The 58,766-nt window shown below is 41.1% G+C and overlaps 1 protein-coding gene across 2 annotated transcripts; it reads left to right on the forward strand.

Moving 5' to 3' along the window:
* Window positions 1–799: 799 nt before the first annotated feature.
* ASB5 (ankyrin repeat and SOCS box containing 5) lies at window positions 800–52,427 on the forward strand. Of its 2 annotated transcripts, none has more exons than XM_004312492.4 (7): window positions 800–1,213; window positions 42,931–43,010; window positions 45,655–45,762; window positions 46,693–46,843; window positions 47,012–47,146; window positions 49,139–49,330; window positions 50,344–52,427. In XM_004312492.4, exons 1-7 carry the CDS (start codon window positions 865–867, stop codon window positions 50,469–50,471), a joined length of 1,143 nt encoding a protein of 380 aa, XP_004312540.2. In that variant the 5' UTR covers window positions 800–864; the 3' UTR covers window positions 50,472–52,427. The 2 variants fall into 2 exon arrangements, with proteins under 2 accessions (XP_004312540.2, XP_073654826.1); XM_073798725.1 differs by lacking the exon at window positions 800–1,213 and adding an exon at window positions 38,010–38,085.
* Window positions 52,428–58,766: the final 6,339 nt, after the last annotated feature.

The raw sequence follows: 58,766 nt of genomic DNA on the forward strand, positions 1-58,766 counted from the left end.
CTTACTCGATTTCTCTTCTAAACAGATAGCTTGCCTAAGGATGCCCTTATAAACAGTTGCACCTCATTTCTAAACTACATCAGATCGGGTTTAACAAAGATTATGGGGCTAAAAAATATATTGTTTTGCTTGGTTTGGGAGAGTCAAGATGAAATACTTACATTTACTTGAAATTCTCTGGATATTATATGTCCTCCAGGAAGCCTTTCTGGACTCTTCGCTACCAGGATTAGGCCCTTCCTCTTTGTGCTACCCTGTCCTCACTTGTATTTATTTTATGGTTGTTTCCTCCTCTAGACTCTGAGATCCTTGTGGCAGGGATTGGTCTGCCAGCATCCAGCAAAATACCTGACATATAGCAGGTGCTTAAAAAAGTGTTCAGTGGATGAATAAACACTCTAAGGTTATGAGCCTGTGACTTTCCAGTCTATCCACTTACACATTTTATTTTTCCTGACAACGGTGGAAGCCGCAATTTGGCGAATTTGATGAGTGATCATTAAACCATCAAGTCTTGGACTATTTGGTAATTTAGCTCATGGCCTACAAATACTACCATTTTCAAGGTTTGAATTGATGGGCGTAATTTTTCCTTGATATTATGAAGAGCACTTACATTAACACCAGGAACCCCTTTTACGCAAAGCCTTCAGAGTGCCGCTGACACTGACCCCCCCCCCCCCCCCGCAAAGGGAAACAACAATCTGTATATAAATTTCAGTACCTGATTCTGAATTTCAGGGCAGGGGGGCGGGATGTCATTTTGTAGCCAGCACGGAAAGTCAGGAGTGTCGGGAAGCGGCACGTGTTGCCATTGCCCCCGCGGAAGAGTGTCAGACCAATAGCCGTGTGCGAAGCACTTTTATGGACGGTATAAATATTTTGAGCTGGAGGCATCGTTACCAGCTGCTATTTTCCTTCCTCAGGACCAGCTGTCCAGGAGCATCCCGGACCGGAGCCAGGCACATTCGGGACTTGGATCTGACCAAGGGCGGCAGCAGCCGGGCTGGTGCAGCGATGTCGGTGGTCGAAGAAAGCCGGCCCTTTGCTCAGCAGCTCTCTAACGTCTACTTCACCATCCTCTCGCTGTTCTGTTTCAAGCTCTTTGTGAAAATCAGCCTCGCCATCCTCAGTCACTTCTACATAGTGAAAGGCAACCGCAAGGAGGCGGCCCGGATAGCGGCTGAATTTTACGGAGTAACCCAAGGACAAGGTATGTGCACGGCCTGCGCTCGTGTTTCGTGTTGACTTTATCTTGCACGCACAGTCCAAGCAAACATCCCATGTTTCCCTTAGGGACTGCTTCAGAGCGAATATTCTGCCAACTTCTCATTGCGGGAAATATTTAACTCCCTTCATGGCCTCATAAAAAAGAAAATTACTTTTTCTGGGTTAATGAAATCAAGGCATCATTGCAGAAGAGCCTCACGGAAGCATAGTTTTAAATATATATCAATATTTTCCTATTCATAAATATTTCCTAACTTTTAACATTTCATGGGCCAAGCCATGCATTCACAGGCTTCAGTTACTGATTGCACTTCAACTGGCCTTTAATATACCTGAGATTTTATAATTTTTTAAATCAAGTCTTTAGTTATATGGAAAAATAATTGTTATAAGAGAAGATTTGAAGGTTTTATTGGTTTCTCACAATTTTTATTTGACCAAGGTTAACCGCTTCATTATAAAGTAAAGCACAATGTGGTGAATGTTAAGATTTATGGCATATGTTTTCCTGATGGAATTGTTGTTGCCTTTGCTCAATTTGTAAAAAATTGATTATATGAGGGTAGGAACATGAATTAACAAATGTTAACATGTAGGCGACCAAGTACATCCATCATGCTTCCTACAAGAAATTAAAGTGTGAGACTAAATGAGAAATGATCATTTTGACCCTCAACCTGAAAGGCTGCAAAACCACTTCCATTCTATTGCACTGATATTCTGTATAATAAAAGCAATTCTTAGGATGGGCTTCAAGTTGACATTTTAATTTCTTAGAGCCTTTTGGTTAATTTCTGGTTTGAAAATCATCAGGCAAGCATGCACATTTTACAGCCCTACCTACCTCTAAAGTAACTTTAATTTTCAGAATCAAAATACACTATCACATAATTAGAGAGTGTAATTTATTTTTTTAAAAAAAAAGAACGCTTAGAGTAGAAAGCTTGCCTTCTTAAAATCTGTTTTTCTACATTTTTCAATGTGTGGAATAACTTATTTTAAAATCTAGGCGACTCTGTAGATACATGGAAAGTTGAATAAAGGTAGAAAATCTTTTTTGGTGTATGAGATAGATAAGGAGAGTACATTTTTCCTGAGGAAGATTTTGTTCTTATGCAAAGTGAGGAACTTAATCTAAATGCCAGGATGAAACTCTCACAAGGAAGATGGAATCTAGAGAAATAGACAATATTTAATCCTTCACCCACCAGCTCTGCTTCAGACCAGGTATAACTATTTAAATGTGGCATACACCATGTTGGGAAATGGAATATTTTGTTGTTTAAAAACCAGCAAACATAGGAGACTAGATTTTAAAACAAAATCCATATTTTAATTTTTTAAACCCGTATTTTTAGATATAAGACTAAATAGGCTATGTGATCATAAGGTGAGAAAGTTTACTGTCACGGGCAGCCCATAGCTCATTACCTTATACTCAAATCTCGTCTACATATTGTGAGAATTGCCGTGCGTAAAAACTGAAGTATTGGCTAAAAATCCACCATTTTTGGTGGATTGAGAAGGGTTTTAGAGGAAGCTTTGGAGTCTCCTTTTGTACTTATTTACCAATATAAAGAAATACTTGTCCCCTCTTTAGCCTGATCTCAGTGTGCTCATGCTGGGAGGTCATGGGAATATGTGAAATGGCTTCCATGTTCCCGCCTACTTTTATGAGTCTGTGTTAAGATATATTAGAGCTCTAGGATTATATCCCAAAAAGGAGAGAAAGAAATCCACACTCACTAATAGAAAATACTTTTCCTGGGAATAAAAATGGGGAACATAGAGTTTTCAAATGTTTGTTTTCTGTTATTTTTAATTTTGTATCTGTTTAACAAAATTCTCCCTCCCTATAGCTTGCATTAGTCTATATACTAAACAATACAATATATTATTATAATTTTTATTCAGTGTAAGCATAGTTCGTCTCCAATTTTATTTTAATATTAGGAGGACAGTCAGGAACCTTACAAGCTCTTTCTTGGTCTACCTCTAAGAATTAATTCTTCCTTGCCTAGGAAATTATTACTGTCTCTATTTTAACATAGCTTTTTCTTTTATTTACTACTACTAAACTTATTTTTATTTTGTTTATGTTTTTATGATTTATCAGGCTTAATCATCTTTGTTTAATCTAGCAATTTCCTCCTTCCTAGCAGAGATTATCACCTTCATTCCATTCTGAATTAGGTTTCTCATTCCTGCTTTCAAGAATTATCACCTTCATTCCATTCTGAATTAGGTTTCTCATTCCTACTTTCAAGACTTAGCCAGATCATTCCACAACATTTCTGATGTGGAGCTGCCAAAATCCATGAAATAGGAGATGATGTGTGTATTTTCACGTCTTTCATAATCATGGAAGACCCTGTTGACAACTTTCTGGATGTCCTCCCCATGAGCTGTAGTGCTTTGGTATGAAATAAAAGGAACTCTGTCTTCCCAGATACGGTTGCAAATCAGCTCATTGTATTAGACAAATATGGAATGAGCTTTCTTAATGCACTTTCCAATCAGGCTTGAGACCAAGGTATGATTACACAACAAGAATACTGAAAAGCAACATGGTAACTAAAATCGCTTAAGACTGTTCCCTTCTTGATCCCTTTGCTATGCCTATAAACCTTAGAAATCTGCCTTTTCATCCCTTTATTAACTCTGCCATCGTACTGAAGGGGCTCGATAGGATTTTCTGTGTATCTGTCTCCCTGTATGGTTCTTGCTGTTAAGTGTGCTGGTGATAGTGTCCACATAGCAGAGGTCTAGTCTGTGTTCAAAGCTAACACTTGACTTTGAGACTGAGTGAGACTAACGAGTGGAACGATGTCTCTAGCTGTAACATCAGACAGTACGGAGAGCAGGGGAAGACGCAGGGGAGAACACTGATCTTCTGATATCGCTCCAAGGGCTTGGAAGAAGCCATGTGCCACTAGTGACCCACGGACACTTGGAGAGAGAGCTCCCCTCCTCTGCTAAGGGTCGTGCCTTTCAAGCTCTATCTTAGGCTCTGAGGAGAGTTCAGTAGTTTTACCTACATGTGGACAAGGTCAGTTCTAAGCGCCTGTTTACTGAGCACCCCTGGTATGGAGGCATTGAAGAAACAGGATATAAAAAAGGGAAAATGTATTGTTCCCAACTGTAAGTAGGTTATTCTAGTTGAGGAGATGGTATATCTACATATAATACTTACTTTCCAGATACACTAAATACCAAATGAGCCTAAAGACCGGAAAGGTCAGTTTCCGATTTGGACCTTCAGAGACATTTTTATGGAGGAGAAAGATCTTGAGTTGACCCCAGGAACCCAGGAACGAGCAGAGGCAGGAGTTGGAGTGCACCTAGGATATTAAGAGACAGTAGATTTGACTGGAGTCGAAGTTTCATGCAGGAGAAAAATGGTAATAAATTGGGCACAGATATGAAAGAATTTGAACATCAGGCCAAGCAATTCAAACTCAACTTCGAAGGCAGTAGGAGTCACTGAGAGTGTTTGGTATGAGTGAAGGTAGGAAAATGGGAAGAGACACGTACAAAACGCTAATTTAAGCTTGATTTATATAGTAGTGATCTTTGGAGTTGGGCAGTGGGACAGGTTTGAAGTAGGTAGACCAGTTAGGCCCGTGCCCCTCATAAAGAGATGAGGACCTAGACTTGTTTGGTGGTGGTGGTGGTGTGGATAGAAAAGAAAGGATGACAACAAAAAATAAATAAAAAGGAGAAAAGGAAAAAGAATGAATCTGATGATACCTTAAATAGCATTGGCAGAGAGAGTAAATGTTACCTTAGGGTCTCCCAGAATTAGTTATAACAAAGGAAAAGCCTGTCATCCAGAAAGATGAATTACCCACCCAGGCGAGCCTGCAGTTCCCAGCCTCTGCCACCCCAGAGAGCTGGGTCTTCAGCGGCTTGGTGAGTCTGGTGGGTCACCTGTCTCTAGTGTGAAATGTCAGTGTGAATCAAGAAGTCATAGAACTAGAATCTGAATTCCAGCCTTGCCCTTGATTTATTTACTGTTTATTCCCTTTGTTCCACCTTTTTATCACCAAGCGACATTCTGGTTATGACTTGGCTCTCCATCCGTGTCTGTCCACAGAGAGGGAATGTGCTGGCTTTTGCCCCTGGAGTGTTTCAGTCCATCTGACATTTATGGTTCTCGCTGTAAATTACTATGTTTGCATCTTGACATCACTCTTTAGTGCTCTGTGCTCTTTGAGTTGTAAGTCCACCTCTGAGATGTGATTTTGCTCCAGCTTTGCTGACAGATCAGGTTTCCAAGCCTGCAAGGCCATGGGCCAAATGTTAGAGGGTGGAAAATTCATCGAGGTAAGGTCTCTGTGAGGCTGCTTGAGAAACAATCTAGGGACACCCAACCTCTTTGGGTTGCTCCTTTCAGAGTTGAGGCTTTATATAGACTACAGAATGTATGTAGAATCATCTGGTAGAATATTTGTGCTTGTGATTTCATAAATTTGATTTCAGGGTTGCCATTAAGCATGCTTTGTTTGTTTTTTGGTGAGTCTGTTGTTGACACTTGGAAATAGGATATGGGGTAAACGTGCACCACTAGTCAAACGGCAAAAGGACTTGTCATTCCAGAGAATAGTGTAACCTGGGTAGGAAAAGCAGCTAGAATTTTGTATGATGTAATATTCTTTCTCCATCGGTAAAGTCCATCCCAGGTTTAAAAACAGCTTTAAGAATTTAACTTTACAGCAGACGCCAGCAAGTGCAGCAGTCATATCCATTATACCTGTGCCCAAGGAACAACTTGTTTCATATGATTTTTCGTGCTACCATGTTGGTTGTCTATGAGGTTAGTTATGTTGGGAACATTTCTCAGAATCTCAGCAATGACACACTTCAAGCCAACCTGTAGAATGACTTCTTTCATGCTGTTCATCGTATAAAGGTGTAAAAATACCTTGAAGATGTGAGAGTTTGGGGACACATTTTCTATACTTAGGTGGGAAAACACCACCTGAGAATAACTGGAATCAATGGAACTGCTCTTCTATCACAACAGACACGACATTATAATCAAAAGTGCTACCAAAAAACATTTTAAGAGACTTTAATTCTGCCCATGTTCTGCTATTTTTTGGAAATGCCAGAGCACTTTTTCTGGAAGGAACCATTATAATACTGTGAATTAGAACAGGAATCTGGGAACAAACTTTCCAAGTTTACAAAAGACTTTGTCATAGTTTAATGTATTAATATTGTTCCTCTTCCTGTATATTTGGAGAAATGCATGGAGTTTTGGAATTAAAGAACTCGGCATAGCTCATGATAGCTTAGGAGGGATGAGTTTTCCTAGGGCTATTCTTCCCATACCTTTTACTTGTGTGTCTTCTATGTCAAAGGCCTGTGCTAGGCATGAAGGATAAAATATACAAACAAACCACAGTCCCTCTCCTAAAGATGTGTATAGTGTAGTGGGAGAGACAGAGAGAGAAAATCAAGTAATTTAAAGCATGGTGAGTGCTATTATACAAAGTGGAAGAGGTGCTCGGGGAGCACGGAAGAGCAAGTATGCGGATAAGAAGAGCTCTGCCTGGGGTTCACCAGTTAAATAAAAGCTGTGCTAAGCCCATGCATATTCTCTCCACAATCGTGCATGTGTCCTTATTCATAATGCTTGAAAGCTCCCCTGTTCCCCATTGTTACTCTCTGTTCTTTCCATCGCTCAATCTACTATTATTATTATTTCTAAGAATTTGTTTTTTTAGGAAAGAGCAAGTGTGCTCATTGCTTATCCACTAAGCCTTTTGAAGAATGACAAGTATTCTGGGGAACAATTTCAAAATGAAGTTTATATATAGGTGACATTGTGATAGTCAACTCTTAAATTTTTATATAATGAGGACAGTTAAAGGATGAAAACTAAGTCTCTGCTTTCCAATCTGCTATCTTTTTCAGAAGGTGGTAAATTATTAAAATAAGCTGCTTTTCTTATTAATTGACATAACTGATACAATTTTGAATTTAATTCAGTTCAATAAATACTTGGATACCTACTCTGTTCCTGGCACAATATTATGTGCTACATGTACGTGGACGGATACGTATATGTGTATATATGTGGGTGTACATGCAAATAGTTACCATATATAGTGTATGAGTTGCTTTTTGAGTAACAGGAGACTTGGGTCAGCGGAGCCAAACCTTGCACATATAAAACAAGCAAACAGCAAGCAAGTAGAAATTCATGAGGTGCTAAATTGAACACAGTGAAGTTCTGCAATGAATGTTCTCTAAGAAAGTCCGTTGGAAGTATCAGGCCCTTCCTGAGAGAAGGTGCAGCTCAAGGTGAAACTTCAAAGGCAGAACATATCTGGTTATGTACAAGTGTGGATGGAACCAAGCTGACTCTAAAGAAAAAGAGAACTTTTAGTTGTGGAACTGAACAAGCGTGGCTCATGGGGGCAAATGTTAAAGGATAAATGTTAGGTGAGGAGACAGAGACAGATGGTTGGTGCCAAAGTGAAAAATAAATACACATGTTCTCAAATCACACATCCAAAGTAAAGGGTTCTATTAAGAGTTTTCTAATGGCTTTACTGGATTCAGCCTACAAGAAAGAGTCACTAGGTAATGATGAAAATCAGTGCCACCATGAGTATTTTACAAAATCCTGTGTGTAATGAGTCAACATGTCATTACATGTGTTCCGTGAACTACATCTCAGAGAAGGTCGAATACCTCCTGGGCGCTGAGTCAGCTGTGCACATCCTCAGGGTGGCTCCATGGCAGCTCCTTGGATTCTGGCTTCAGTCTCAGCACATTAAGCTCATTTTCTAACCTGGGGAAGAGAGAGGAAAGTTTATCCCCAGTAACACATGGACCATGTCAATGAAAGCAGGGGGGTTATTTGGAACGCCTCTTCCTCCAAAATCACCCTCCAATAGATTTTTTTTAAAAAAGAAAGTGTTTGGTTACAGGCTATGTAGAACTTTTGGCATTTCTTCTTTACCAGCTGCATAAAGAACAAATCATTCATTCTCTCCAGCCCTCTCACAGCAACGCTACAAAGCAGACCACTGGCTTTTGAGACTGGAAGTGCCCCAAGAACATCAGCTCAGGGAAGGAGAGGCTTACAGAGTCTCATAAATTGTTAAATTGTTAGCTCTTCCAGGTGGCCTGTAATTAAGCCAGTCCATTCTGTGAAATTTAGGTTGAAGAGGACATATATTAGAAGGGTCTCTTCTCTCAATCCTGTAATTCTTCATTGGCTACTGTGGGATGAGATTTTAAAAATCTGTCCCCTAAGTAGATTTAGGAGTTTTCTAGAAGAGCCTCAGGGACTGAGAGACTAGGGCGGTGCCTGGGGACAAGTTCCCATGGGCCCCCTTTCCCTTCCTGAACAGAACAACTCTACTTCCGTGAATCTTCGGACGTTGGACTTCAAGAGACATTTTTCCTTAAAGAAAAGAAGAAGATAATGTTTAAAACTAAACTGTCCCAGTTTATTTAAAATATTATGTGAGTTACATGCATCTTTACAGACCCTAACCACCCTGTAAAATGAGTCATAACTGAATATCCGTTCCACATTCTTTCCTAGGGATTAGAACAACAGCAAACATTTGGGGCCCGTCAGGAATGGACATAACTATGTCAGATGGCACAAAGGCAAACTTCTCTCCATGCGAGCAGCTAAAATTTCCATGTCACCATTACTTACTGAGCAAAATAGAAGCATTCAGAAATACATAAACTCTTTCCAGAAGGCTCATGGTCTTAAACTATGGGCAGAGTACAAACAAACTGAAATTCAATATGGAAATGCCATTGATGTTCTTAAATAGAAACACCAGGTCATCTCCGTCCTCAAGTGTGCAGCTTGATTTAAATGAAAACTGACAATGATGCAATTAAAGTTAAGGCCTGTGCGTTGAAACTCTGCTCCTCGAACGTTCCTCGTTAGTTGATCGAGGCAGGTCGTCTGCTGCCAAAGTGCTAAAGGATGCCGTTCTTCCTCTAAAGAGTTCTCAACACACTGTGATAGCAGTTAAGTAACGAGCATGTAAGTCCTGATGACGCTGTGAGTGAATTCCTCAGGAACAACCCCACACATCTTTGATTAACCGCTGGAAGATTGATGAGCCACTTCTGTTTTCCAAACTCGACCTCCTTCACTAGAGAAATGATGATTCCCCGCATCCATCAAGAGAAAGCAGTAATTTATAGAACGAAATGATGTCCCGAAGGAATTTCTGAATTTCAGAAAGCTTGGTGTCTTATTTCCCTCGTGAGCCGTGATCCAGGATGGGGAATTAGGACAAAGAAAAGAGCCAGTTCCTTTAGAGTGCAAATACATAAAATCACAGATCTGTTGAGTCTGGGAAGGGAGTGAATGCTTCTTCATAGTGACTCTCCAAGAACTAAAAGAAAAGGAGCTAAAGGAAAATTCGAGCATTTATCTCTGTGTCTTTTCCCTGTAGTTATGATGAAACTGCTCATCCAGTAAAATCTAGTAGGGGAGTGAAGTTTTAGGGCTACTTACCATTTTTCAAAGAAATCAACAAAATGAGACTGGTTGGCGTTGGAGAGACTATCTCCTGTATAGTGAATATTAAGTCCTAAAACGATGCTTGCGTATCTAATTGGTGTGACATTCCAGGAATGTGAAAGAAAGGGAAATCTGTTTAAGTAAGCTCAAATTTAGGGTCCATTGGAAGTAACGAACATATTTTTTAAATGATTTTTGTTTATGAAAGTTAATTAGATTCAATGATTGAGATTTTTGTAATCATCTGAAGTTTAATTTTTAAAAGCACACACATGAGCAAAAACCTGATTCTATAGCATTATAATGAATACTTTGATTATTTTAAAAAAAATAAGATTTTCAAAAGACAAAGTATTTAACTAGAAGGAGAAAAAAAGTTTGTAATTATCTAAAGCTCATGAGGCAAACTTGATTCCTGCCAAAAACTTGGACATTGAATTGTAACAGGACTACAGGGGGAAACTGCTGTTATTCTAGAGAAGGAAATTATAATTGACTAAGCGAAAAGTCAATTGGTCCTTGAAATAACTGAAATGGCAAATAGGAAAAACAATGCCTTGAATATTGAAGAAACTCAGCAAATATTTGTGGAATGAATAAAAGACCCCTGCGTAAATCACACTGCTGGTAACATAGCGATTTAGTCACATATAAATTTTTCTATCATGGCACTTTCGAGATGTGTGGTCTTAGGAAAGTTGTTTAAAGTCTAGCCTCAGTTTCTTCATCACTAAAATGGACATAATGATATTTATTTCAGAGGGTTACCGTAAATTTTATACGGGATATAGTGTATTACCTAAACCACATGCCACAGTGTCTGGCCCCATGAATGTTAATTCTTTATATTGTACTTTAAAAAATTTTAAAAAACAGTACAAAAGTTCCCACAATTTAGTAACACAGAGAAGCATCAATAAGAAAAGATGGTGGAATTATCATGTTATATCTGCTAAACAGTCGCCATAAGCAGGTAATCACACTAGGACAAGTAAGTGTTCTGTCCCAGCGTCATGCTGGCTCTTCAGGTATATGATTTCAGAACTTACGTGGTTGGTTTTATTTAAATGTCAATTTAAGAGTAACAAGCCGGAGCCCAGTGAAAGTTTAAGTTAAGTTGTCAACTGTTTCCAGTTAGTAACGAAAAGCATAGAATTTCAAGCCAAATCCAACCGGCTCCTGAGATTTTTCTCTCAGCCACGTGGCTCTCCCACCGCTGGTCTTTCACATGGTGTGAACAGCGGCCTTGACAAAAGCAAGCCTCAGGCTCCCCAGGTCTCTGTGCCGTCCACGGGATTTGTCTGCTGGCCCCTTCCAAACAGAATTTTAACTATTTAATATGCAAAATTTCCCCTAAATACAAGCAAAAAATGAGAAGTTGGTTCTGTGTCTTGAAGACTCAAGATATTCTTGTGATTCAGACATTTTTCTCTGACAGGCTTCACAAAAAAGAAGATTTTCTGAGCCATCACCTGGGATCGGAGCAAAGGGAGATAGCAGGCTTGGTTAGGATGCCGAGGACCTGGAGGGGATGCTACGTGGGTGGGCCAGTTCACAGCACGGGGTTTGTTTTGTTTTGTTTTGTTTTGTTTTTTGCGGTTCGCGGGCCTCTCACTGCTGTGACCTCTCCCGCTCCAGAGCACAGGCTCCGGACACGCAGGCTCAGCGGCCATGGCTCACGGGCGCAGCCGCTCCGCTGCATGTGGGATCCTCCCGGACCGGGGCACGAACCCGTGTCCCCTACATCGGCAGGCGGACTCTCAACCACTGCGCCACCAGGGAAGCCCCAGCACGGGGTTTTAAATGACTTGCACACATTTTTTCTACCATCATATTACTCTGTCTAAGAAACTCCTCTTGCCAGAAATTCTTTGGACAGAAATGTTTTCCTGGGCAAACTGGTCAGGTACCTGGTTATGAGTAGACTGTAGAAAGCCTGGGCTTTTCTGGAAGGGCTTTATGATGAGTGTGTCACGGCGTGTGACAGTGACATGGAACAGCACACTTCCAGCTGCTCTGTTACCGTGGCCACCAGAGAAAGGGCTGAAGCTTCTTAACCTCCAACATCTCAAAGCCCGGGATGTTAACTTCCTCCGCCAAACTGTCCTCCTCACCCTTTTATTTTTTTCTTTAATCCCTGGCAGCTTTTTGGAAAGGGAAGACAAAAACCAGTACTGACAGCACTAACAGTGAAGAGCTGAGCCAGCCTGTTCAGGGATTTGGCTTTTTTCCTTTATTTTCTCTGTTTTTTTTCTGCCAGCTGGTCTCTCCAGGAAGCAAGCAAAACATAGTTTTTCACTGGACATACCTTACAAAAAAGTGTTTTTTTTTTTCTTATGAAGAAAGAGGGAAAAAACCCTTTTTCTTAAAAAAAAAAAAAAAAGCGGACTATATCTGGGAAGAGGATGCAGAATTATATCATAGAATCATTGAATAACCTCAAAGTCTATCAGTATTTTAAATTATCTGGGAACCTAGGCACAGGTTTGCAAAATAGCCCTCCAAGAACTTTTAAGGAACCCTTGCTTCTTTATTGGGCCACGGCAAGGATTATCTGAAGCTGACTAAGCCTCTACTAAGAGAATAGTAAATCACAAATAGTGATCGTGTCTTCTTTCTTCAGCAAGAGACCATTAAGCTGTACATAGTACCACGGGGGAACAGGAATATTAAGGCTGTTCGTTGGCAGGTCTCGGGCTAGCGTCCCTCCTGCAGCGTCCATGACCAAGCTCAAGCGCAAGTCAGAAACCAGCTTTACTACTGAAAGCTTGGCAGGAACATGGTGATGGACAAGGAACTTGCTCAGATCAGAATGTCTTACGGTGACTTCACAAACCGGAAAGTAGCATTTCTGAGATCACAGCAGTAAGTGACGATTCCCCCAGATTTTCGGAAGGTAGCCCAGACTAGCGTAGTCTTCGGTAGACTCTTAAGGAATAATGCTGCAGATAGAATACTGGCCATTCGTTTTATGAGGTGATAGAAATCCAGCTCCGTGTTGTAATATCAGAAATTGAAATATTCTGTAAGATATGCTATCTTTCAAAATAGCCAAATCTTAGGAGCTTTTAAAGCTATGTTTACAACTTGCTAAAACACCAATCAAATGTATATACACCAGAATACGTGCACAGTTTTGCTTCATACATTGTGTATAAAGCAGCTTTTGGTAAATTACTGAATTTTTATATGATCATGTAAACTTGTTACTTAAAGGAGTTCCTTTGGAAATAATCAATTCATTTTGTAAATATACATTTTTATGTACTACATTTTCTTAAATTGAGGTACATCTGTGTTGCTTCTCTAGTAAATATTCTGTGGTTAATAATGGTAGAAGGAGGAGAAAATGAGAAACGGAAAAAAGTAAACATCCTCTTTACCATAAAGTGAACCCTTAGTTTCTCAAATTCTCGGCAATTGAACTTAATAGGGGGTGGTCAGCAAGTGTCTTTCTATTTCTAGCTTTGACTCGACCTACCCCACACTTTCTAGTGATGATGTCATATTTTTATTGTAATCCACGAAGTCTTTCCACATACACGATCCCTTTTCATCTTATCACTGACCTCTACAAACTACTAGATGGTATTATGCTTCTCTTACAGAGATGGTAACAGAGGCTTAAATACATAGACTTGCTCAAGGTTATTGATCAAGTTAGAGGAAAGTGAGTCATGAGCCCTGGTCTTCTGACGTTGCCTCTGACATCGCCCATCTTGACCATTTGCAGCATTTTGTTTGTTTCATTTATACTATGAAACAAGCAGTGTTCTTTTTCCAGAGCTATCTCTGTGGCGGGTTGCAGTCTTTGTAATAATCCTTCCTAGACCCAGAATTACTTAATACTTTCTGTGCTGTTTTTTCCCCATCTGTGTGGTATCCCAAACAGATTCAACATTGACTGTCCCACCAAGTCAGCTCATCACCAGCTTGTGTGTCTCGTGAAGACAGAGGTTCCTTTCACTCTCAGAGGTTGGAAAGATGCCTAGCACATGGCGGGTCCTAAGTAAATATCCAAGGAAGGAAGGGAGAAGGGAAGAAGGGGAAAAGGAAGGGAGAGGGTGAGGGGATTCAAATTTAAAAATACGGATCTTACTACCACTTACCCCGGGGCATTGCCAATTCTAACCTTGCCTCGGCCAGCGGTGTGGCCCCTCTACATGCTGAATAAATGTTAACGGAGGGACTCTCAGAGTTAATTCTCAAAGAACAAATGAAGACCGAAAGTCAGTACTGCCCAGAAATTAAATCTATCACGAATGCCCCCACTCCTTCTTCCTAATCAGACCTACTGTCCCTTTTCTCTGATTCCTTTCAACTTTATGCCTTGGCATTAGCCCTCCTCCCCAAATAAAACAGACCCTCCATGTACATGTTTTAACAGGAATAGTTAATGGCTGTGAATATCTTCAAACATCTTCTTCATTTCATATCAACTCAAAGATCTCTTGCCTTGTGGTGAGGAAAGCTAGTTGTTTACCTTTTGATTTCTCATTTTAAGTGAGTGCATTTTTATTATTAATATTTTAAACTCTCTGAGCCAAACTTCAACTATTATGAAACGTTTTCTCTCTGTTCATTTAAAATTGAATGCTCAACATGGTACTTCAGAGTGTGTATCGTGAACTGAAAACACACCAGACACCAGATATCAGAACTATAACTGACAGGGGATCGCTCTTTTTCTGTCTCTACAGCAAACCAGGAAATTGTCAAGTCTTAGAAGGTGTTACAGAAGGGGTTTGGCTGATGTAACACTTGTTCTCAATACCTGCTGAGAACAATTCCTCTGGACTTCAGTTCTTCATCCTTTAAGCCACTCTGTATGTTACTCCTGGACCCCAGATTCTTTCTTTCTTTATTTGGCTGCACCGGGTCTTAGTTGTGGCATGCGGGTTCTTAGTTGCGGCATGCGAGCTCTTAGTTGCGGCATGCGAGCTCTTAGTTGCAGCATGCGGGATCTAGTTCCCTGACCAGGGATCCAACCCAGGCCCCCTGCATTGGGAGCGCGGGGTCTTAACCACTGGACCACCAGGGAAGTCCCTGGACCCCAAATTCTTTAGTACCTGTTTAAGTTAGCAGAGTGGTAGGAATAATAAAAATAAGTAAAATTTTAAAAAATCTTACTTTTGCCTATACACACAACTGGCTCCTCATACACGGGCAGCTAGAGGATTGCAGTAGGAGGAATGGTCTGTTTCAGTGTCAGGAGCTCTCTTCTCTGGGGTTAAGGTAACAACAGAGCCGTAGCCCCCCAGCGTGGGGTGGGCCTCCTATTGGGACGTAGTTGGGTGAGGACAGACTGCCCGCAGGACACTGGGCTGCTCTGCCTGAGTGTATGGGACATCGCCTTGCCAGGCAAATTTGGGGCTGAGGCCAGTACCCCTGGGACTCTTGACTTCCTATGCTCTCTGCTCTAAGACCTACTTCTGCAAGCATGTTCACATGTCAGAAACACACATCAGTGTGCCCCCTCTTCACTTTTCATGACAAATGTCAAGATAAAACAAACTAGCTGCTGCCAGCGCCTAAACCTACCCTGAGCATGTGGTTAGTGGTGATAAAACTATTTGTGGCTAGAACTGCGGGGAGGAGATGCATTACGTGTAAACTGTTCGGCCATTAAGCCCTTGTCCGTGGCGCATATCAGATTTTCCTCCCCGCAGCTGTCGTCCTCTGACTGGAGAAGACGGGTTGCTAGTTTCATTCCTTGTATGGGTTTGTGGCCTTTTTAAAACTTCACGCTGGCATTTGGGAGAGCTAGAACAGTGTGATAACAAAGTGTGTAAAGAGAAGGAAAGGACAAGAAAAGTGTCATTTATGAGAAGAGTAAACACTACCCCAGTTCTTGGTTACTGCTCCAGGGGCTGTTCTAAACGTGTACAATTATAACCTCATTTAATCCTGACGAAAGTCTGATGACGTAGGTGCCATCGGTTATTAGGTCTGTTTTCGCCTCCCTTATTTTATGTTCACTGGTTTCGATATGTCTGCCTGTGGTTAAGGAGCAAATGTCACGCGTTGGAAAAGCACATGCAGGAAGCAGACAGTCTCCGTTCCAGTCTTGCTTTGCTGGTAGCGCTCTGGGTTGCTCTGAGGACACCCCTACACTCTCTCAACTTCAGTTTTTTTGTGTCTTCAACTTCAGCTTCTCTATCTGCAAAATGGAGGAGTTGGGCAAGATCGGTGGGTTTGGGACCTTTTATTTTTAAGCCATTGACTGTGTGTGTGTGTGTGTGTGTGTGTGTGTGTGTGCGCGCGCGTGCGCGTGTGTGTGTGTGTCTGAATCTGGAAGCTCAAATTGTAAAGCTGCTGGAGTGGAAGCTGCATCGTTGGAAGAGAGAACCCGTGTTTTACAGATGCACTCAAGGTAGCTCTGCTGAACTCATAGGGCTTTTTGAAGCCATCCGTAAATCACAGAAGTTGATGGTATCTGAAGTCCACTCTTTGCTCTGAAACACATAGCGTTTCTTTCACGTTACGTTAACTACTGGTGAATCCTTTTTGTACCAGAGAAGCTTTTAACACTCAGAACCCAAGCTACTCGTTGTGAATTTATCACCCCCGTGACGTCACCTGCCTTAATCCAGAGCACGTAGAATGTTCTCACCTGAGCTGCTCAGAACAACTGTCGTGAGTCACCGAATACGTGTAACTGCAGTGATTTGCGAACAGTCCCTGCACTCTTGCAGACGAGTTTTCGCGTTTTTACTCTGAGGATCACCCAGGGTCATTTGACGCATGCTGTTGGCAGTTTTGCCCTCGAGCCACGCTTGGGCACTGTTCCATCCTCCCCACTGTGCACACTTTCGGTGCTAAGAGGCAGTCCCTGGGTCATCTTGGGTGCTCTGTGTGTCCCGTGGAGGTGAACAGTAACCCCTCTGCACATCTGGGAGAAGGTCTGAAGTCTCTCACTGCCCTCAGTCGTAGAGCAGGTGTTCGGCAGATTTAGGCTGTCAGGGTGAGCAGGGAGGCCCCAAGAGTAAAGGACATCAGGGTAAGAAGAGCCAAGTGCTTCCTTATCTCTTACTGGGGTGTTATGTTTTCTGCTAACCTCATCCTCTATTTTAAAATCTTTTTGGCTGCCCTCTCTTTATTAATTCGCATCTTCTTAATCAAAAAATAAACTACATCAGGAAAAAAAATGAACAGAACTCATTTATAGAATTTAATAAAAGACTGTAAAGCAGAAATCTGTTTAACCACGACCCAAGTCAAGAAGTGGAGCATGGAGTCTTTGTAAACCTTTATAACCACAGGTAAACCTTTATAACCACAGGTAAACCTTTATAACCACAACACCCTCCCTGTCCCCAAAGAGAGGGCAACTAACTTTTATTGTAATCATTTTCTGGCCTTTCTTTCTGGTTTTCACTCCTCTGAATACATCCCAAATTGATAAGGTTTCATTTGGTCTGTTTTTGTTTTTTTAATATTTATTTATTTAATATTTATTTTTGTCTGCGTTGGGTCTTCGTTTCTGCGCGCGGGCTTTCTCTAGTTGCGGCGAGCGGGGGCCACTCTTCATCGCGGTGCACGGGCCTCTCACTGTCGCGGCCAGTCTTGTTGCGGAGCACAAGCTCCAGACGCACAGGCTCAGTAGTTGTGGCTCACGGGCCTAGTTGCTCCGCGGCATGTGGGATCTTCCCAGACCAGGGCTCGAACCCGTGTCCCCTGCATTGGCAGGCAGATTCTCAACCACTGCGCCACCAGGGAAGCCCCTGGTCTGTTTTTAAATTTTATATGCGTTGAGTCATCCACTAAACACTCTCTCATGACTTGCTTTTTTTCACTAACTGATATGATAGGAAGATTGATCTATGCATATATGAAGTTCACTCATGTTCAATGCTATAAATTCCATTCCCAAGTTAGAGTAATTACAAATGATATTGCTCTAAACGTCCAGTACAAATAAGTTGGTATAGCTCTAGGACTGGAATTGCCAGGTCAAACAGCATGAATATCTTTTGTTTTTTTACCTAGTGTTACACTGTTTTCCAACAGGGTTGTATCTATAGTGAAACCAGCAGCATATAAGAATTTGTGGTGCTTCCCATTGTTGCTAATATTTGGTATTGCCAATAGTCTTAATTTTTGCCGATCTAGCGAGCATGTAGGGATATCTTGTGGTTTAATTTTCATTTCTCTAATAATGCCATTTTCATGTTTATTAGCCATCTGTACTTCTCTTTTGTCATGTGCCTGCCAAATATTTTGCCATCTGTTCAACTGCATCATCTGCTCCTTTTTTGTGGGTTTTTAGGAGTTATTTTTATATTCTAACAATTAGATAGAAAATGAAAAAAACACTTGAAGGAGCTCCTTATAAATATCCTTTGTGGCTTGTCTTTTCGCTTTTTATGGTTTTTCTTTTGGTGAACCGAAGTTCTTAATTTAAAAATAGTCAAATTTATAAATCTTTTCCATTTTGGTTCATATTTTGTGTGTAATTTATTTGTTACAACCCTGCTGTATTTCAAGATAACGGAAGTATTTTCCTGAATTCTCTTCTTAAAGCTTTCCTTTCCAGTTCTCCACTTGGAATTGAGTTTTGGAACGGTATGATGTACAGTTGCTGCAGACCCACTCTGAATAAGCGTAGGGCCTATCATGGGCTTTCTAACTGGTTACGTTTCCCCAGGCCTAAACCACATTATATTGGTTTCTACAGCTTTACACTACGTCTTGATACCTGGTAGAGCTATATCTATTTTAGAAGCAACTTCTGTGATTCCCAGAACACTTGTTGAGTTTATTGTTGGAATTCATTTAACCTGTCAGTCATTGATTTGAGAGAGGATTCACATCTTGGCAACACTTGACCTTCCAATGAATAAACATGATATGTTTTCCCATTTATATACATTTTCTTTAATGTCTCTCAGTATTGTTTTATTATTATCCCCTGAGAAGGTCTCACATATTTTTTGTTTAATTTATTCCTGGGTACTGAATTGTTTTATGCTACTACTATAAATAGTATCTTGTTAGTTTTTTTCATCTTCCACCTATACGTTGTGGGTTAATTTGTACAATTAATACAAATGAATTGTATTTACAATTAATTTTTGTATATTAATTTTATACCCAGAAACTTTGTTAAACTCTCTTATTAATTCTAATAGAAATCTGTAGGTTCTGTGGGGTGTTTTCAGTAGAAAATCATAATATTTGTGAATAATGCCAGGTTTCTTTCTTTCTAATTGCCATGCTACCATTTTTTAATTTCTTCTTCTTCCTTCAGTCTATGGATTAAAACCTTCAGCACAAAAATTAATTGACTATGATTCTGTTCTAGGTCCCCTTAAAGCTTGAGTCTGAATAAAATTTAAGGCACAGATATGGTAAAAAATAAATACAATATATAACTTTCAGAGAAGAGCAGGAAACAGAATTATAAAATTAATCAAATCAAAAGAACTAAAGAAGGAGAACAAAGCTACAGAAAAGGTGGAGAAAATACAAACTAATATAGGAAAAATAAATCTAAATATATTAGTAATTTAAATAAGTATAAATTGAGTTCTCTAAAGATAATTTTCAGATTGACTTTTTTGAATGGCCCTTCTAAAACATAAGGATTCAGAAAAGTTGAAAATAAAAGGATCATGAGAGATGTGCCTCAGGAAATAAAAGTGTTGTCACTATATTAATGTGAGATAAGTAAGATTTTTAGGCAAAAAAAAAAAAATTACTGGATGCCACCATATAATGATAACAGGTTGAATCTACTAAGAAGCTGTAACAAGTCTGTGTATTCACCCAGTAAAATGGCTTCAAAATAGAAAATTGAAATACTGGCATAACTACAAGGAGAAAGAGAAAAATATATATATATATATATATTTTTTTTTTTTTTTTGCAGTACGTGGGCCCCTCACTGTTGTTGGCCTCTCCCGTTGCGGAGCACAGGCTCCGGACGCGCAGGCTCAGCGGCCATGGCTCACGGGCCCAGCCGCTCCGCGGCATGTGGAATCTTCCCGGACCGGGGCACGAACCCGTGTCCCCTGCATCGGCAGGCGGACTCTCAACCACTGCGCCACCAGGGAAGCCCAGAGAAAACATTTTAATAGAATTATCTTAGTAATTGATAGATTATGGAGACAAACACTGCTCACTATATAAACATATAGAAGAAATTTAAGAGGTAGCTCTTATTGGTAAATGGAACTCTAAATTCACATTCTTTTCATGTAGCTTTTGAACATTTACGAAAATTGAGCGTACACAGGGCCATAAAGCATGTCTTAAGAAATTTCAGATGTCTGGTATTATACAGACCAGAGGTTGGCAAAGTTTTTCTGCAGAGGATCAGAGAGTAGATATTTTCGTTTCTGTGTGCCATGTAGTCTCAGTTCTGCAGTTATAGTCTCAAAGCAAACATAGATGATGTACAACAGAATGGGTTTTGCTCTGTTCCGATAACAGTTTATTTACCAAAACAGATGGTAGGCCAGATGTGGCCCAGGAGCCATAGTCTGCTGACCTCTGATGTAGAACACATCCATTCCTCTCAGTTAAATTAATGTAGAAATCATTCACAAAATGCAATGAGAAAAAATCTCTTTATGTTTGGAAACTGAGAAAATATCTTTAAGTAACTCATAGGTCAAGCAATCAAAATTATGAAAAGAGCAAAATCAACTTCCACAGACTGAAGGAAGAAAATAATAAAGCTGCAAGTAGAAATTAATAAAGTAACTTTTTATCAACAAATTATAAACAAGCTAAAAGATAACCTGTTGAAAAACTAGTAATTAGTATACCTCTGTCAGAACAGAGCTACAAATAAACAACAGATGGAGTCAAAGAGAACATAATAGCAGACGTTGCTGAAATTTTTATAAGTGGTTGTTATATAACAACTTAATGCCAATAATTTTGACTATTTGGATGAAATAGACAATTTCCTAAAACATATAACTTATCAAAGCTGAGTTTTTTAAGAAAGAAAGAACCTAAGTAGTCTGAAAATCACTAATATAATCATTAGTTTTTAAACTTCCTCCGAAAAATCTCCAAGAGTAGGTGATTTTACCAGTGGCTTCTACCAAGCACCATAGGCAGAAATATTTCTAATAGGTGAACTATGACAGTAGAGAAAACAAGAGACTAGCCTCTCTCATGTCACGGAGTCAGTGCCCTGTTACCTGTGGCGTCTTTGTACGGTGTCACCTTAGTTATCCTGAACTGCTTCCCAGAATCCCCTCTCCTCTGTTGTTCTGGGTTGGGAGCAACCAGAAGAAAAATATGTACAGAGTGAAGAGCCACCATCTTTACGCTCTGAAGTCTGCTGTGGACACGGCCCCACGGCTGCTGGCACAGGCCACTGCTCATCCAGCAACATCCAGACCCACGGCTGGTTCAGCTCCCCCCCGACTGCCTCTCAAGTGGTGAAGGGTACCGGCTTCTCCTCGGGTCACCTGCATCTTGGAAGTTGGAGGTGATGAGAGACAAACACCATCCAGGTTTCCTTCTGGGTTCCAGTACATCCTTGCTCTCCCCTACTTCACATTCAGCTCTCACTGCAGACCTGCAGCCAGACAGTCTACAGTAAAGTCAAGCCCAACATACATGCGAAGACAACAGCCTTGCAGAGACTTCTTAACCCGCAACTGTGGAAGGGCCCACTGGTGTAAGAATTCCCTCGTTCTAAATATTACATTCAGAGGGATCGAAATTTAACTGATACATTACCAGAACTTGAGAAGGTCAGTATACGGAGAATCAAAGGCTAATCTCACTCAGGAGTGTAGCTGCAAAAATCTTAAGTGAAATATCAGCAAACCAAAACTAGCGTGAGAAATCATCTTTCTAAGAAATCTCTTATGGTAAGGTTTCCTGTTTTAAGTAACATCCTGGCCCGTAAATTGAGCAGAAAGATAACATCCTATTAGGAGATACAACCTTGCTTTTGCAGAAGCACACAATCAAAGCTGCTAAAGTTACCTTGGGACTACTTTGAAGCAGATCCCAAACATATCACTTGATCAATAAAGAGAAAATGGGTTGAACGATAGCCAGAATGAATGTAAGCAGAACAGGGAATGACTATTACAGTACGTAACGTACAGTAGCTCAGGCTAGGCCTTTAACTACAGGGTGGCAGTGTTGGAAATGAACGTATATGGACATAACTAAGGGAATTTTTGTGGGGGGATTGGCGTGATGAACTAACAGGTTGGTTTATGCACAGCTTCACATCAACATCTGGGGTAGAAGCCCTGGGGTAATGTTTAATGTTATTAAAAAGTTATTAAGTTATTAAAAGTTATTAAGGCACTTCCGGTGTAGGACGTCATGGCGCATTATTGCACATTTAAGAACTGCCATCGGTTCTTTGTCTGTTCAGGAAAAAACTTAGGTAAAATCCCACTTGATGTGAATTCAGTTCAACTCGGCAAACCTGGGGACTGTCCAGATCATCTTGGCTTCATCACCACTGGCAAAACCTTCCGGAACCAAGGGGCTGTTGATAAGGATATTTGAGAGACTGCCGTCTTCCAGAATATTATTACCTCAAAACATGTGGCTTCTTCCTCTTTTAAAAAATTTCCTCATTTCTAATATTTTTAGTGTTTCCTAAATTTTTGACTTTTACATGAAAATGGCTGGTCTGTTATATATCAATGAGCGTTTCTTTCTTTGCAACCAGTAGACTCACCTGTGACATAGGATGGATGTATTTTTGAGCCTGCAACTTTTCTTCGGCCGTGTTTTCTGTTGCTTCATTTTCATGGGCTGTCTTTGTTTGGTTGTTTGTTTTGTTTTGTTTTGCTTATGAGGTAGCAAAGTCGCATCTAGTATACCAGAAACTGTTTTATATACACCATAGTCACTAAACAACTAATGAACCATGAATATCTGTAGGGTTTACCAGTAACTGAAGTACTTGAGGGTTTTGAATTTGCTTTTCAACTTTGCCACTAGATAGAAAGACAAGATTTGATGAAGAAAGCATGAACGATGCATTTATATCTACATTATAAACAAGTAAGAATAATGCCATAAAAACGAACATTAATAGGGGGCTCACTGGGTACCAGGCATTGTTCTGATGTATGTATTAATTCATTTAATTCTCAGAGAAATCCTGCAAGGTAGGCTTGTTATCCCATTTTCCATGTAAGGAAATTGAGGCACAAAGAATTAATTAATTAAGACACTAATACTGGAACAAGTAGGGTTGCTGAAATCCGGCCTCTGTGCACCGGTGCCGGGCTAAATCTCGGAGACAGAGTTTGGGGTGAAGTGGAAAGAAATAGCTCTATTGCTTTGCCAGGGGAAGGGGGCCACAGCGGGCTACTGCCCTCAAGACTGTGTGTCCCACCCGGAGGGGGTAGTGAGGAGTCTTACAGTGTCCAAGGAGCAGGGCGTGGTCAGCTCGTGGACATTCTTCTGATTGGTTGGTGGTGAGGTAATGGGGAATCAGCATCATCGGCCTTCTGGCGCCACCCGGTCTGCGGTCTACGTGCTGGTGGGCAGCATGCGGTTAACTTCTTCCATCTGGTGGGAGTTTCAGTATCTGCCAAACAGCTCAAAGGACATGGTTCAGAGTGTTATCTACGGTCCTTGAGGAAGCGCTAAACGTCCTTGACTTTGTTCAGTGGCTAGAGTATTATTATTTCGTCTTGCTTGACTATTTTCCTTTCTTTCTGCGTTTTCTCACTTCTCTGATTAGATTTATTCTTTGACTGAAGCTTTTCTACAGACAAAAGGCAGGTGGAGGACACAGGTGGGGGTCTGTTCTGGGAAGGCCTCGTAGGGTCCTGCTCGGTTACAGGAGCTCCATTAGAAAGTGGCTCTCCTGACATCTATCAAATCAAATGTAGATAAATTGCTGATGTAAGTAAAATTGGTTAAAAAAAAAAGTCACATCGATGAGAGTTTAAAATCTTTTTTTCCTATGTATTGTGATAAAAAAATTAAGAATTTTTTAATGCAGTATGTACTTTATTTTAAATATATGCTTAGCAGAGGTCTGAAAAATGTGGAGTCCTGCTTTCAAAAACAGAATCGCTCTCTTTGGTTAGATCTTCCTTGTTTATTTTTTCTTTTACAATAGTATCCTTCATTTTGCTGTTTTTCCAGTGATTTCATAGCTTACAGGCTAGCCAAGTGCTTTCAAAGATACCACGTTAAGAATAACAGCAACAGCAAAAATTGGTTTTTCCTTACTCTTCCGCAAAGATCTGGGCTTCACAGAAGTCCTCGTGATGGAAATATACCATCTGTGATAACGTCGTGTCTTTATTGAGAATCACTGTTTACCACTTACGATTTATTAAACGTCGGTGAAAGTTATACACGTAAATCAGATAATTTATGGAAATCTCTAGCAGTTAAGGGGCACTGCTGCAACCTTGCTGTGGGAATTTCTGAGTTTGGCATGACTTGAAGAGCCTTTGATTCCCAGACATACAAAGGCTGCTTAGGTAGTGATCGAGGTTCACTCAATTCTAAGATGCCTCTGTAGAGTTTAAGGTTCAAGTGGGCAGTGACCACCTTTTCACTTTGTGTCCCCAGGAAGTAGCACCTGGTAGGCACCTAATAAATATTGAATGAATGGGTGAATGAATGAGTGAATGAATGACATCTCACTACCTTTATTCATTCATTACACAACTAGGAATTAATATACTTAGTAGTTAGAGTTTATGCTAGTCTCTCATGGCTTAAGCATTCAGGTATTTTGAATTAAAATTGTATTTTATTACTTTCTACATACAGGGATTATTTGTGTCTCTTAAAAAATCATTTGCGTCATTTGGTATAATTTGAAATATTCCAAATTCAAGGGCATGTTTTATAACGTTATACAAGATGTTTGAAACATTTTGAGATTTTAGCTCTCAAAATTAACAAATATTTGAGTTTGGTGGAAATCACCTGTAAGAACAGCTAAAGGAGAATGACTCCTCATAATTTAGTTTCCTGGACAATGCAGACAGGTATATTTTCCTCAACAGAAGCCCCTTACCATCTTGTTTCAGGATCTACCATGAAAACGTGTTTTGTGTGGACATATATATTATTATTTCAAACTATATTGAACCGGAATTTTTTATTATGCTTATAGTTTTTTTCATCCTACCCCCCCAAAGTTGGTAACATTGGAAAGACCTTCTTATGTGACATTTATTCTCAAAGGCTTGTGCACGCAAGCTAATAAAATACCCTTCATCACATGGTTTGGGCACCACCGTTACACGTGTGGTTTTGAAATGATACCAACCGTACTTTCGTTAATTGGGATTTTTCAGGCCTCTTTGGCCTCTCCTAACCACTCGGTTCCAACTAAGACAGGAGCTGTCATGGACCACAAGATGTCGCTATAGGTTTCCCAGCAACCTTTATGCAAGAGGTAGATAACCTTTGAAACAAGGGTTAACTGTTTGGTAACAATCCCTCTATTTTTCCCAAGAGACTTCGGTCAGGTTTGCCCCCAGACCCCATCTGCCCTCACTTCCCATCACTAGGCCAATAGATGTAGGTACTCATGTTTAGACAAAACAATAAAAAGTAAAATGGACCAAGGACGGGGCTCAGAGATGATGCTTAAGAGTTATACGTACACGTGGCTTTGTAATGAGGCGCACAGCAAGGCAGCCACCAAGACCTGAATAATGGCCTTTTCCAGATGAGGCTTTGCAAGGGTGGAAATTTGGGACTTACAGGTAAAGGGGCTCTACCTTATCTTCGCGATGATTTAAGACAATGATTGTGTCTTGTACTTAGTGAACCCTTGGTAACAGAGAAAACAAGCAATCTTTTGGGGGGGGGACTCTTAACGTTTTTTAAACAGACATTTAGAAAAGGGAGAGATCACTGATTTTTGCCCCAAGATAAAGGAGTTAACGGTTATATCAATTTAGGTATCATTATAGAAGGCAGTTTATGAATTGAGTGTCTCTTTAGAAAATAAAAACTACTGACCTGTAGATGCTGATATATTGGAAGTACTGTTTTTGTGGGATTATGATATAGTAGTTATGACTGCAAAGAGTCTGCATCTTTTTTTTTTTAAACTGGGATATAGCTGTTTTGCAATGTTGTGTTAGTTTCTACTGTACAGCAAAGTGGAGTTCCCTGTGCTATACAGCAGGTTCTCATTAGTTACCTATTTTATACATGTTAGTGTATATACGTTAGTCCCAATCTCGCAATTCGTCCCACCCCCCACCTCGCCCCTTGGTGTCCATACGTTTGTTCTCTACATCTGTGTCTCTATTTCTGCCTTGAGTCTGCATCTTTTAGAGGTCTGTACTGAAATATTTATGGCTGGAACAATATGATGAGGTTTGCTTCAAAATAATCATAGGAATAGGGGTGGGGAGAGATGTGGGTAGGCTGTATATGAAACAAGACTCAGCCTCAGTTGGTAACTGTTAAACGGGGTGGTGGATGGCATATGTGTCGGAAATATTCCATGGTCATAATGGGGGAAGGTGCCAACCCAGATCCAAGCAAGAGTCTGTTCATCTTGATCTTCTTTTTCTGACAGTGGAGGGACTCCATGATCAAGTCCCCCACCTCAGGCACACACCCTCAAAAACCTTCACCTATGGGTTATTCACTCATTAGTTCACCTAAATACCACCTTTCCAGGGCAATGAGCTCCTGCACTTTGTTACTGTGTAAACTAAAAATAAATAAATAAAAAGAATTTACTTTTTAAAAATCTAATTTAATTTAATTTTTTATACAGCAGGTTCTTATGAGTTATCTATTTTATACATATTAGTGTATACATGTCAATCCCAACCTCCCAATTCATCCCACCTCTCCCCCACCAAGTTTTCCCCCCCTTGGTGTGCATACGTTTGTTCTCTGCATCTGTGTCTCTATTTCTGCCTTGCAAACTGGTTCTTCTCTACCATTTTTCTAGATTCCACATACATGTGTTAATATATGATATTTGTTCTTCTTTTTCTGACTTACTTCATTCTGTATGACAGTCTCTAGGTCCATCCACGTCTCTACAAATGACCCAGTTTCATTGCTTTTTATGACTGAGTAATATTCCATTGTATATATGTGCCACATCTTCTTTATCCATTCCTCTGTTGATGGGCATTTAGGTTGCTTCCATGTCCTGGCTATTGTAAATAGTGCTGCAATGAACATTGGGGTGCGTGTGTCTTTTTGAATTATGGTTTTCTCAGGGTATGTGCCCAGTAGTGAGATTGCTGGGTCGTATGGTAGTTCTATTTTCAGTCTTTTAAGGAACCTCCATATTGTTCTCCCTAGTGGCTGTATCAATTTACATTCCCACCAACGTGCAAGAGGGTTCCCTTTTCTCCACACCCTCTCCAGCATTTGTTGTTTGTAGATTTTCTAATGATGGCCATTCTGACTGGTGTGAGGTGATACCTCATTGTAGTTTTGATTTGCATTTCTCTAATAATTAGTGATGTTGAGCATCTTTTCATGCGCCTCTTGGCCATCTGTATGTCTTCTTTGGAGAAATGTCTATTTAAGAGTTTACATTTGTGTCCCAAATTTAGCTTTTAAAACTGTCAGAACATGATCTAACTTCCTAGTATTTCAGAATGTCTTGAAAAGTTTATTCACACCTGTGACTTGTATGATTATGTAGATTTCGATCAAATTCCCTCTTAGATGTCAACTTTCCATTTTGAAGTATCTGAAAGTAATAAGGTTTCTCTCCTGTAGAAGTGCTCTGTCTCTCCAATGACTTCCAGTGTCCTTCTTTGAAGCTTTTGCAACCTTAGTATCACTTTATCACTGAGGATTGGCAACCAGACTAAACATAGATCCCCGTGTTTTCAGATACGCTAACGTTGTTAAAACGGGAATAGAATGGCTCCTGGGAATAGAATTACCCTCTTTCATTTCCCATGTCCTTCTTACAAGGGTTCAAACTTCATTTTAGCCTTTGTGGGTAGTAATAGCATGCCATCTCCAATCTGTAATCTATCTCAGATACTTTTTCTGAGACATGTTTAGAGTTCATTATCTTCTGTGAAATAATTTTTCTTTTTTTCCTTATTGTTTTACCAATACCGCTTTCTTTAAAACTTCTGCCTACTCGCAGAGCCCGATGATATCCCGCAATTGATCTAATCCACCTTTTTATTTACACTAGGCAAGATGCTAGATGCTTCTATATGTCTGGAGATTTCACCATGAGTTCTTATTTATACAATCATAGATACCCAGCATTTAAATGATTCTGTGCCAAACATATTCACTTCACTGTGCATATGTTAATGAAATCATACAGCTGTGCATAATCGATGCAATCTTTCGTCCCTTATTTTCTCCAGTAAATAAACTGAAACATTTTCTTTCAATTCCATAGAGTCACTTTAGAAAACTACTTATACTTTTGATGTATTTAAAATTTATGTGTTCTGCAGGCCACACACACCTCAGTTAACTAAGTATGTGGTTATGGTCAAATGCAATGGCTTCTTTTCCCCCCGTTGCGCTGGAAAGTCGCTTATTACCCCCCATGGACTGTAGAAAGCCTTCTTAAAGTATTCTTGGGAATTCCATTTGCAAGCTACATTTTAAACTAATAAGTTTTTCACTGCCCATTGTAAGAGATGCAGTGGTGGACCTGTTGAATAACAGGTGTATGTACTCAGAGTACATGACATAGTGTAGGAGACAGACATAGGAAGAGGCCATTAGAAGACCAGAGGTCCAAGATTGTTAAGACCAAAAATGTCCCAATTCTTATAAGAAAGCATCCCATGTTTATTTTACAATAACAAGAGAAAAGTGCAAAGCCAAGAATTCAAAAGTTTAAAATTGAAGTTTCTTTTAGAAACAAAAATTAGTGTTTACTTTCACTGTGTGGCTCGTGTAGGTCCTTGCACTCCCCTTATGGGTACCAGTGAGGGCAGAGAGCCAGTGGTTCATGAAAGTTGGCTCCTGTAAATATGCTGGACTCCATAAGCCCCTTCCTGGACTACCTTTAAGGTTCTCTCACCACCTAGGAATGTTTCCCCCGTACAAATAGCCTCGGCTAAGTGTACCCCGAGTTCCAGGTTTACTGGGAGTGTCTGGCCTCCTTTGTGGTGATGTAATATGCCCAAAGCTCACATACCACCCTGCCCTTTCATGTTAGTCCTAGACTCTGAATCAAAGAACGCTAGAGCCAGAAAACAACCATCTTCTCCAAGCTCCTCATTTTATAGAAAAGGAAACTGAGTTATCATTGTGCTATTTGCACCAGGTCACATAGTTCCAAGGATTAGAAATCAATCCAAGATAAGGAAAAGATATTCCCGGTATTCATTCGTGATAACTTTGAAGTAAATATTGGCAATGAAATGCAACAGCAGATATGAACACGGGAACTTATCTTACTCATGAGATGTTTTCTTCTCTTACTCAGCTTGTTATAAGAAGGCAGTACCCCCAATAATTTTTTTTTCTGTGTATACCAACAGAAGGTAGACCCTGGTAAGAGTGATTGAAAAATATAGATAATAGAATCTGTGACCATTTTTCCTCTAGACCAATCTCAGTAGGTTAATACCATGTAACAGGATCACCAGCTCAGTTAATCCCTGGTGCCCTGGCATGGTTCAGCCGCTGCTCTTGACTCAGTCGTGGACCACGTTCCCAGTTCAGTTTTACGCGCCAGGAAAAATACCAGGCACGTGTTTGGTTTTTCCTCTCTTCTCTCCAGCTACCCTTTCCTCTGCCTTTTAGGGTGAAAACTCTCCGCTGTACTTAAATTGACTGCTGACGTCTTTTGGTCTAGAAATGACCTCCAGAAAAACTCACAATGGAGAGCTATGCCTATATAAATAGGAAGACTGTGATTCTGTACGGAAGCCAATTCTAAACTTAGATCCTTACAAGATGAAAACATGAGCTAGCTACCAGCTGACCCGAAGGCACACACACTATTTCTGAGAATGGAGGAGACAAGGCTCTCTGGTCACTGGCCACGATTGAGCTTTCTGGCTGCAACGGTGTTTATTGCTATCATCGACAGGCGATTCTACTTTGGATTGATTCGTATCAATAGATATTTCAAATAGGCTCTCATGTTTTAAAGACAGGGCTGTTTCTATTCTGTTTCCGACTAGGAAAGGCAATTTAACACGTTATTACTTTCTGTGTCACTCAGGTAGTTAAATACTCAGCTGGCAGCAGCCGAGTTTCCACTTTAAAAATAGAAAAGCTACTGCCTTTCTGACCCAGTCCCACCCCTACCGGCCCTGCTCCCCGTGTTTCTGAATAGAGTTCAATGTGGAGGCCATCCTCCAGTCAGCACGCAGGAATCTCTGTGAAAGCCCAAAGGGAAGGGAAAAAGTAGTTAGAAATCCAGCCGCTGACCTTTTTGTTCTGGCTGGAGCCCTTGCACTGTGACATCTGGTTGTCTGGGCAGAAACGTCGTCCCCACTATGCCCACAGACAGTGCTGTTGAAGGGAACTGCATTAAGCAGACCCTCCCGAAAAGAAGGCTAGCGAGTGTAGAAGGATGCTCTTCTGAGCGAAAAGCTAGCTGGAGTATTCTGACCAGTCAAGGTTAGTAGAGCAGCCATTGCAAGTCTGTTGGTGTCCTGAAATAAACGATATTGACCTGTTTTTGCAAATACTAACTTGAAGCTGTGGGTGCTTTCCAGAATGCGGACTCTGACATGTAAACGTATGGCATGGCAAAGGGCTGCACTGTATCTTCACCTTTTAGCGTGTGGAAAATGCACCCGTGGACTCTTCCTTATGACTGTGCAGTAAACACTCTGGGTTGTTTGCCTTTCTGGTTCAGCAGGTGTTTCTAAGTTGATGTGGGAGCAAGGAAAGCTGCTATTAAGCAGGAAAAGACTGTTGCCAAGCAACTAAATCTGGAAATTTCGAATCATTTAAATTGAACTATAAAGTAGGAGGGTGATGTAGGCAAAAAAAATGAATAGAACCACTTCCCTAAAGCGCCCTGGGGTGAAGCTTTTAATTTTAATACTAGAAACATAGGAAAGCTATCGAGGAGAATAAGCACAGTACCAAAAAGCAGCTGTGTAAGGAGATTCTTTTTCGAAAGAATAAGTGTCAACTTTTGTAGAACATCAATATGGTCGATGATAGACTTAAAGGTTGGAAATACAGGTTTAGACATAAAAGTGACCCCCTACTCCCCACAGTGTAAGAGCTGTATTTACTATATAATGGTTGGGGCCTGATGAATATTATTTAGAAATTGTTATAAATTTAGAAAACATGCAAAACAAATTTTTAAGTAGGATAAAACACTGTCATTCCTTTAAAAGACCGAGAAAGCAACTTGATTCTTCCTCCTCACCCCGACCCCAAAGTACATTTCCTTTTAATTTCTCTTTAACATTAAGATTGTCAGTAAAGATTAAGAACAAATTAGCATAGATAAAAAGCAGGTGACTACAAAGACAAGTTAATGATTCAACAAGTGTTTATTGAGTACTTACTATGTTCTGGGCACTGTGCCGGCTGCAGGGAAGCAGTAATAGTCTCATCATTCTCGGACTCTTTAAAGATCCAGGAGGAGTGCAGGCAATTATCGTAGGAAGATTATTCTGCCATTTCCTACGTGAAGAGTCAGTTATCTAAATATGTGCTTGACCAGAGTTATGAGCAACAGAGTTGGATACGGTGGTAAAAAATGTAAAACTAAGTAAACTCATTCACCTGGATGAGCCTCACATGCCTTCACTGAAGATAGACTCCAGAAGAAGTTGAAAATAAGCTTTAAAATTATGTTAAAAATCTAATTTTCTGTAAAGGAGATGTAGTTTTAGACAATCCTCTTTGACACAGCTTAAATATATTGAAAATAGAACAAAACAAGAAATGGTCCATGCTTCAATTTAAAAAAAAGGAAAATGTCTTGGCAAACATTCATTAGATTTAATTCAAATTTTTCCAGCCTGTTAATGAGAATGTAAATAGGTCCAGTCTTGCTGGGGGTAATTTGATGACATGTATAGAAATTTTAAGAATTTACCCTAAGAAGATAATTAGACACATTCACAAAGATAAGAAATAATGTTGATTCCTCCAAACTAAAAGCCACCTAAACATCATTTAGTAGGGGATTAACTAAGTAAATAATAGTGTACCTATACAATGACATACAATTCTACAATATTTTAAATGACTAATTTATATCATTTAAAATATTATAAAATTATATTTTGTGCAGTGGAACAATGACGATGTGATATCTATAAATGAAAACAAAAGGTTAAAAGCAATATGAGTAGTATGGTTGCATCTTGATTAAAAATTGTAAATTTAGAAAAAAAGTTGGGAAGGATGTACAACAAATGTTTGTAATGGTTATATTTGGAAAATGGCATTATGATTTTTTGTGTGTTTTACAATGTATTTATTGTCCTATTTAACGTACCACTTTTATAATTAGATAAGAATACAGCTATTGTTGCTGTATTGCTATATTGTTGCTACTACTTCAGATATACATTATTATTATTATTATATGAAAATGTAGAAAACAGAATTCCACAGTTCTTTTCACTCTCAGGAGGTAACTCTTCGCTTGTTGAATTAGTTCGTTAGTTATAATATTTCTTATGGGCTCGTTATGGATTAACAGCCCACACAGTACACTATGAGTTCTGGGGTTGAAGAGAAACTGTTGTATCCTAAAATTTCATTGAACATTCCAAAGAACCAAATGTGTTTCCTGCTTTGTCAGTTACTGATTATAACTTGAGGCAAATCATTTAATCTCTGTCTTAGTCTGCCCAGGCTGCCATAACAAAACACCATAGACTGGGTGGCTTAAAGAACAGAAATTTATTTTCTCACAGTCTAGGGGCTGGAAAGTCCAAGCTCAAGATGCCAGCATGGTCAGACTTCGGTGAGCTCTCTTTTCCTGGCTTTAGAAAGCCACCTCCTCACTGTGCCTGATCATGGAAGAGAGACAGAGACAGAGACAGAGAGATCTTTCTTTTTTTATAAGGCCACCAACCCTATCGGATTAGGGCCCCATCCCCATGACCTGATTTAACCCAATTACCTCCTACAGCCCTATCTCCAAACACACATTGAATGTGAAGGCTTCAACTTAGAAATTTGGGGCACACAATTCAGTCCTGTTTTAATCCATTCAGGCTGTCATAACAAAATACCACAGATAGGGTAGTTTATCAACAACAGAAATTTATTTCTGTCAGTCCTGGAGCCTGGAAGTCCCAGACCGAGTGCCTGCATGGTCATGTTCTCATGAAGACCCTCTTCCTGGCCCATTGCTGGCACCTTCTCACTGTGTCCCCACATGGTGAGGGGGCTGAGGATCTCTCTGGAGCCCCTTCTGTAAGGCACTGATCCCATACGTGAGGGCTCCACCCTCATGGCTTAAGCACCTCCCAAAGTCTCCATCTCATAACACCATCACATTGGGCACTAGGGTTTCAACATGGTAACTTTGGGGTGACACATTCAGTCCATAGCACTTTGAATCTCCATACAATGAAAATAATAATTTTATTAAGTTTTAGCAAGTTTTATTAAGGGCATGCTTTGTGTCAAACACTTCTCACATGGGGCCCATTAACCCTTACAACAACTAGAAAATGTAGATATTATTGCCCCCATTTTATAGATGAGCAAACTGAAATTTAAAGAAATTTACCGAGTTGCATTAGCAAATATGTGGTGGTCAGAGGTCCAGTCTAGACATTCCTTCCTGCACAGCCCGTTCTTTAACCCCACTACACAGCTCCCCATGGCCTCTCAGACAGGGTTCTTGTGAGGATCGATGTGATTATGTCTGAGAAAGCAGAAAAAGCCCGAAGTAGAACAGCGGTGAGTGAGACCCTGATTTAAGAAAATCCGAGTTTGCAGACTCTGTACTAGCCGTGTTGGAAGGAGCAGAGGATTACAGGAGGAGAATGGGGCACTCTTGTTGGGGCTATCCGCGGGATTTGGGGAGGAGGAAGCTTGTGAGCTGGGTTTTGCAAGATGGGCGGGATGGAGCTTAGGGAGAAGCCCGTTCTAGTCTGGGGAGAAAGAATCTGACTCCAGGAGCTGACATGGTCGAAAACGGCAGCCTTCTGTAGCTTCCGGATTAAATCTGGCCTCAAACTCCATCCCCCAAACTTCCTTGGGATGCCGTCTTTGCAGCCACATCTCCTGCCATCCTCTCCCTTAGACCTGGCGCAGAGGCTGGAGCTGAATCCAGCCCCATGAGGGAGGCACAGCCGGCCTTCAGCCCACGCGCTTCCCCCAATGAACCCATTGTTCAAGCCCCTTGTATCCCTTGAAAAAGGTCCAGCAACTCAGCTGCCTCCACGCCAGACTAAAGCGTGTAACTCTGTCCTGAAGGTGGGGACACAGGAGCTTAGGGCCCATCTGGTTCCTGTGTCTTATCGGCGCTCGGGCGCAGCCAGGGCGTGGACCTGGGTTCCTGCCCTCACTCAGGGCCAGCACAGTACACTCTGTCTCTTGCCCTCTGCCTCTCCCTCTGTCTATTCCTATCTCTCCTCGTTCCTCACAAGCCCCTCCCCCCTCTTTATTCTTCTTCCTCTTCTTTTCTCTCTCCTTCTCACCCTAAGGTACCTCCCCCCTCCCACCCACCCACCCAGGAGCCTAACTCTTCACTTAAGAGAAGCTATCTTCAAGCCACTTCTAGTTGGACTTAACCAGCCCCTGGAAGCAGGGCAGGAAAAACAAGAAGCAAAGCACAGATACACCTCACAAGTCACTCTGCGATATGAAAAAGAATTGAGTTGGGGGGAAGATGATAGAAAAAGGAAGGAAAAGAAATTGTTTGGGGGAACATGCACAACCTTCCAGTTTAGCTTAAATGAGGGTATGTGAAGGTCAGTGGTAGAACATAAAACAAAGGGGAAGATCTAATCCATATTGTAGGTAACCTTTACTTCCAGGATCAGAATGTTAGACTATATTCCGTGGGGGACAGGGGGCAGTAACGTTCTTGAGCCTGAGAACGACAAGATTCCAGAGGGGTTTTCAGGGCAGCCACGTGCTGCTGTGAAGATGGAGCATGTGTGCCCAGAGCAGGGGGGCTTCGCTGCCCCAGGAGAGGGGCGCTGTTTTCAATTTCCCAAAAGGCACTCTATGGGCTAGCTAGCCAGAACTCTAGCGCTTTTGGAAGTTTAATTCTGTGGCAGCATTCAGGCAAGATTGGTGAGATAGAGACTGGTGTCAGGAAAACCATCTGCAAGGGTAGAGTCCAAATGAATTCAGGAGGACGCGGACCATACTTCATTCATCTCTGTGTATCTCCAGCACCCAGAAGGGTCAGAATTGCCTGGTAGGTGAATCACCATTTAATGAATGAATAAATGGCGGATGAACGTGAGGCACAAGATTATTGCTTAAGGAAGTACCCTCAGGGCCCATTGATGGGGACAGCAAGAGGCCTGGCACGGTTTAAGAACCAATGAATTTAGGAGTCAGAGCACCCCAGCTCTAATTTAGAGCCTCTACAACTCACATGACTGTGCACATTCACCCATCAATAGATGTCATTAACGTGGCAGGTACTGGGCATACAGCAGTGAGCAAACTGCATTTCTAAGATCTGGTAATAAGCGCTATGAAGAAAGACACAGCAGGGAAGTGAGACAGAAAGAGTGCTGGAGAGGGGCCGGAGAGGACATTCTCACAGTCAAGGAAGGGCTGTCCCACGAGGCGCTTCCAGCGGAGAGCAGAAGTCAGCGATAAGCCATGTGTGTATCTCAGAAAGAAGCCCGCAGGCAGAGTCGACAGAAGCACAGATGGTCTGTTTGTTCAGGGTGGCTGAACTAGGACCACGGACACAGAGGACGTGTGGACACATCCTTGTAGGTCATAAGTCCCTTGGAGTTTACTGTGGGTGAGCAAGGAAGCCATCGGCGTCTTTCTGACTTTACAGAGATCCTCGTGTTTCGGACAGACTGTTGGAAGCGCATGGGTGGAAACACACAGACCAGTCAGGAGGCTTTTGCAGTAAGTCAGGCGAGGGTTATGGTGGCTCGGACTAGGGTAGTAGCAGTGGAGGTTATGAGATAATAGTCGAAGCTGGGTTATATTTGAATGGCCAAGGCCAACGGACTTATTGGTGTTTGCCTGTGGGGTGTGAGAAATAGAGACAAATTCAGGGTCACACTAAGGCTTTGGGTCTTGAGGTACCTGGATGATGGAGTTGCCATTTACTGATAGGAGATTTGGGAGGACCACAGCCAGAGTTCAGTCTGGGGCATGTTAAGTTGTATTGTCTGTTTAGATATCTAAGCGGAGACGTTGAAGAGCCAGCTGGAAATACACGTCTTGAATTTAGAGGAGAGAGCTGGTCTGGAGATATAAGTTTGGGATGATCACCGTGTCGATAATATTTTTATCAGTGGGACTAGAAGAGATCCCCCCCAAGAGTGAGTGTAGATAGATGCCAGGACTGAGCTTGCAATGAGGATCCGTGAAAAATAAAAGTACTACGAAGAAGTACCTTGTTTAATAATAACTGCCTCCCTGCAAAAAAAGCACAGGAAATAGTCAGTACATATGAAGTTCCCCTGAAAACTGCTGTACTTAAGTTGAAGACCATATTATTAGTGCTGGGTGACAGGAGGAAAGCTAACACCGTTGAAAGCAATCGAGAAGCAAAAAGGAATGGCTGGTTTTGAGAGAAAGGTGATGAATTTGCTTTTAGAAATGTCTTGAGATGCCATCAAAATATCTACGTGAAGGTCAAGTCAGTTCTGTAATGTGTCACTAAAGTGTGTAGGGGAGTCCAGGGAAGAGCTCTAGTTGGGAGCGCTATCCCTGTGCATGTGATGATTGTCTCTGAATTGTGACCATTTCCTACCCACTTATATCTCCTACAGGTATATGTAAGAGGAATAAGGTGAGCTAAAGCTTTGTTAATCTTAAACAAGGTAAACTGCTCTATCTCCTGTTGAGAAGATGTAATGAAAAGCTCATGGGACAGATATACGGAGGTACCTGTTTATATAGAATTAGGTTTGTCATATTTGAAACGTGTTTAGTACAAACGTGCTAAGTACTTTCACGTTCATTACAACCCTATGATGGAGATAGAATTATCCTTCCCTTTATGGTTGAGACATCTGAGGTTCAGAAGCTTAAACAACTACCAAAGCTCCCATAACTAGTGTCTGTGCTGGACTCTGAACCTTCTCTCTTGATTTTGGATATTCATGGGGGAAACCACTATCTTCACTTTGTTGAAAATCTAGTCTTTTTTCTTGAGATAAACCACAGCGATGTTTTCACTTATCTGTGTTTTTTTTTCCTGTTCGGGCCCACACCCTGTCTTCTTATAAGATCAGGAGGGGCTCCTAGACCGTGAACAGGAAATCAGTCAGAGCAAGTGGTGTATCCGTGCAAGTCAGTACATATACCTGGGGTTCCCAAGGCACAGCTCGCTCTGGTGGTTTCAGATCCGGACTTGCACTGTTCTTAGGAAATGAAAGACAAGCACATGTTCTGAGAATGGAAAGACAAGGACGGTCTCAATCTCTGAAGAGACGGGTTTTGGCAACATGTTACTTCCCCACTAATCAACCACGTCCTCCAGAATTTATGTGGCTCTGTTAATCTGCTAGGGATGGGTCAGATGTTGTTGAACCTGAAGCTTAGCCACATCTTCGGATCTTCTTTAAGACAAATAACGCAAAACTGCATACAGAGTCCTAGAAAGTGGCCGCGAAAGTGATGGGTTCTGAACTTCACGGTAAATCCAGGTCCACCATGAGGAGGACTGTTGATTTAAGATCGACAGTCTGTCAAGTGTATTAGCGTTTTGCACTCTGATTCATATACGAAGATGTCATTGCTTTTCACCTCTCCTTGTAATCCCCTATTTGTGATAACTGTCCTGACTTTCCCGTTTGGGACCACTGAGGGAAACTGGGTGTGACCCAAACCCAGAGTGCCATCTGCACCACTGCTAAGTCTGCTTTCCTATGAGTCTTGCTTCCACTTCTGCAGATAGGGCCAGGATGGAGAGAAGGCAAAGACTTTCTGAAAACTGAAATGGTTTCATCATAGCCCCGAGCAGAGATCTAAGTGTAATGTTTTTATTTCATTGCACAGCACATACTGTGAGGAGAAAACAAAATGAGTTAGGAACAGCCAGCTTCTCAAAGAGCAGTGAACAATAAGAAAAGGCAATTTTGAAAAGAAATCAGATTTTTCAGAAGCTGTTTTTCTTTTTGGAGGTGAAAGGTCATGTTACAAGGAGCTTAGAGCTCCCTAAAATGGCCGAACAGAGCCAGCACGTGGCAAGTGATTTTTTTGCTGTTGTCAATGCTGATCGGAAAACGACATGAGTTGGATTTACCTCAACAGTGGCTGGCTTGAAGTACCGTGGGGAGATGGTGATTTAGGTATGGTACAGACCCCCAGCAATCTGTAAATACCTAAGAACGTAAATGTTTTGCTCCGGTAAGGTGATGTTTACAGAACAGGGCAGGCTCTCTCCCTGTAAATGATATACCAGATGCCTGGGAGCCCGTGTTGTTTCTAAATATAGGCGGTCACCTCCACTGTTGCTGCAGTGAGACCGTAACCGTAGACATTAGATTAGCTGGTGAAAGTGACAGGTATTTTGTAAAACAATTTTCACACTGGATGATTTATCCTAAGGGGTTAAACTTTATCCTAAGGAGTTAACCTGAACATTTTTTTAAAATCTTAGATACCCAATTTAAAGTCTAACAAGACTGTAAAGTTAAAAAGTTGCTGCAAATGAAGATGTTTATCTTCTGTTTGGTCTTGAGAAAGCTTATAAATCTTTCTACTATAAAGCATATCCACGTTGAAAGGTAAGATATTTAATATTGAACACATTTGAATGGAAATTTGCAGTTGCTAACTTTCAGATATTGAAAGGGAGAAACAGGGAGGGGTGAAGATTTAGTTCAGAGCGGAAACTGGAGCATGATGTATCCTTTGATTCTCACATGTTACCAAATTAATTATAGAAATTCATCTGAGGAATTATAAGGAAGAAAAGGAGAGGGGGGTGCTTGGGAGTTAAGCAAGCAGAATTCAAAACAAAAACTTTTTTTTTTCATTGACCTCAAGCATGTACTAGTAAATTGCTAGTAAATTACTCCTTTACTGGACTGATAGGACTTTATTTCTTATACCTTACTTAGGAAAGAAACATACAGCAGCAGTGTTGACTGTTGGCTTAAAAACATTTATAAATCATTCAATCGCTTTATATGGTTTATTTAATTAAGTCGATAGCACTGACAATCATTTTGGTCAATAGATGCTGTTATCTATGGCTTGAGTTTCCCTACTTTTGGAGAAAAAAGGATTGTTCCTAAAATGCATATTAAAATGTCCCCGTCGATCAGTCCATATTTAACGAAGAACGCTGGGTGTTATTTGTGCATTTACACGGCAGGCACGCACTCGGCATGCTCATTGCTAGTCTGCCCTCAATCCTGTCTCATAGGTAGTGTTTTTCCTATTTTATGGGCAATCTGACTCGCAGAGGGGTTAGGTACTTCCCGAAGACCACCGCCCCAAGCTGGGCTGCAAAGCCAGGCCTTCCCGGCCCCTCGGTCTTTTTCCTGCGTGAACTTCTGGGCTCCGACCCGCACCCGGTTTCTCACTTCCTTCTGGTTTCCATTTCCTTCTCCTCCTCTCCTGCCCACCTCCTTCTTTAAGGCGCCACAGGCAACAGGGGTCCTGTTTAAGGCAGGTGAGCAGAGCTGAGTTCACCCCAGGAAGTAGCAGGGCGGTGGCTCTCGGAAGCCTGGTCCCTGCCCGATGGGCCAAGGGAGCCCTCATCCGACACTGTGTGTTCTCGGTGCTTCTCTCACTGACCACCACCCGCCCTCTCCTGGAGACTGTGTGACACTTAACTCCTTGTTCATGCCAGTGAGGTCATAGGACGAGAGATAACAGCAAATGCACCTACAAAAGTCTGGCTTCAGTTTTTCTTCTTCCACTCTAAGGGACTTAAGTCTTGGCGATCAAGAAGATGACAGCGGGGACAGAAAGCTATGTGACAGTCCTGGGGGAGAGCCCGGGTTGTGACGGGATAGTAAATTCAACGAATACTTGCATTTCTTTATTTTGGCCCTGGAGTGGCCTGGTTTCTAAATGGCCCTTTTCCTGCTTTTCTCTCTTTTGAACATCTGCAAGCAATGCTGAAATGGTTCAGAAGACTAACGCAGTCGTTTCGGTGGATAAATTGTATGCAAAACAGGAATACCTAGTACCCTCAGCTGCAAATATTGTTAGTTTTGCTGCCCCTTAAATGTCTTCATGATGTACTAGAAAGAAATAAGTCCAAAATGAATCCAAAGGGCCATTTCTATAGGCTTTTCCCAGTCCCAACATCTGGCTAATTGCTATATTAGCCAGTGACAGCGGAAGAATAGGCGGTGATAGCAAATCGGCATCGTCCAATTCAGCAAACAGCTTTCAGAGGTAAATTAAGGATAATGACATTGATTAACCCATTATACAGGAGGGAGCACGTGATCATTATAAATATTATAAATGAATATTTAACTTCAAACATATATTTAAGCGTTGATTACTTAAGACCTTATCAATTTACTACTGCTCTGCTGACTAAACTGAATATAGAGGTTTCACACATGCAGTCTGTTTGGAAAGTTAATATTATAATTTTCTTATTTAAATAGTCGCAATGAAAACTGATATATGTTCTGAACTCCTCTAGAGTTTCACACTGCCATCAAGTTGTTTAATGATAAAACAAACAGATGTGTATGATTTTTAAAGCATTGAATATTATCTTCGTAGGTGGAACTTGAAACACAGTTGTTCGCCAAAAGAATATTATTTATGATGGTGACTTTTGCATTTTATTTAGTGAGAACAATGTTTCAATTTCTTATAAATTACTATTTTGCTGCCAAATTTTGTCCTATCAACAAATATTTACTGGGGTGCATTAATTCAATTCTGCTTTTAATAAAGTACAGGAGTGTTGCCCACTGGAAAGAAATAATACACAAAAACTAGTAGCAGTAACTCTCTGTTCAGTTGAGAATTCTAAGATCTGGACGTTGGCTTTATTAATCTTCTGGGCAAGCAGGAAATACTGCTTGATTTGAAGGCGAAACAACGGCAGTGCAGTTGGAACTATAGGAGCATCAGCTCTGCAGTTAGACTATGTGACTCGTTTTAAATGTTTTCATTTCTTCTACAGCTCTCATTTCCTCAACTTTAAAACAGAAATATGAATTATTTATTAATACATTATTATTAATTAATGTACCTCAAAGAGCTGTGAGAACGAAATGAGATTCATACACACTGCTTAGACCAGTATCACACACGTAGTAAACACTATTCAACGTCAGCTGTGATTTCCGTCACTCGAAAATCAGCCGTAAGGAAAAGAAATGTTCGTATTTTCAATGATCCCCCATAATATCATTGGATATAAAAAGACTGATGGTTGTCAGTTGACTTCTGCCCTCTATACTGGGTTCACTGGGTCATTTCATTAACCTTGTGATATCTGTCCCACGTTTTAGCCAGTGGAACTGTTTGGACCTCACTTGTGGCAAAGTTCTACTGTAAGACCATCATACAGAAGCATAGGTATATGTCTGGGCATTTTCAACGGTACGAAGTGTAGGAATAATGAAGTGGTTTCCTGACCTATATAAGCAAGCTTTACACATGCTTTTCATGAAATTTATGTTTCTGACCAACAGCTAAGTGACTTTATTTAAATTGCACTAGGACTGATCAGCAGTTTATTTTTTTTAATTATTTATATTTATTGGATCCACAAAAAGGGTAGTAGACAAGGAGACAGGTATTCGCAAACCGTCACATTACATCGGGAAGATGTTCTGTCTTGTCAGCATTGCTTTACTTTATCAGCCGATGATACCCTGTAAGTGAGTATTTTTCTGATTGGCATAGTCTGTGTGTTTAATCACTCTAAGGTGATCTCTCATGTCCGTTAAATAAAACTGACAATGCTGGTCTTGCCTACAAGAAAATCACTGTGCACCAACCCAGTATCATAAAGTCACCTGGGTGGACCACAGCGGGGGAGGGATGGGAGGGGCAGGTGATGGATGGGCAGGTGCTGGCTGGGTGCTGAGAGGGGCCTGGGAGAGAAGGAAAAGGGGGCTTCTACATGGGAGGGCACTGATTTTCCTAATGGGGAGGGGCCAAAGGCCTGTCAGAAGAGGGGTCACTCACGGGGCGCATGACAGGTCAGGGCTTTATCCACAAGGGCACACGGTTGGAGGCTTTGGTACCTCCGTCCGTCCACTGCTGGCACAAGGAGAATCAGTGACCCCGAGCAGGCCCTTGGTGCTCTCAGCACCATTTCAGACACCGATGAGAAATATCGTATGATGTCAGTTATATGCGGAATCTCAAAAAACTGATACAAATGAACTTATTTACAAAACAGACTCAGAGAACGAACTTATGGTTACCAGGGAGAAGGGTGGCGGAGAGGGATCTTTGGGGAGTTTGGGACTGACATGTACACACCGCTGTATTTAACATGGGTAACCAACAAGGACTATCACTATTACGTAACAGCCTAAATGGGAAAAGAATTCGAAAGAGAAGAGATACATGTATACGTATAACTGAGTCACTTTGCTGCACACCTGAAACTACACTCCAATATAAAATAAAAAGTTAAACCAAAACCCCAGCGACAGTCTGCCCCTCCCAGCTTGTGACACCCCCTTTCTGGGACCCGCCTGGTGTATTGCAGTTTCAGGACTTGGAGCTCAGCTCCTTGAGACACTTGCAGCCCCTCACACCGAGGGCAGGCCACCGTCGGGGTGCAGAGAGCAGGGGGACAGCAGGGTGGGCAGGGGTGGGGAGAGGTCGGTGTGCCCACTGCCATTCCTGCTGATGGTGCAAAAATTGTTTTTCTGGGGTCTGCCTGAAAAACCATGAAACGGGGGCTTCTGGGCAGATCTAGTGACTTTAATCCTTCTCTTCTTTGGAGAGTAATGCAAAAGGTACAGTAGGTCTGGGTTAGGCCTATTCCAGAACATGCATCACAGCCCTCTGGGTTTGGAAACTGCCCATCGGGGTCCCTTAGATCAGCATGGAGTGTCTGGGACGTGGTGAATCATCCTGGTCACTTCGCTGAACATGGAGCCTCAATAATGTCTCTTCCGCGTGAATTAACTGTACCTCTCAGGGTTTACTCTGACTCACAGATTTTTGTTTTCTTTCTTTTCCGGCAGGTTCCTGGGCAGATCGGTCACCACTTCATGAAGCGGCAAGTCAAGGTCGTCTTCTTGCTCTGAGAACATTATTATCGCAGGTAAAACATAACGTGTAGTTTAAAATATGCCCTCGTCCCATGAGCGCATGAACATTCGTTGCCAATAGTACTCAACTCGAAATAATAAAATTGCTTAATAAATTTGACTAGTCTTTTTAACTCATATTATTAGCCAAGTTCACAGTTTCTCACTTATCTCCAAAACTTCTTTTTCAATATTTTGGTGTCGTCTTAGGTCTTACTGTTTCAGATTTCTCATACCGTATATTTGTTCATTGATAGTCATGTTTAAGCAGGAAGTACTTGGAGGTATGTATTATTCATTACACATTTGTAATATGCTTAACTCAGTACGACGTGTACAGCTAATTGCAGCCTTAGTTCAATCATAAAACATCCAGGAGGAGGTGATCAGACCGGATGCCTAAGCAGTCTTTTTTACATTATGGTGATCTGTAGTATGTTACAGGGATTTGCCTATGAAAGCTACAAAACAATCATTTTTACACCTGTCTGTGCATCAGACTCACCTGAGGAAAAACTGAAAAGCACAGATTCCTTATTGAAGTAGAAGGGACTGTGCCTTGGCCAGCGTGATTTAAATGCACACCCAGATCTGGAAGTCCTTGCCCTGGTGCTTCCCAGTATCAGGCAGACAGGAATTTTCTCGGATGACTCCAAGGGAAGGAAGGGCTGTCACCCACTTTAAGCAGCGTTGCCGGGGGCTTGGAGCACCTGGATTCCAGGCTGGCACCTGAGGTGAATCACAACCTGTCTGAGCCTTCTTTTTCTCACCTGTACAGTGAGGATGCAGGTACCCCCTGTGGCCTTCCAGTTCTGGGATAACCCTGTGACTATGTTGTTTGCTCATCACTTGATGAAAAATACAATAAAAACTGCAAAAACGTCACTCACTTCTAAAGGGTAACCTCCCTGAAAGGGTCGTGCAGTTCTCGGAGAGGAGAGGAATCTTAGGATATTTCTCAACACGTAGCTCATGTCCATGGATAGGCCAGCCGAGAGGAGTCAGAGGATGCCCCCAGCCAGGCTTTGTGAGGCGGAATCTTGACCTTCACAGAAGCTTCTGTCACGGGTCACCTTAGTGGGCAGCAGCGGGGAATGAGCTCTCCAAGTCTGCCTGCGGGCTAGCCGATTCAAAACCCCCCAAAGGATAAGTTAAGGGATCTTAAAAAGTGCCACTTGCTAGTGACAGAGATTTGGGGTGATATTTATTTTCTTGCCTTCATTTTAAGATTCTTCGTGTCCATTCTGGTATTATCACAGAGCATGGTAATCTATAAGATGTTACGGGGGTTTGGTCATGAAAATCTTCCTATTATATTGCTTAGAACGATTGTCAATAGACAATGAATTACCAAAAATAGCAAGAAGGCTAGGAATCTCATATCCTAGCAATATTTGATTATTTTAGTCTGATATCGTTAGTTTAATTGGAATAAAAATATTTTAAGTTGTACTTAGTTTTCATTGAATAATAAAATAAAATCAAACATTTCCCATATGCTGGGCATTGTAATCATTATTGCTTTGCATATATCATCTCATTTAATCCTCATGGTAACCCTAAAATTTAGCGTTAGAGTAGTTGTCCAAATTAAAATAATTACTGCATTATGGAGCTTCAAACCCACATCTAACTGACTCTGTATTCAGACCTCTTAACCGCTGACATACAATCTCGTTGATGGGGTTCAGAGCAGTCTGCCCCAAAATACACCCAGATAGCATATTGATTATTTTGAATTAAAGCTATATGAGAAACAGCCAGTATAAAGAAGGACACTCTGCCTCTCCTTTGTCCCCCTGAAATCGGGAAACAAAGCTCCCAGGGGAGGTGTCCTCCCCATGCTGGGCATCCTTGTCACCAGAGAAGGCGAACTTGGGGTGGAGGAAGCTGTATAAACAAACTTTACTTACTTTTAAGTTGCTACTCCAAAAGCCCAAATCCTTTTGTCTCGTCAAATCTTCAGAAACAATTGATTCTTTGTTTATAAAATTACGTAAACAGCCTACGTCAGACAACTTCTAGGTCCTATACCTAATGGGGCCTCCATACATATGAAATTAAACTTGTTTTTCTTCTGTTCATTGGTCTTATGTCAATTTGATTATTAGACCAGCCAAAAGAACCTAGAAGAGTAGAAAAAAGGTTTTTCTCCCCTACGTAGTCATACCTATTTAGTGACAAAAATTCATGGAGCAACTTAAGACAATTTATTTTTACCCCAGTCTAGGCTGACCTGAAATTTTATATCCCCATCAAAACAGGCGATCCAAAAAAAAAAAAAAAAAACAGGCGATCCAGCCTAGAAACAGTCTTCAGTTCTACAAAACAAAAGACAAAATAGCAATAGCAGCCAAAACAATTCATAAAGACAAAAAAAAAAAAACATTAAGGAAGCAGAACTTAGAGAAAACATTCAGAATCCTTTGGGCGCACTACGTAAGGCAGCGTGGGGTGCAGATAGGATGGTCACAACAGTTTGACTCAGGGGATCTGACAGCCGACTGGCTGTGGGCCTTTGAACTGGCCGTTCCTCCTAACTAAAACCTGACGTGCCTGAAATTCTCTGACCTTTGATATCGCCCTCTAATGACAATTAGAGAGAGGATTTTTTCTGACGTTTCGCTCACATTTCAAAATTATTGATGTCACATTTAGGGCTATAATGTCAATGCAGTAACCATAGACCACGTCACCCCGCTACACGAGGCCTGCCTTGGAGATCACGTGGCCTGTGCCAGGACACTTCTGCAAGCTGGAGCTAACGTAAGTGCCTCTGAGAAGCGTTAGCCGTTTCCACATCACCCGGCTGAGAGAATCAAGCAAAGTGCTCAATTTGCTTCTCTTTCCTTCTTCGTAGTTTTCAAAAAATAGGAGAACAAAAATAAAGCTCTCAAATCGCCCCCTTGCCCTCTAAGCGGGCTTTCCAGTCATTGCAGAGGAATGGGTAGCGTGCTGCGTGATACGGAGTATTCTTCAGGCTATTGGCTGCTTTCGAGATTTTAAATAGCCGTAGATGAACATCGTTATGCCTGTAATGTTTGCTCATCTTTTCAATGATCGTTTTAAGATAAATTCTCAGAAATGGAATTTCCAATTTCAACTGCTATGAGCAAAATGGCTTCACCACAACTGTCATCACTATTACATTTGTACCTTTTTTTCCTAATTACAGAGTACCTAATCATTGAATCCTTTTTTTTTTTTTTTTTTTTTTTTTTGCGGTACGCGGGCCTCTCCCTGTTGTGGCCTCTCCCGCTGCAGAGCACAGGCTCCAGATGCGCAGGCTCAGCGGCCATGGCTCACGGGCCCAGCCGCTTCGCGGCCTGGGGGATCTTCCCGGACCGGGGCACAAACCCGTGTTCCCTGCATTGGCAGGCGGACTCTCAACCACTGCGCCACCAGGGAAGCGCTGAATCCATTTTTGTGTATTTGATCCTCCGGTGTTTTCTTTTTCATGAGTCCCCTAGTTGCGCGCCCACTCCTGTGGGTTACCTACCACATCATATTTCTATTTAACCTCGTAGTGTTTAAGCTTTGCTTATGGATATGTGTGAGCTGAATAGCCTTTGTCATCTTCACTGGCCACATGTTCTCGATGATCTGTTCCCAGGTCACGTACCTGTTTTTAAATGCCTGACAGCGAGTGCTGTATGATTCTGTGACTCTCATTCTCGGAGCTCTGGTTTGGTTTAGGTAAATGCGATCACCATAGACGGTGTGACCCCGTTATTCAATGCGTGCTCACAAGGCAGCCCCAGCTGCACAGAACTGCTTCTGGAATATGGTGCCAAACCCCAGCAGGAGTCCTGTCTTCCTTCCCCTACACACGAGGCCGCCAGCAAAGGTACCCGTGACCCCAGCTTAAGTGACAAGGGGAGAAAGCTCCTTTGGCAACATGCGGTGCCCTGTTTATAGCGAATAACTGCAGGGAGAAACCTAGGTGGAGGTGTACGTTTTGCGGGGGGAACAGGTATTCAGGAAACATAAACTCACCTGTACTTTGTGTTGGCAGGTCACCACGAATGTCTGGAAATCCTCATATCCTGGGGCATAGATGTTGATCAAGACATTCCTCATCTGGGAACCCCTCTGTATGTAGCTTCTATGTCTCAGCAGTTCCACTGCATCCGGAAGCTTCTTTACGCTGGTAATTTTCTGTACAACATCTTCCATTCTGTTCGTACACACAAGCAATTATTCAGCTCCCTATTGATTTCTGTAAATAAGCATCTTTAAAAATTACATCGCATGGCTAAAAATGTTCTTATTCTAAGCATTCTCACATATAACTATAAAACCCATAAAAAGAACCTCATTTATGGTAACTCCACTCCACCTCAAAACTCCAAAAGCCATATAAAAGGTCATAAAATTAAAATCCTCAAGGGTGAATATAATGGTGCCAAGTATGTTTACCTCTGTGAACAAACCCATCAAAAGAAATGTTAGGGATTATAACTGATTAGATACCTTTTCTTCCAAGACTTTCCCAGACTTTGTAATCTACCTGAAAAGACTTAATCCCTCTTCACTTACTTGAAACAAACCAATTCCTCAAGGTTCAGCTTTAGCCCCTGAGAAACTACTCCTAATCTTTTGAGACCATAGTGATCTCTCCCACTATAGAACTGGGAGCCCTTTTAGGATATAAATTATGTCTTTTTTTTCCCATCATCTCTTTTCCGTAGCACAATGCCTCTCACGTGGCAGGTGCTTCAAATATATATAAAATTAGTAAGCGGATTTCTATGGTTTTTATTGTCTATGACACTCATTTGGCCTCTGATATATACGGACATATATTTTTAGTAATCCCTTTCTGCGTTACTCACATCATCTTGGCAAAATTATAAACTTCTTCAAGCAGTGTCTGCATCCCTTTACATCTAGTAAGGGTCTTAAACGTGAGTTCTGCTAATAACGGCTGACAGATGGTTATTTTCTGGTTATATTCTCCCATACATTTGTATAACAGAAGAGTTTATTCTTTATCACCTTCTTTTACTTTGCTAGCAATATTCTTTTCCAAATATTTTATATTGGGTTAAAAAAAACTGGAAAAGTATTGTTAGTAACTGTGGATCGATTGTTATTCTCAGGCTCTGTTCTCCCATAAAACTGACATGACCAACAGAGTTTATGCTTTCTCTATGGAGATTTTGTTATGGAATATCATTTTTCCACTAACTGTTTTACATTTGATTTGAAAATGTTGAAAACAATTACATTTATTGAAACTTGACAGTAGCAAGAGGGCCGTAAAGGGACTATTAAAATATACTGCTTCTCATAAGCATCATTGGTTTTACCGATGGTATCGGACAGCAGAAATGAGAAGGACTTGATGGATTTTTATTAATAGACATGTCTTGGTGTTGTAACTATTTATGTCCTGGAAAATGGGATTATTATCGTTTACAGTATTAAACAGTAAGTATTCATTGCACATGATGACCCCCGTGTACCAGGGGCTTGCACTAAGATAAAACAACTATGGAATAGATAATTTAACATGTAAGAGTATTTTAATATAAGCATTTAAAAACTTGCTTTGCATGCAGAAATATAGTGTGCCTTTCCGTTTAAGAGGCTCAGTGCCCTTGTATATTTATTGAATTAAACTACATGAGTGAGAAGTAAGGGGAAAATCTATATACATTTTACCCAAAGAGCTCACCTATCTAGATTCATGAGTTTTCCAAGAAACCAGAGTGCTCTATTGCCTTAAAATAAATGAAAAGAATAAGAGCAATAAGCTCTTGAATAATCCTAAAAACTATCCATGATGATGAAAAGGGATATGAGTCAGCCTAACTGTGCGCTCTTTGTAATACTAATTAATATGACTCCTTTGGGAACTGTTTAAAATTAAAAAAAATTTTTTTTTTTATTATGAGATCTTTCAAGCACAGAGAAAAATGTTAGAGAATCTAACAGAAGTGTGCATTCTGCAACCAGCTGTATCACGTTTTAAGATGAAATATGCATGTTCTTGTATATTATACATAAAGAAAGAACTCCTTGCAGAAAGAGTTGAGGCCCTCTTTGTGGCTGACACACCTGCCTCGCCTTGGTGAGGTTAAGTGACTCATCTAACTAACTCTGTTTGTATCTACCATCATTCCTCATTTCCATGTAGGCGCTGACGTACAAAAAGGCAAATATTGGGATACCCCGTTACACGCTGCTGCTCAACAGTCCTGTATAGAAATTATAAACTTACTGCTAGAATTTGGAGCGGACGTCAATGCCAGAAACACAGAGCTTCTGAGACCTGTCGACGTAGCGACCTCTAGCAGTTTGGTGGAAAGATTACTGCTTCAGCATGAAGGTAAGAAGAATCCATGTGGGCATTAAAAAAGTTCTGTTTGCCTGAAGTAGATGAAATTTAAAGACTTTTTGTTGGCATGTAAAATAACAATGGGGGCTTCCCTGGTGGCGCAGTGGTTGGGAGTCCGCCTGCCGATGCAGGGGACACCGGTTCGTGCCCCGGTCCGGGAGGATCCCACATGCCGCGGAGCGGCTGCGCCCGTGAGCCATGGCCGCTGAGCCTGCGCGTCCGGAGCCCGTGCTCCGCAACGGGAGAGGCCACAGCAGTGAGAGGCCCGCGTACCGCAAAAAAATAAAAATAAAATAACAATGGCATAACATTTGGAATATTTTTTGAAAGAAGGTAATTTTTGACCTTGGGCTCCGCCTGTAAAGAGGGATCATCTTGATTTCCTTTGTGCTCATCTTACCTAGATTCTATGTTCATTTGGTTAAGTTAAACATAGTGTTTCTTTTGACAATAAACAATATGTAATTCTGTTTAATATTTTAATAAATATTTGGAAACATGCCCCATTTTATAAGGGCATGCATTATCTATAACGTGTTATAGAAACATAATCATGAAGTCTTTTTGTTTTAAAACAGAAATTCTAAAGCCTGGTCCAGACACTGTAGTAAAACTTGCTATGTCTTAAATAGTAAACCTAATCTGAGAAAAAAATAATTAAAAAAATTCCCCTTTTAGTGCATAACACTTCTTGGGGCTTTTGATTTATATCTCCTTCTAAAAGCAGAAATTTTTTGAAGGTTTACATGCAACAATAATTTCATAAGCCTGAAGATTATAATGTTTTAAAGAACATGCATGGGCATAGACTATACCTCAATTATAATAAAGTGTTATAAATAAAAGCATTACAAGTGCTTATATAAATTCTCCTGGGATAATGGTCATACTCCCCTAGTTTACTGCAAAGCACTGTAGTTTTTTGTGGTTTGATATCATATATGTTACAACATAGAAAACTCCATTTTGATTTTAATGAACAAATACTTTCATGTCTTTTGCAGCTACCCCAAGCTCTCTGTGCCAACTTTGCAGACTCTGTATCAGAAACTACATTGGAAGACCAAGATTACACCTTATCCCACAGCTCCAGCTGCCAACATTATTGCAGAATTTCTTACAGTATCGATAAGGCAGTAAAATAATTCTAAATGTTTGAAAATCAAAAATTTCTATTTCATCTGCATAGTGTATATTTCATATTAAAATATGCTAAAGATAGGGGAAAGAGATATGAGAACACCCTGGAGAAGAAGTGAAATAGCAATTTTAGTTAAAGTGTACTAGTACATACTATTGTTTTATGCATTTTTAGTTTCTGAACTATAGTATGTTTAAAATATCTATATATTACTAGCTATTCCCATATATCCCTTTGTTGATTTAGAAAAAAATGAGAAATTCACCATTTCATTTTTAGAATGAAACAGAAAAATGTGAACCCTTACTAAAAGTATTTGTATATTATATTTTTAAAGGTCTATATTTTTCAAATAATGTGTTAGCTTTTAATTTTTGGCCTCTGTAATTGACTATCTCTGTATTTTTTATATTAATACGAAATATGAGTATGGTTTAGAAAAGAGTAAGTCATAACCTTTTTGAAATAAAGTTGACTCTCATTCAGGAAACCCACCCTGTTAGATGTACACTTGTCCTTGTAATGATTAATTCCGTAAAGAAAGGATAAATTGCCCCTTCCCTGCAAAGATCCCACTGGTCACTTCACCGCTTTAAATGGACCTATTTCAGAAACTGGTAGGACTAAAATGGTCACTACTGCCCTCTCACCCTGAGAACTCTGGAACATTACACACCTGCTCAAACCATCTGAAGACCCTCTCCTTCTCAAGGGTGGCCTCTCCAGGTTTCCCTTCTGTGCCTTTACACGTACCACTCCAGCCTTCCCCCAGTTCAGAGACTGCTGACAGCTGGTGATACCTGGACCCAGGAAGATGAACTTCATATCTAGTTGATAAAGAGGCCCTGGGTCACACTTCAGGGGTCAGGGCAGTCCAAGGCTATAGAAAATGGAAGAAGAAAAATGCCTTAACTTGTGGGGTTTTCAAAGAAAGGGACAAGGGGGTACCACTTAGCAAATGTAGAAAACTCAGAAAATGTACGCTATCTGTGGACCTTCATTGTGGTGTTCCTAACCCTTCTTACACAAAGCAAGGGTTCTGCATAGACTGTACTGCAAGGGAATGCGGTACGCCAGAAGGTATTAGTGTAGCGGTGTCCCCTGCAGGCGTTTATTCTCTTCTGCTTCACTGTACTTGAGTGCGATGTAAAACATAACTTAAAAAATTAAATAAAAATTTTTAAAAAGCCTTTGTGCCTTCTTTGTAATTTAGACTATATTTGAGTTTATTATGGATTTAGAAATAAGATAATCAAGATACTTATAACACTGTGTAAACTAGAAGAAAATATTTTGATGAGTTTTATATTATAAATTTATCAAATTTTGATAAAATATTTTGACGACCCAGGGGCCTAGTAACTTAGTTCTTGTTTGACTTTCAGAGACCCACGGGAAATAAACTATTATTGTATGTAACCCCAAAGTTACTAAGATTTGCATTTTTTAAAAATCATTTTAGATTTTCGAAAGTAGAAATAAGGCTGTAGCATGTTTGTTTAAAAAATGTCTTCTATGTGGGTAGAGACTTTTAACTTAGTCTGTTTTACAAAATATCTCAGTTTAATAAATTTGTAGTATCCTCAGAAGAATATGCATTTAACTGTTGTTTTATTATAGAGTAACCCTATTAAGTATAATTATGTATTAAAACTGCTTTTATAAAACAGTTTTCTACTAGAATTTTCCTGAGCTAGAGGTCATCTTGGAGTATAAGAGTAATGCAGGCATCCCTCTTAATTGATCTTGTGCCAATAAGAGAAGTAAATATCAAATATTAAAATAAAAATTGACACTTGAAAATTTTAGTATGCTGGTACCTTGTGTCTTAGCTTGAGTACAATTGTCTTATCAAAGATGTATTCTAATTTAAATATATCATATTTGTTAATATATTAAAGTGGGATGTTTATCCCTGGAATAAAGCACTTTTTTTTCCTCTTCTAATTAGTATTTGATTTTATAATGGAAGATAATGGGAGAATATGACTCAATTGCCCTAGCTTTGTTTACCACTGGTTTTCAAATCACTGTATCACAGGCAGTGAGAGTAGGATGGTGCAGATTGAAAATTATACCTGGAAGGTCCTCTAATCCAAATCTTATAATATATATGTCTGTAAAGGTGCAAGGATAACATTCCACAAAGACAAAGACAAAAGAAAAGAATACTACAGATCTTCCTATACTTAGTATGAGGTTACCTCCTGATCAACCCACCTTAAGTTGAAAATACCGTTTGTTGAAAATGCATTTAATACACCTTCCCCACAGAACATCAGAGCTCAGCCTGGCCCACGATGGTAAAGTCAAAAAACTGTTAGGTCGAGGACCGCCTGTATTTGATATGAGATTAAAGAAATATAGTGAAATAAAATACTGGAGTAAAGCACTGTTGAACACATTTATTTTGTAGGAAAACGTATTTAATTTCTATGATTGTTGTAACCACAGAGTATATTTGATGTTTCTGAGTCAGTAAACGGAAACACAATGTAAAAGGATGGCCTCTTCTGAAAAGGTCTAAATGTATCCATGGTGTTTCCCTGGATGGCCCTGAACCCAGATGACTGGTTCTCCATTTACAAACAACTTAAAACAGTATCCTCTCCCTTGGGTTATTCCCACTTTTTCACTCTAATTTCTCTACTTTCCTATTCTTTATAATTGGTTTATTTTAAGGTTTGCCCTCTCTCTTAAAAACCTTAATAATCATTCTCAGTCTTTTTCAGGAGGAAAATTTATTCAGAAAATTCAGGCCTTGCTACCTTTCCATCTGCTCTAGGATTTCAACAAAAAGGGGTGCACTCCAGAGAATATAAACGACCTAAGTACATAAAACAAAACATCTCCTGGAATTGCTATGCTAAACGGAAACATTCACTCTGTGTCATACAAGCACAACTGATTAGGTCCGGTTGCTAGAAATAGGAGATTTTAGTGTTTCTGAGCCCAAACACGAACAGATCAGGCTGGCGAATCATCCGCCAGACAATGAAGGTTCCCAAAGGCTCAAGGAAGGAAAGGCTGGGGTTCTGGGGGGCACAGGACTTGATATCAACCAGGAGAGGATCCGCCGGATGCGGGGGAGGAGAAGTGAGTCCGCATGCTCACGGTCAGGACAGCTCCCACCACGGGAAGAATGTTCCCCTTCCGCAGGACTCTGCAAACTCCTCCCACGTGAGGACTGTAGGCGGAGAATCTATGAAACGTGAGGAAGAAAGAACAGGGTTACTTCCCTGCAGGAATAGCTGGGCTGGAGGGCAGGATAGGCCCTCGAACTTCCTTTATCCTGGTGCCTGCCTCCTGCATTAGACCAAAGGGATATGGGGATATATGTATACGTATAGCTGATTCATTTTGTTATAAAGCAGAAACTAACACACCATTGTAAAGCAATTATACTCCAATAAAGATGTGAAAAAAAACAACATCAACAAAGGGATAAAGATGTGGAGAAAACCCTGTTTCCGATCTTCCCTTACCATAGACAAGAGAGAATTAGCACCTTACACCAGACTTTTAAAAAGAAAAGTTTGGGGTTTTGTGGGCGGTGGTTTTCAGAGTAGAAGCGTGCTGTGGACATGGAAGGAGCCATGACTTCATCTCTCCGTGTATTATTCTTGTGCCCGAGGCAGGATCCTTAGTTTTTGCCCTTTCCTCAAAATGGGCAAGCTAGGGGCTTCCCTGGTGGCGCAGCGGTTGAGAGTCCGCCTGCCGATGCAGGGGACACGGGTTCGTGCCCCCGGTCCGGGAAGATCCCACGTGCCGCGGAGCGGCTGGGCCCGTGAGCCATGGCCGCTGAGCCTGCGCGTCCGGAGCCTGTGTTCCGCAACGGGAGAGGCCACAGCAGTGAGAGGCCCGCGTACCGCAAAAATAAATAAATAAAAATTTTTTTTAAAAAAGGGACCTCACAAGATTTCTTCTTGATTTGTGTATGCAGAGGAAAGTTACATGGTCACCACAGCCACATATGCTAGTTCTAGTAACACTGAGTTGAGCTCCGCTCAGAGCCCTACACTCAGAGGGCCCCATGCTTGACTTCATGGTGGTCTTGAAATGCTTAAGTTTTGAACAACGGGCGCATTTTTATTTCGCACTGTGCCCTGAAAATCATGTACCTGTTCCGATTCTGCTGTGACCCTCTAAACACACCAGTGAGTACCATCCATCTGGAGGGGATTCCTCCTCTTTGGGTAAGTCACACGGAGCTTTCTCAGGTAATTCCTTTGCCCCATTAAAAGAACTAGAGGGAGAACTTGAGGTCTCTTTTCAAATACCACCTCAATATGGACATAGTCTAAGTAGAGGGACGTGGCTCAGTAGGAGGCCGGAGTGAACTTTCTGTCTGATTCCAGAATCAGGGAGACCTCCCCACCTCCCCGTGGGCAGAAGCAGGCGGGGGCAGGTTACGTCCATAACAGCACAGATGTCCCTGGTTGAGCAGAGCACAGTAGGTGCTCACCCTCTGCATCCCCCCAACTCCAGCGTGGAAGAGAGGTGTGGTGTTGAGAAATCAAAACTGAGGCCACAGTTTGAAAATGCCCCTAGACCAAGTACCCGTAGCCACTTAACTAAAACTTGAACTCTCCAGACTTGCCCAAATGCTGATGCTGACCTGAAATAAACTTTAAGCTTGCTCCCTGTCGGTGTGACCTTACAGCTTCCTAGCTAGTTGGCTACCTGTGAGTGAGCTTATACAATGAGAAGGAGTGTACGTTTCCAGTAACCAATCACAATAGAAAAGAGTGCACCGTCGCCCCTTAGTATCTGTGGCGGATCTGGTTCCAGTCCCCCTGGAATGCCTGAGGATGCCAAAATCCCGGGATGCTCGAGTTCCTTATAAAAAATGGCGTGGTACTTGCTTATAACCGATGGACACCCTACTGTATACTTTAACTCTAGATTACTTATAATTCCTAACACCACGTAAATGCTATGTAAACAGGTGCTGGCAGGAGGTAAATTCAAGTTTTGCCTTTTGGAACTTTCTGGAATGATTTTTTCTAATATTTTCTATCTGAGATAGGTTAGATCCACAGATGTGGAACCCACGGGGCCAGAGGGCTGAAGGTCCTCACACGTTTACACTTTATAAACTGCGCTGTAATTGCCGAAAGCCAGCTTCTAGGCACTTTCTGTGGGAAGTCTCCCTGTCTGACATTGGCTTCTCAATCAACAAAATACTCATATCAAGTAAAGCTCTTCTGAATTTTCTCATGTTGACATAGGGCAACAACAGTTACTGACTGCAAGGGCTGTTTGGCTTGTGCAAAAGTTGGCTGGGTCTTAGAGGATGACTGTGGATTAGTGAACTTGTTCAGGAGGCAACTTCGGTTATAGCTGCTTTTCCATTTGAGGTATTGTAACTGAAAGCGGGGTCCGGCTGCTCGCCGCTCCAAAGCCAGTGAAGACGCCAGGCTGGTGGAAAGTTTGCTTTATTTTGGGTGCCGGTAACCAAGGCGGGGAGGGGAGGGCGGACTCGTGTCCAAAGGCCAGCTCCCCCCAGTGGCAACCAGTGGGCAAGTGCTTTTATGGGCAGAGAGAGGGGGCTGCCTGCAGAAACAGCACAGGCAGCTCTGACGGTCATCTTGAAATTGGTCATCTTGATTGTTTTAAGTACAGTTAATCTTCGGTTCCAGCGTTGGTTTGTTTCCATTTCTTGAGGCCAGTTCTCGGAATGCGGCAGCTTATGTCATGGCTACAGCCTGGTCACCGCGTAGTTAACTTCCCCACCTGGTGTGGGTTTCGGTATCTGTAAGACAGCTCACAGGGCACGGCTCAGAATATGATCTATAGCCCTTGAGAAGGAACTAAAGGTCCTTCATTATGCTTAATGACTAAACTAGTATTATTTGGTCTCCTTTGCCATTGTTTCTGCATTTTCTCACTTCTCTGATTAAACTTATTCTTTGGCTATAGTTTTTCCACAGACAAAGGGCAGGCGGAGGACCTGGGGGACAAGGACCATAGGGTGCTGCTCTGTTTCAGTATCTTTACTGGAATAAATCGGCACAACCCCTAGCAGCTGCTATGCTGCTACTGATCTGCAAAGTGTTTTTTCTCCTCTCTAAGAGCCTGCAAGAACCACAGAAAGCCACCTGCTTTTTTTGAGCAGGACAATAGTGCACGTTCATCCTCCTGCCGCAGGTCAAATCAATTTTCTGGCTCTCTGCCACGAGATCAGCAGAGGCTTCTGAGTGTCGTATCATCCCACAGAATACCCGGCTGGTCCACTCTATTCGTGATACCGTGGATCCAGTGAACGGGAGTAGCAGGTTCTTTAGCTGCCCTGGTAACATGTAGATGAGCTACTCCGAGTATGAAGCAATGTATGATTCAGCAGGAAAACAGAGTAACTCCACGAATTCAACAAGAATTTAAGATAAGGAAACGGTCAAACGGAACAAAAATGAGACCATCAAATGAACAGAGATAGACCCCTAGGGCTGGAGATTCTGAGAGTCTAGAACTTGAAGGGAAAGCCCTACAGACCTTTGCAGGGGCAGCGTATACAGCAGATGCTGATGCCTAAGGAGCTCAGAGGAGCGGTCCTAGAGTAAAACCTGGGGCTTGGAGTTCTGAGCGCTTCTCAGTGGTCGCTGAAACCTCTGAGGGAGTACGATGAAACCTGCTCCGGGAATGGAAAACAAAAAACAAAAAGCAAAAAAACAAAACAAACAAACAAAAAACCCAACCTGGACGGTGGCACCAACTGCCCCTGCCCGCTGGAGTCTTGTTGCCATGGCAACCGTCATCCAAACAGCCCTTCTCCTTTCCTCTGGTCTCCTGGTTCCTCTCTAGTTCCCCCTAGTGGCGGGATTTAATACAACTCAGCAAAGGAGAAACTACAGTGCCGAGTTCCAGCTCCATGGGGCAGAACCTAGAAGGGTGTATTTGAAACAGAGACCTATTTGCTTCACAATTGGCACATTTGCTACAGGAAAAAATTCTAACTCCTCAGCAAGACTGTTCTCAGTCAAGCCCCAATCTATAGCCTTAACTTACCTCTCTAGCCATCATCACCGAAATCTTAGGGTAGCCCCACATGCCAAAGCCTAAACACTTCCTCTGACCTTAATGGGTTATTTGTTATTCCTTAAAACTCATAAAAAACTATCATATCATAGATCATGTCTGCTTCTGCTCACACTAGTAACTCTGTGTGGAAGTGTCCCCTCCCCTCTTCATTCCACAGATTTCCATGATCGTCTTAGAAATATCATTTAAACTTACTGAGCCCTATGTGTGTACACTGTTCCAGGCTCTTCACTCATTTAACTTAATTTAATCCTTCAACACAACCCTGTGAGGTATATCCTATTTATTTCCATCTTTTACAAATAAATGTGGTTAAATAACTTGCCCAAAGTCACATAACTAATAAAAAATAGACCTGCTGCTCCAAAGCCTCTGACTTAACCCGTTCAAAATACCGCCTTATAAGATTCACATCAAAGGTCACCTCCTCTGAGAGGACTCCTACACTCCCTCAGGCCAAATTATTTGCTTCCTCCCTGATACTAATATATTTTTACCATGGCAGAGCTTTTCAGGGTGCGTGATCTTTTTTCAGGTATTTATATCTCTGTACCTTCTATAAATAATCTAGTGCACAGTTGCCCAATAGATCTTCCTGCAGTGATACTGTGGTATCTGTGTTGTACAGTGTGGTGGCCACAAGCCCCATGTGGCTACTGAGCAGTTGAAATGTACACAGTTACTCACTTTATTTTATTGAAATTTATTTAAAATTCAATTGGAACAGCCACGTGGGGCTAGTGGCTACCATATTGAATAGTGAAGACCTAGTGCCTAGCAAAGCACCGAATAATAATTCCTCAAAAAAAAAGGTCACCAAGTGAATGGATCATCCGTGAAAGACACATTGGGCAAAGTAAAAACACTTGTAGAGCTCCGTTTTTGTTTTTCTTTTTCACCACATACAGACTCACATTGGTTTACTTGATTAATAAACATGTCTATGAATACACATTCAACAAAATATTATATAGCTCCACTCTCAAGACCTAGCCCATATTTTATCTTGCACAATAATGTGTATTACGAACCACATTTTTTTTTTTTACTGTAAGACTTTTTAAAGGATGTTAACAACTCTGCTGTGTAAATATTTAATTTATAATTGTCTGTCCCTGCTCTGCAATCCTTTTTTTTCCCCTCTGTACTGTTCACTGATAAATCCCAAGTGACTAGCTCAGGGTCTAGTAGGGACTCAATAAATATTTTTCGAATGAATGAATGAATCATGCCTACTGGGGCATC

Source organism: Tursiops truncatus, chromosome 21 (assembly GCF_011762595.2).
Source record: "Tursiops truncatus isolate mTurTru1 chromosome 21, mTurTru1.mat.Y, whole genome shotgun sequence".
Lineage (NCBI taxonomy): Eukaryota > Metazoa > Chordata > Mammalia > Artiodactyla > Delphinidae > Tursiops > Tursiops truncatus.

Excerpts from the sequence above, each read along its gene's own strand:
- ASB5 (XM_004312492.4), top strand. The coding sequence starts at position 865 with ATGGACGGTATAAATATTTTGAGCTGGAGGCATCGTTACCAGCTGCTA. Across the intron at positions 43,011-45,654 it reads TGAGAACATTATTATCGCAG|GGCTATAATGTCAATGCAGT; the intron begins GTAAAACATAAC and ends TGTCACATTTAG. Across the intron at positions 45,763-46,692 it reads TTCTGCAAGCTGGAGCTAAC|GTAAATGCGATCACCATAGA; the intron begins GTAAGTGCCTCT and ends GGTTTGGTTTAG.